Here is a 72089-nt window from a genome sequence, read left to right on the forward strand (position 1 = left end):
TCAAGCAGGAGCCTGGCAGGACTGCTGCTGACCACTTCCTGTCTGCTCACTTTTACCTGCCTAAGGATGGTGCCGCCCACGGGAGGCTCACCTCTTCTGCCTAAATTAGCAATCAAGAAAATGCCACATTCCAATAGTGGCAGTACACCCCTTTAATTCTAGCCAAGGCAGGCTGATATCCCTGTGTTCAAGGCTAACCTGGTATACAGAGCAAGTTCCAGGATAGCCAGGGCTTCACAGAGAAATCCTATCTCGAAAAACCAAAAAATGAAAAAAGGACAGAAAATGCCACAGACATGCCTACAGTATAGAGATAGTTTCCCAGCTGAAGGTTCTCTTCCCAAACTAATCAAGTTGACAGTCAAGATTAGCCATCCTAGCCTGTGTGGATTCATCTTTGCTCCGTGCAGCATTCCTTAATGCGGGAATGGGACTTCCCTCAGAGAGAGGGGAGTATGTTTCATAGCTTGTTTGGGACGAGAGGTGTCTATTTTATATGACCCAACTTTGGGGAAGAAGAATCCTGTTTTCTGTGACTGGCTTAGGGTCAACAAAAATGCAGGAGAGAGTCAGGAAGGGGTCAGCGGGATTTGGCTTCAAGAATAGGGCAAGCTAAAGTGCGAATGTGGGGAACTGTGTTCTGAGTCCCTGAGAGATGTCCAAATCTTTAGAAATGTTTGCTGGTTTGTGGGATCTGCTAATTTGAGCACACCGGTTGAATATTGGTATCTCACAATTTCAGTTTCTATTTCTTTACAAGACGAGTTCGTACTCTGCGTTTGCCTTTATATTTCTTTGATTTTACTGGGCTAGATTTCTTGTGTCCCAGGCTCCAGCGCCATTTCGGCCAAGTGATTGAGTTTTGTGGGCAGGAGGGTACCTTCTTCCTGTGCTCTGCGTTCCACCGGTGATGAGCCTGGGCGGACCCTGCTGGCGGGAAGGAAGTGTCGGGGATCGGGCTTGAGAACGCGCTGGAGAGACGGGGCAAGGCCTAGGAATGAGTTTGGAGAGAAGCCCAGATGCCCGCGGGGCATCTTGCACAGGAGCCTCAAAGGAGCCAAGGGACCGACCCAGCCGGGCTCCGCCCTTCCAAACTGAGTCTCCAGGGAAACGGGAACCGGAAAGCGAAAGCGCGCGCCCGAAGTGGCCGTCACGGGCCCAGCAGGTCTGGCTCCCACTCGTGGGGACACGGGCTCTTTTCTCACCCGCCCCTGCTCAATAGGCAGGCACTCGCGGGTTTTGTCCGGAAGGTGGTTTGGGCGGGACTGCGGTTAGGAGTGGGGGCGAGGACAGTGACCCAGAAATGGAGGCTAACTACTGGAAGGAGCCAGTAAGAAGTGTCTGAGCTGAAGGCACTGGCTTGCTGTCCCTCTCTCCCCCAGAGCTAGGCCTTTGACCAGGGACCCGGGGTTTTGTCTAGATGACTGTGTTTTGGAGCTGTTACAGTGAGTGCGTGAGTTTCTATATATGTTTTACCTGATTGTGTGTGTGTGTGTGTGTTTTACTTGGTGAGAATCAAGGTATAGTGCATGAAAATAAACTATTGAGAAAACAAATAGAAACCAAAACAGCAAATGAAATATTTCTTCTTAGTGCTACACTTAAGAAGAAAGTGTTACTTTATACCACTGTCTGTCTGTCACTCTCTCCCTCCCTCTTTTTCTTCTTCCTTCCTTTCTTTCTGACATAAAGGCCCAGATCTTCTTAAAGCAGAGCATGGAAACTGTAAAATGGCACCACACCTCTGCTGAAATTCCCTTATTTCATAGTCTTTGAGTGGACTGTTTTTCTTCTTTACTGTGCACAGAGGAAGACAGGTCATTCTCTGCTCATAATGGGTCTCAGGAGAAGGCATGTAGCCACATGTCCTCAGACTTAAGTGAGTTAGTGAAGGAAGGATGTGCAGGACCTTGACGAGACCACGGAATGAAGTGAGGTTTTGCAGAACAAGGTGATTCTAAAGATGAAGTGTGCGAAGACACTTGAATTAAGGAATGCATTAGTGCTGATGAGGTGTGGAGCTCTCCTGAGCTTAAATGGATATTTGTCTTTGATATTGATGAACGGCTGGAAGGTCTGTAGTTCCTGAGCCACTTACCGAGGAGGCTGGTGTGGGCTGTCAGGCAGGGCACTGTGCCCAGAGATAAAAGTCAGGAAGTCACGAAGGCTGGAAGTCTGAAAAGTTCGTCTTGTAAGGGAAATTGCAATAAGTGTCTGAGGACTAGACTGAGGGACTGGTATATTTTCATCTTTTCACTATACCATCTAGAAGACAAATAGTATACTTCCATTAAAGTGTCTTCTTTGTCATATACCCAGTAAGTTTTAACTTGTTACAGTTTTGAGGATTTTTATCTTCAGGAGGTCTCCCTTTGTCTTGTATTTGACCAACATGAGCCATGCCCTGCTCCCCACATCCCTGCCCCAGCTTTGTGTGCTGAAAACAACTTCCCCCTGTTCCTCCCCTCCCCTCCCCTCCCCTCTCTTTGGTTTGGTTGTCCAAGACAGTGTTTCTCTATGTAGTCTTGGCTGTCCTGGAACTAGCTTTATAGAGCATCGTGACCTCACACTCATGGAGATCCACCTGCCTCTGCCTCCCAGTGCTGGGATCTAAGGTGTGCACTGCCACTGCTCAGCCTGAAAACTTCTTTTTTTTTTTTAAAAGATTTATTTATTATATGTAAGTACACTGTAGCTGTCTTCAGACACTCCAGAAGAGGGCGCCAGATCTCGTTGCGGATGGTTGTGAGCCACCATGTGGTTGCTGGGATTTGAACTCTGGACCTTCGGAAGAGCAGTCGGGTGCTCTTACCCACTGAGCTATCTCACCAGCCCCCTGAAAACTTCTTTTTCTTGATGTTTTGTTGTCTCCAGTTCTACCCCAGCCTTCAAGGCCTCTCATTCACGGAGCCTTTCGTGCTTTAGCCAGAATCAATCTTGCTTCTTAATCCTGGATGGCCTTTACTGTAGTCTTACAGGATTTTATTGTGGGTGGTATGTGTTCGAAATGAGATGTTCTGTTTCCTTCTGCAGAGCAATATGGTTTTTATGCAAACCAAGCTCCTCTGAAATGATGTAAGTGACCTTCTCATCCTTGAGCTAGGAGTCCCCACCGGATGAATTGTCAAGCCCCTTGAATGCTGCAGGGCAGAAAGACGACACCGCACATTTTTATTCATTAAAATAATTTTATCTTATTTTATGTGTGTGTTTTGCCTGCATGTATGTATGTACATCACATGCGTGCTTGGTGTTTTCAAAAGCCAGAAGAGGGCGTCAGACCCCCTTGAACTGGAGTTACAGGCTGTAGTGAACCACCAGGTTGTTGTTGGGAATGGAACCCAGGTTCTCTGTAGGAGTAGCAAGGCCTCTTAACCCCTGAGACATTTTCCCAGCCCTGTACAGAACATGTTTTGAAGAGGACAGAATTTCAGGGCAACAGTTTTCTTTCTGCTTGCCACTTGTGCCCAACGTGTTGTCGGATGTGGAATGTTTTGTTCAATGAATACAGTTTTTGTAATGTCTTAAGTGATAGGATGTATGTGTTGAGAATGTCATACATACATAAGTAAACTTAAAAATGACCTCATTAGATAGGATCTGTGTGCCGTCTCATCGTCTTGACTCAGCAACTGGGTGGAAGGCAGAGATTCTGAGACCGCGCATCTTCTGGACCCTCACCACCACTGGCTTAGCCATTTTCTGAATCCCGCTATGGTAAGTGAGGAGGAATGACTGCTTGCTTCCATTTTCAACTTTGGGAGCTGTGCTGTAATCTTGCTCAAGTTTTTCTTCAGGTTGTTTGGTACCTTCTATAACGTACTTAACCTGTGTATCAGGTTACATAATTGTCTGTAATGTAACTGTGTCATTTCCCCTTTAATTTCTATTAACACTGGCTTTAATCTTACGTTGATAGCATTGAGTAGTTTCATCTTCTTTTGTAGCCACTTTGAGTTTTTTGCGAAGACTTGGCACGTTTAGTCTAAAAGTTAAAATTCAACAGTGGTGCATCCTAAGGAGCATATAAGTTTCCAGCAGGGTCTAATTGCTAATTGCTGGCTAAAGGTGTTCCCCCCCTTTTGGACTTAAGTCATGTGTAATTTTTCTTCGTCACATAAAGGGAAATACTTCTAGTGATGCTTAAAGGTATCTTTTCTGTTTGTGCTTTCCTCCTTTACTTAAGATTTAGTTCACTCTAGCCGGGCATGGTGGCACACACCTTTAATCCCAGCACTCAGGAGGCAGAGGCAGGCGGATTTCTGAGTTCGAGGCCAGCCTGGTCTACAAAGTTAGTTCCAGGACAGCTAGGGCTACACAGAGAAACCCTGTCTCGAAAAAACAAAAGAAAAAAGAAAGAAAGAAAGAAAAGATTTAGTTCACTCATGATCTTTAGGCTGCGTTCCCTTCAAATGCCAGAAAAGAATCAGCAGTGCTCATGTGTGCCCAGGCTAACTAGAGTCTCCAGAGAGTTAATGTAGCTTGCTTGCTTGCTTTCTTTCTCTCTCTCTCTCTCTCTCTCTCTCTTTCTTTCTTTCTTTCTTTCTTTCTTTCTTTCTTTCTTTCTTTCTTTCTTTCTTTCTTTCTTAAGAAAAAAGATCCTTACTTTCCACTGAGGTCTGTACCAGCGTCTGCCACTATGGCCTTTGTGTGCTCAGGCCTGTGTGTGCATTTAAGTTGGGGCTAGACTGTGCTCAGAGCAAGCTGGAGAGATTATTTTATTGGTAGCCATCCATGACCTGTTGTGCGTGTTCCTCTTTTTCACACTCAAGGGTCTGCTGTTCAGACTGTGTCCTTTACCCCACAATTCCCCTTTCCTTATTCTACATTTGTTTCTTCTGTCTCATCCTTACATACACCTGTGTATATTTTTGTCTCCCTGAAAACGGTTGAAGTCTGTCCCAGTGAACTGATTTTAATCTTTTACTTTCATTTTTAAGGCTGTCAGGGTGAACGGAACACTGTGTGTGTACATAGACACACTTCATTTGCTGTCCTTCTGGGACGCTAGAAGTAGGCTTCTTCCTCAGACAGATCTTATTTGAAGTAGTCATTGCATTGAGAGCCCAAAGCTCCTTTGTGGTTTGTTAACCATCAGTCCAGCTAGGGACGTGCAGTCCTTCCTCAGCTAGTTAAGATGGATTATGTCTGAATTTCGCTGCAATTGGTCCTGACATCTTGGTGAGGCTGAGGCTGTGTGGATTCACATTCCTAACTTGAGGTGGGAGACAAATGAAGGTGTTAAGTAGAAGTGGATTTAACAGGTGGGTTTAAATGAAGGATGTTCACTGTGTACTCCACAGTGCGAGAGCCTGTCCCTCTGTGATTCACTGTTTCTTCAGATCCATGGTGGAAAGTGGGGGTTAGTTTATGCAGCCACCACATTATTGCAAGACTTCCCATTGATTCTGACCATAAGAGGAGCACCTTTCTCACTGGCTTATATACTTGGGTCTCCATAATTCAGGAAATATATAGCCTCTTTCAAACATGGCCGTTTTTGTAGTTATTTTAATTGCACATACGACTTAAGTACTCTATCACTGAGCTGTATCCAAAGCCACTTTTAAATGGTTAAAAAAAGAAAGGTACATCTCTCTGGCTGTGGTTGCACACACTGTTAATCCCAGCACTTGGGAGACAGAGGCAGGAGGATCTCTTGAGTTTGAAGTCATCCAGGTCTAAATAGCAAGCCCAAGACTAGCTTAGGCTACATGGAAAGACCCCATCTCAAAAAGCAAACAAAGTATTTCTTTCTTTCCTTTTCTTTTTTCCTTTCCTTTTCTTTTTTTGTGATACTATTATTTTGGGCCTTCCTATTGTCTACCTCTTAGAAAAACGAAGGGATCACTGTGCACAGAACTCTCAAATTTGACTAAGGTCTACGTTGGTCGATGGAATGAGGTGGACAAAGTCCCGCTGGACATCTTTGTGGAAGCTGTGAGGGTACCTTTCAGTAGATTCATTTCATAGACTCATATTTAAACTGTATCCACCTGTCTTCTGCAGGCATCAGTGTGGAAGGTGAAAGATCCCACAGTTTCTGAGAGAACAGTTGTAGTCTCTGGACTTCCAGTTGGCCTTTTAAAGGACCAGTTAGTGAAGTGCTACTTCCAAGACGAGGGTGGCCATGTGGAAGAGGTGATCTATCCATCAAAACCCAAAGGAGTTGCGTATATCATCTTCAAGGAAAAGAAAGGTAACCAAGATTTTATTATCTGAGAAGTGCTTTCTCGGTGACATTAAAATTTCATATTGTTAAAATGACTGATGGGATTGGCAGCGTTTGAAGTAGCATTAAAAATTACTCTGTTCTGAGACGTGGCCAGTCTTATGTTTGCAAAAAATATATGAAAATAGCTTATGAAAATGTGTCAGTGAGTGAAAAAAAATTGAAAACTTTAAAAAGTATTTTGCATATATATATATATATATACACACACACACATATATATATATACACACACACATATATACATACACACACACACCTTAGGAGGCAGATATAGAACATGTGTAAAATAAAGTTAAATTATATATAATCTCCTAGATAAGACAACTATTTAGGGAAGTCTCAGGTGGCAACAGCAATATAATCACACTCTCTGCTTCTAATCCCTCAAACTACCAAGTGAAAAGTCCTGGACACTCGCCAGCTACCCACAACACCCGCCACAGGATCTTAAGACTTCTGGTGAGTGGAACACAGCTTCTGCTCCAATCCAATTGCGCGCGGGACCTGAGACTGCATTAGTTAGGGAAGCAGAAACCGGCCTGAGTAGGGCCACAGGCCTCATCCGGCCGGATCAGCACCAGGGTAGCTAGAGCGCAGGGTCGGCTGACACCCGCCAGCTACCCACGACCCCCGCCACAGGATTTTGAGACTGCTGGTGAGTGGAACACAGCTTCTGCTCCAGTCCAATCACGCGGGACCTGAGACTGCTTTGGTTGGGGAGGGAGAAATCCGGCCTACATAGGGCCACAAGCCTCTTCCGGTCAGAAAAGCACCAGGGTAGCTAGGGCGCAGGGTCGGCTGACACTCGCCAGCTACCCACAACACCCGCCACAGGATCTTAAGACTTCTGGAGAGTGGAACACAGCTTCTGCTCCAATCCAATTGCGCGCGGGACCTGAGACTGCATTAGTTAGGGAAGCAGAAAACCTGCCTGAGTAGGACCACAGGCCTCTTCCGGCTGGACCAGCACCGGGGTACTGCCAGCTACCCACGACCCCCGCCACAGGATTTTGAGACTGCTGGTGAGTGGAACACAGCTTCTGATCCAATCTTTAAACAGTGACAACGACAACAACTAACCCCAGAGATTACCAGATGGCGAAAGGTAAACGTAATAATCTTACTAACAGAAACCAAGACCACTCACCATCATCAGAACCCAGCACTCCCACTTCGCCCAGTCCAGGGCACCCCAACACACCGGAAAAGCTAGACACGGATCTAAAAGCATATCTCCTGATGATGGTAGAGGACTTCAAGAAGGACTTTAATAACACACTTAAAGAAATACAAAGGAACACTGGTAAACAGGTAGAAGACAATAAAGAGGAAGCACAAAAATCCCTTAAAGAATTGCAGGAGAACACTGCTAAAGAGTTACAAATCCTTAAAGAAAAACAGGATAACCTAATCAAACAGGTAGAAGTCCTTAATGAAAAACAGGAAAACACATCCAAACAGATGATGGAAATGAACAAAACCATACTAGACCTAAAAAGGGAAGTAGACACAATAAAGAAAACCCCAAATGAGGCAACACTGGAGATAGAAACCCTAGGAAAGAAATCTGGAACCATAGATACCAGCATCAGCAACAGAATACAAGAGATGGAAGAGAGAATCTCAGGTGCAGAAGATTCCATAGAGAACATCGGTACAACAATCAAGGAAAATGTAAAATGCAAAAAGATCCTAACTCAAAACATCCAAGAAATACAGGACACAAGGAGAAGACCAAACCTACGGATAATAGGAGTGGATGAGAATGAAGATTTTCAACTCAAAGGACCAGCAAACATCTTCAACAAAATTATAGAAGAAAACTTCCCAAATCTAAAGAAAGAGATGCCCATGAACATACAAGAAGCCTACAGAACTCCAAATAGACTGGACCAGAAAAGAAATACCTCCCGACACATAATAATCAGAACAACAAATGCTCTAAATAAAGATAGAATACTAAAAGCAGTAAGAGAAAAAGGCCAAGTAACATATAAAGGCAAGCCTATCAGAATTACACCAGATTTTTCACCAGAGACTATGAAAGCCAGAAGATCCTGGACGGATGTTATACAGACACTAAAAAAACACAAATTCCAGCCCAGGCTACTATACCCAGCCAAACTCTCAATTAACATAGATGGAGAAACCAAAGTATTCCACGACAAAACCAAATTCACACATTATCTCTCCACGAATCCAGCCCTTCAAAGGATAATAACAGAAAAAAAACCAATACAAGGACAGGAACCACGCCCTAGAAACAACAAGAAGGTAATCCCTCAACAAACCTAAAAGAAGACAGCCACAAGAACAGAATGCCAACTTTAACAACAAAAATAACAGGAAACAACAATTACTTTTCCTTAATATCTCTTAATATCAATGGACTCAACTCCCCGATAAAAAGACATAGACTAACAAACTGGCTACACAAACAAGACCCAACATTTTGCTGCTTACAGGAAACTCATCTTAGAGAAAAAGATAGACACTACCTCAGAATGAAAGGCTGGAAAACAATTTTCCAAGCAAATGGTATGAAGAAACAAGCTGGAGTAGCCATTCTAATATCTGATAAGATTGACTTCCAATCCAAAGTCATTAAAAAAGACAGGGAGGGACACTTCATACTCATCAAAGGTAAAATCCTCCAAGAGGAACTATCAATCCTGAATATCTATGCTCCAAATACAAAGGCAGCCACATTCATTAAAGAAACTTTAGTAAATCTCAAAGCACACATTGCACCTCATACAATAATAGTGGGAGACTTCAACACACCACTTTCACCAATGGACAGATCATGGAAACAGAAACTAAACAGGGACACAGAGAAACTAAGAGAAATTATGAATCAAATGGATCTGGCAGATATCTACAGAACATTCTATCCTAAAACAAAAGGATATACCTTCTTCTCAGCACTTCATGGTACCTTCTCCAAAATTGACCACATAATTGGTCACAAAGCAGACCTCAACAGATACAAAAATATTGAAATTGTCCCATGCATCCTATCAGATCACCATGGACTAAGGCTGATCTTCAATAACAAAATAAATAATAGAAAGCCAACCTTCACGTGGAAACTGAACAACACTCTTCTCAATGATACCTTGGTCAAGGAAGGAATAAAGAAAGAAATTAAGGACTTTTTAGAGTTCAATGAAAATGAAGCCACAACATACCCAAACTTATGGGACGCAATGAAAGCATTTCTAAGAGGAAAACTCATAGCTCTGAGTGCCTCCAAAAGGAAACTAGAGAGAGCACACATTAGCAGCTTGACAACATACCTAAAAGCACTAGAACAAAAGGAAGCAAATTCACCCAAGAGGAGTAGACGGCAGGAAATAATCAAACTCAGGGGTAAAATCAACCAAGTGGAAACAAGAAAAACTATTCAAAGAATCAACCAATCAAGGAGCTGGTTCTTTGAGAAAATCAACAAGATAGATAAACCCTTAGCCAGACTCACTAGAGGGCACAGGGAAAGCATCCTAATTAACAAAATCAGAAATGAAAAAGGAGACATAACAACAGATCCTGAAGACATCCAAAACACCATCAGATCCTTCTACCAAAGGCTATACTCAACAAAACTGGAGAACCTGGATGAAATGGAGAAGTTCCTAGACAGATACCAGGTACCAAAGTTGAATCAAGATCAGGTTAATGATCTAAACAGCCCTATATCCCCCAAAGAAATAGAAGCAGTCATTAATAGTCTCCCAACTAAAAAAAGCCCAGGACCAGATGGGTTTAGTGCAGAGTTCTATCAGACCTTCAAAGAAGATCTAATCCCAGTTCTTCACAAACTATTCCACAAAATAGAAACAGAAGGTACTCTACCCAACTCATTCTATGAAGCCACAATTACTCTGATACCTAAACCACAAAAAGACCCAACAAAGATAGAAAACTTCAGACCAATATCCCTTATGAATATTGATGCAAAAATCCTCAATAAAGTTCTTGCTAACCGAATCCAAGAACACATCAAAACAATCATCCATCCTGACCAAGTAGGTTTCATCCCAGGGATGCAGGGATGGTTCAATATACGGAAATCCATCAACGTAATCCAGTATATAAACAAACTCAAAGACAAAAACCACATGGTCATCTCCTTAGATGCGGAAAAAGCATTTGACATGATCCAACACCCATTCATGATAAAAGTCTTGGAAAGATCAGGAATTCAAGGCCCATACCTAAACATGATAAAAGCAATCTACAGCAAACCAGTAGCCAACATCAAAGTAAATGGTGAGAAGCTTGAAGCAATCCCTCTAAAATCAGGGACTAGACAAGGCTGTCCACTTTCTCCATACCTATTCAACATTGTACTTGAAGTCCTAGCCAGAGCAATTCGACAACAAAAGGAGATCAAAGGGATACAAATTGGAAAAGATGAAGTCAAAATATCACTTTTTGCAGATGATATGATAGTATATATAAGTGACCCTAAAAATTCCACCAGAGAACTCCTAAGCCTGATAAACAGCTTCGGTGAAGTAGCTGGATATAAAATTAACTCAAACAAATCAATGGCCTTTCTCTACACAAAGAATAAACAGGCTGAGAAAGAAATTAGGGAAACAACACCCTTCTCAATAGTCACAAATAATATAAAATATCTTGGCGTGACTCTAACTAAGGAAGTGAAAGATCTGTATAATAAAAACTTCAAGTCTCTGAAGAAAGAAATTATAGAAGATCTCAGAAGATGGAAAGATCTCCCATGCTCATGGATTGGCAGGATCAACATTGTAAAAATGCCTATCTTGCCAAAAGCAATCTACAGATTCAATGCAATCCCCATCAAAATTCCAAATCAATTCTTCAACGAATTAGAAAGTGCAATCTGCAAATTCATCTGGAATAACAAAAAACCTAGGATAGCAAAAACTCTTCTCAAGGATAAAAGAACCTCTGGTGGAATCACCATGCCGGACCTAAAGCTCTACTACAGAGCAATTGTGATAAAAACTGCATGGTACTGGTATAGTGACAGACAAATAGACCAATGGAATAGAATTGAAGACCCAGAAATGAACCCACACACCTATGGTCACTTGATCCTCGACAAGGGAGCTAAAAACATCCAGTGGAAGAAAGACAGCATTTTCAACAAATGGTGCTGGCACAACTGGTTGTTAACATGTAGAAGAATGTGAATCGATCCATTCCTATCTCCTTGTACTAAGGTCAAGTCTAAGTGGATCAAGGAACTTCACATAAAACCAGAGACACTGAAACTTATAGAGGAGAAAGTGGGGAAAAGCCTTGAAGATATGGGCACAGGGGAAAAATTCCTGAATAGAACAGTAATGGCTTGTGCTGTAAGATCGAGAATTGACAAGTGGGACCTCATGAAACTACAAAGCTTCTGCAAGGCTAAAGACACCATCAATAAGACAAAAAAACCACCAACAGATTGGGAAAGGATCTTCACCTATCCTAAATCAGATAAGGGACTAATATCCAATATATATAAAGAACTCAAGAAGGTGGACTCCAGAAAGTCAAGTAACCCCATTAAAAAATGGGGCTCAGAACTGAACAAAGAATTCTCACCTGAGGAATACCGAATGGCAGAGAAACACCTGAAAAAATGTTCAACATCCTTAATCATCAGGGAAATGCAAATCAAAACAACCCTGAGATTCCACCTCACACCAGTCAGAATGGCTAAGATCAAAAATTCAGGTGACAGCAGATGCTGGCGAGGATGTGGAGAAAGAGGAACACTCCTCCATTGTTGGTGGGATTGCAAGCTTGTACAACCACTCTGGAAATCAGTCTGGCGGTTCCTCAGAAAATTGGACATAGTACTACCGGAGGATCCAGCAATACCTCTCCTGGGCATATATCCAGAAGATGTCCCAACCGGTAAAAAGGACACATGCTCCACTATGTTCATAGCAGCCCTATTTATAATAGCCAGAAGCTGGAAAGAACCCAGATGTCCCTCAACAGAGGAATGGATACAGAAATTATGGTACATTTACACAATGGAGTACTACTCAGCTATTAAAAAGAATGAATTTATGAAATTTTTAGCCAAATGGATGGACCTGGAGGGCATCATCTTGAGTGAAGTAACACAATCACAAAAGAACTGACACAATATGTATTCATTGATAAGTGGATATTAGCCCAAAACTTAGGATACCCAAGATATATGATACAATTTGCTAAACGCATGAAACTCAAGAAGAATGAAGACCAAAGTGTGGACACTGTGCACCTTCTTAGAATTGGGAACAAAACACCCAGGGAAGGAGTTACAGAGACAAAGTTCGTAGCTGTGATGAAAGGATGGACCATTTAGAGACTGCCGTATCCAGGGATCCGTCCCATAATCAGGTTCTAAACGCTGACACCATTGCATACACTAGCAAGATTTTGCTGAAAGGACCCAAATATAGCTGTCTCTTGTGAGACGATGCCGGGGCCTAGCAAACACAGGAGTGGATGTTCACAGTCAGCTATTGGATGTATCACAGGGCTCCCAATGGAGAAGCTAGAGAAAGTACCCAAGGAGCTAAAGGGATCTGCAACCCTATTGTTGGAACAACATGATGTACTAACCAGAACCCTGGAGCTCTTGTCTCTAGCTGCATATGTATCGAAAGATGACCTAGTCGGCCATCAATGGAAAGAGAGGCCCATTGGACTTGCAAACTTTATATGCCCCAATATAGGGGAATGCCAGGGCCAAAAGAATGGGAATGGGTGGGTAGGGAAGTGGGGGGCGCTATGGGGGACTTTTGGGATAGCATTGGAAATGTAATTGAGGAAAATATGTAATAAAAATATTAAAAATTAAAAAAAAAGAAAAGTCCTTTTTTTTTCTTTTTTCAAGATTTATTTATTTATTTTATTTATATGAGTATACTGCATCTGTGTTCAGACACACCAGAAGAGGGCATTGGATCACATTGCAGATGGTTGTGAGCTGCTAGGTGGTAGCTGGGACTTGAAACTTAGGACCTCTGGCAGAGCAGTCAGTGCTCTTAATCACTGTGCCATCTCTCCAGGCTCTCAGGTGGAAATTCTAATAAAGAGTCTGCTTTGTTACTGGTAACATTGAACTGAGAACCATGGCCTGCACCTGAACTAGGACTAGGTGTTCTGTCTCCCACTCCATCTTGAAACAGCCAGCTGCAGATTGGTGGCTGCAGATTGTCCTTGCTACTCCAGCCTGGAGGAGGGACAGTCTTTTTTAGGCTTAGATGCTAGAGGATAGATGCCAGAGAACATTCTCCGTGCTCTACCCCTTCAGGAGTGAAAGTCCCATGCAGGTGTGTTAGGAAAAAAAAAGGCTCATGTTCTGTTTGGGGGTGGGGGAAGAAAAGCCATGTTCAGGTATGAGATTGTGGGAAGGGCTTGCCATATCTTTAAAAATTCGGCAGTGGTGGTGTAAGGTGATATTTCATGTGCTGAATATTGCTAAATACTATTCTAGATGTAGAGAATACATCCATGAGTGGAGTAGGCAGTCGTTTTGGTTTTCATGTAGTGGTCATCAATGAGGTTGGGCATTTATTAGGGCAACAGATGTAGAATATGTTTGCCCCTTATTTATATCTATATATGTCTATTTACATTTGTTTATATGTTAACATATAAATGTTAAAATAAAAAGTATAGAGAATAATAAAGAGATAAAAGCAGTGGGTGGTACTGTTTTAGGTAGACTGGGTCAGGAAATTTTGCTCTTTTAACATTTTATTTGAAAAGAGTTATCTCTATTATTTTTATTTTATGGTGTGTGGATGTGTGCACGCGCTTGAGTGTCTGAATATCATGTGTATAGAGGTGCTTGAGAAGCGCAGAAGAGGGAATCGGATCCTTGGAGCTGGAGTTACATGTGGGAGATTGTGAATCACTGGATGTGGGTGCAGAGAATGAGATCCTCTGGAAGAGCAGCACGTGCTCTTTCCTGGTACATATCTCTCCAGCCCTCTTTCTTATTTGCTTTTTGAGATGGAATTTTATCATATTACCCAAGATTCCTAGACTGGTCTTGAACTGAGGGCCTCCAGCTTTTGTTCCGGTACAGTTGGGATTACAAACTTGCATTACCAGATCTGGGTTGGGAACTGTGTGTGTGTGCGTGTATGTGTGTTGGAGATTATATCCAAGGTTTCATGTGTAATAGGCATGTTGGGGGTAATATCCAAGGTTTCATCTATGCAGGACATGTGTTGTACCAACTAGGTGTGTTCCCAGATATGAAACACTCTGTTTACCTAACAGTTAAGTAGAGACCAGAATGAAGCAAAAGGAGCAGGGGTGGGTGGGTGTGGTGGCTAAGGGGATAAAGAGGGATTCATGAGGATAGAGGGGAGGGGCATTCTAGGATAAATGAAGGACTGGTAAAAATTGTTGGGGTGGGAGTGTGGTGAGGATGGAAGTGGAAGCACGGTGAGTGTTTGCAGAAAGAGGAAGGCAGGAATGGAATGAATGTGGGCAAAGTAATAAATAGGTGCGGATAGCTTGGAGCTAGGACCCAAGGGTGCTGAGCAGCCTGTGGTCCAGGAGAGGTTTCTGGGTTGCTTGTGGTGAAGTGGGAGCTGTTGGAGGTTCTAAGTAAGGGACGGAGGAATGGAGTTGCTCTTTTGAAACAATGTTACAGTGTGGCGATCTATCAGTGGGTTGCAGCTGTAGAGAGGCTACCACAGAGCCAGTGAATACCAAGGACACAGATTTGAGGATGTTTGGGGGAGCAGTGACCAAGAATCAAGCTATCCTTCATGTGACGGCTTTTAGGACAATGAAGCTGGAGCAGAAGTTTGGAAGTGATACATGTAGAGATGTCTAAAGCCATAGAGATTGAGATTAGCCATGGGTGGGTACAGTGAGGAAAGAAGCCCGAGGTCTGGATTTGTCAAGGTTGAGTGAAGAGCAGGAGATGAAGGATTAGCAGCGAGTTAGGAGAAAAACTTCAGCAGGGTGGAATTTCTCGAAGGCAGTATTCCTCTGATGGGTGGCATGGAGGATTGACGTTAGGCTATTGCTCTTTACTCATGTATGGATTTGTGTGTGTTTAAAAGTAGAATTAGTATCCTATTAACACATTTATGGTGAACTTTAGTGTGTTAAAGCACAAAGGAAATGTTATCTGAATGTCAGGTGAAGGAGATAGATGTTGCAAAAAAAAAAAAAACACACACACACACACACACACAAAAACCAAACAAAAAAACCAAACCAAAACTTACTTTGCAAACAATAGAATTGAACATCTCTATTTGTAAATTAAGGTACTTACTGGTGTGTCATGCCACAAACACTTTTGATGCTAATGTTTTCCTAGTTGCAAAAGACTTCATCAGACAAAAGAAACACTCTCCAGGCTCAGAGCCTCGGCTCACAGTCTCTCACTTCAGTGAAAAGGTGAGTGTGGGCCCTGGGGTGTGTTTGAGGCCTGGATCCCATTTCTCTTGGAAAGTCTTTCATACACAATGATATACAAAGTGCTCCCTTCCCATGGCTTCTTAGGAAAGAGAAGAGGCTTCTCAGGTCTCAAAGGCAAAAGCTGCTTCTAGAAATGTTGGTTTTATCTTTTAATATTATATGTGTCCCTTGATACTTTTAAAGTGACCATGAGCTTTTTTGTTGTCATGGATGATAGCAGGGCTGAAGGTTTTATACTAGAGAATAATTAAGATGAGCATTAAAAAGGAACTTTGAAGGAGCGAGAAAAGTGGGTATGAGAACAAAAGTTAAAATCTAACCCATTAGTTTCCATGCAGATTCTTTAGGGAATCCAGGCTTCTGGTGTAGCCAGCTATTGAAATTTAAGCTGGGAGAAGTAGGGCAGGCCCAACTGCAGGGGGATGTCTGTCTGTGGAGCTTACACCAACAGTTTTTATATCAATGGATTCTGAAAAGCACTTCGTTTCAAAACAGCATTTTGTCTCAAAATATTGTTTTACTTTTCATTTCTGGGGTGTGTGGTGGGGGCTGTTACTCCATGTGGAACAGCGTAGGCTCTCTGTAGGGGTGATCTAGATCGAGAAGCCAGAAGCCTGGACTTCACCTTAGAGCTGAGCCACTGGGAAGAGAGGCAGGAGACAATGTGTGCCGGGTTTTGCTCCGCTAGGCAGTGTTGTCTTGATTGTTTTCTCTTTTCTCGTTGTAGGTCTTCAACTATGTGATGGCCATTCTTGATCTGTCTGTTTTTCGCACTCAAATTGAGCTAGAAAGCCTAGTAGTGGACCTGAAAAAGAAAATCCCAACTTTAAACTTTAGCCCATTGGGACCCAGTGGGAAAATCTCTGTGCAAGGTTCATTTCTGGCCATCATGAAGCTCAAACAGGCTTTGATATCAAAAGCCATTTCCCCTTTAGAAAACAACAGGAAAGATCCTGGTGAAAGGAGAAACTGGAATGGAGAGAAGACTAGAAGGATCCTGCAGAAAAGCGAGAACTCTGCGTCGATACTCGGGACCCTTGTACCTGAGCCTGCTGGCAGCCCAGAAACACTTGTGCTCGACACAGATATTTTCCTTTATCTGAAACACAAGTGTGAGTTTTATCATCTAACACTGAGCAAATACCATGTCCTGTGTCAGGAGAGGGTGGATGGCGACGTCACTACCATTTGTCTACAAGACGCCCAGGATGGGTCTTGCTCTGGCAGCGTCAGACATGTGAAAGAATTCATTGAAGAGTGTGTCCAGGAGTTCTACCTTGAGCTCAGAAAAGAGCTACTGGTTTTGGAAGGAATGGGAGATATAGAGAAAAGAAACATTAGGCAGGCTTTAGAAGAACTGGGTGGCAGATATCCTAGAGTTTCGATCAACGTTCACAGCACACATATTGATCTTATAGGACCTCCTTCGGACACATACCTATTTAAGACACAGCTCATGAAATCTGCAGGGCAAAAGGTCACTTGAAGTCTCAGCCACACTTATCATGGTCACTTCCCCTGCCCCTTCCCCATCTGAGGTATAGGAGAAGATAAGATTTAGAGATATGAAACTACTTATTCAAAGTTACGCAGCAGACAACAACTGGGACTAGCATGGAATAAAAAGTAATATCTAAATCAAACCTGGAAAAGAGAACTCACTAAATGTTGAAGAAATCTCACTTTCCCTCCAAATCTAAAATTATTAGGAAAAGAAGTCTTCCCATGCATAGGTTTGCATGACTTTTATGCTGTTGCGAGCTTCTCAGGTTTTACATTCACCCAACCCCACATAGCATTAGAATGTTGGTCAAGCTCACTTGGGACATTGTGGTTCTGTTAGAATTGTTGGGGAATCTTGGGAGAAGTCTGTGCGGTGGCTTTTGTGGGTGGTTCTTGCTTTACGATAGTGTGGCGTGCAGATGAGCATTGTAAGTTGAAAACATTGTGAATCAGCAATGCCGTTAATCCAAGTAATTTGCAGAACACCCTCGACTTGCCAAACTGCCCACAGTGAAGAAAGGACTGCTTACCCTGGTTGCTGCGTTGACTGACAGCTCAGGCTCGCTGCTGTTGCTGCTGCTCCGCACTGCTAGAGAGCATCGTACTGTGGATCAGCACTTGCCTGGAAAAGATTCAATGTCTCAAGTATGATTTCTACTGACTCTTTATTCCTCTTTGCACCATAATAAAGTAAAACTTACAGAAAATTAAACTGTGAGCTGCGTCATTATTGAGCTAAGCAGCATCTGCATTCTGAGCATCCAGGATCTTCTTCCTCTAATGCTATTACCTTAGCAGTACAATAATAAAGACAAAGGAAAGCCATAGCGATTTGTTTCCAGGTCTGCGACTTCCTTGACTTTAGCCATAGAGTAAGTCAGTTTTACATAACGGAGTTCTGTAGAGCTCCTCTTGGTTAATAAATAATGGAACTCTATCAGTCCCTCTTAAAGTGAACAAACATGCCCATGATTCTTGTAACTGTATCGTTAGAGAAGCATAAGAAAAAAATCTGATGGGTCTTTATTTTTCTTTGCCATATAAATCCCAAATGTATAAATGCTTTTGTTTCCTTAGTATATTTCTGACACCAAAAACACAGGCAACAAATCCAAAACTTGACAAATGGGACTACATGAGTCTGAACAACATTTGTGCCCTGGAGGACGTGATCAACCTGGTGAAGAGAATGTTTCCACTTGTTTGGGCCGCTGTGACAGGTTTTGAGAGGTGACTTCAACAATAGACATCTCTCACAGTTTAAAGGCTGGAATCAGGGTGCAGCCACAGCTAGGCTGTGATAAGGGCCCCATTCCTTCGAGAAAGCAAGATCGTCAATCCCCCGCCTCTTAGAACACTAATTCCATCATGAGGGCCTTCCTTCATGACTCAGTCACCCCCTTTCAAGGGCCCACCTCCAAGTACAGTCTGTGTTAGCTTCCTCTTGCTGTGGTGAAATACCAGAGCAAACTCAAAAGAATGAAAGAACCATATAGTGTGAGAGCGTCCCACAGTTAGCACATTTCCAGCCATTCTGGCAAAGGGGAAGGGCAGGGCGTGCCTCCCTTAGTGTTTTAGGATATAGCTAGTGTTGCACAGATTCAGTTAGTACCGAGACGCTAACTTAAAGCATAGCTGTCTGGGGTGGGTATGAAGTCACATGATTTATTACAAGCATTTCCCAAAGAGTTCTTACACACCTGTCTCAAACCATAAGCATTTTCAGGGCTGTGTATGAGAGTGGGGAGGAGCAGCTTGCTTCTGATGGGTAATTATAAGAAATACCCACCTTTCTGCCTTTCCCCTGAGAACTGGGGTTTAAACTGAAAGCCCCACATATTCCTTCCTGTGTTCTGGAGGTTGCCAAGCATTTGGATTTCGTCCCTGTATCATCCCCTTTCCCTGGCCTCTACGTATTACCCGTCCCCTTTGAATAAAGCTGCCAGGCCACTTTGAGGTCTGCATGCATCTTTACCCATCATCTCCTTGCTTAAGACGTGGTGATGCTTTTACTGGGATTTGCCCCAAATTAAAAATCGCCTGAGTAGGGAGGGAGGCTCCCCTGAAAGATCGCCCAGACTGCCTTACCTGATGTGGGAGCATCTTCTGCTCTCGGCCAAGATTTTAAAAAGGAAAGCACAGGAGGAGGAGGATTTGTCATCTTTTGCTCACCAGGCCTTCTCTCTTGTTGCCAGGGCTCAGGGAACACCGTTGGGAGAGGCAGTGGGTGGGAAGACAGTAAGGTCCAGAGGTGGACAAGACCAGTGTGTTCCAGACCTGACAGCAGGACTGGTACAGTTGTGCACTCAGGGCAGCCGTGTTTGCCTGCACAAACTCAAGCCAGTTTGCATTCCAGGCCTGATGGGCAGGGCACACATGAGCTCCCATTCCTGATGGGGGTGGTCAGTAGTCGATGGCTGCTGGAGGAGGGAGAATCAGTTTCTTTCAGGGTGTGGTCCCTGGGAGCTTGGCCATGCTTCAGTGTCTGGCTGCACACCTGTGCGTAGCCCTGATTGTGTTCAGTGTGCTAGTTGAAGAACATCCATGAAGAACATGAAGTTGGGGGGGGGGCGTGTCACACATGAGACCTAGGAGGAACTGGAGGGGGAAGACAGGGAAGTTGAATATGGTTGAAATACATTGTATGAAATCTTTAAAGAATAAATTTAAAATGTCTGTCTTTCTGTCTGTCTCCCTGCCTATCTATCACCTATTGACTTAGGGTTTTATTGCTGCGAAGAGACACCATGACCAAGGCAACTCTTATAAAGGACACCATTTAATTGGGACTGGCTTACTGTTTTAGAGGTTTAGTCTATTATTGTCATGGCAAGAGATATGGCAGCGTGTAGACAGACATGGTGTTGGAGGAGCCAAGAGTTTTACATCTTGTTGCAAAGGCAGCCAGGAGGAAACTGTCTCCCAAAAGCTGCCAGGACACTCTGATTCCACCTTGGGTGGAGCTTGAACACTAGGAGACCTCAAAGTCCACTCCACAGTGACACATTTCCTCCAACAAGACTCCTCCTCCTAATAGTGCCACTCCCTGTGGGCCAAGTGTTCAAATACATGAGTCTAAGGGGCCAGACCTATTCAACCCCCACACCTACCTAATACATCTATCTGAGGGCATGTAGGGTGGGTTATTATTTGGGTCTTCCTTTTCTAGTGTTCAATTGGAGGAGGCGTTTGGTTACCAATGAGCAGAGTATGGGTAGCTCTGTTTTCTGTATTAGTTAATTTTCTGTTGCTGTGATAAGATATCGCTACCAAAAGTGACTTTAAGGAGGAAAGAGTTGATCTGGGCATATGGTTCCAGAGGAAGAGTCTATAATGACCAGGGCCTGGCAACAGGGAGCTGGAGCAGGAAGCTGAGGCATAATATCTTTAACAGTAAACATGAAGCAGAGAGTCAACTGGAAGTGGGACAGGGCTTTGAACTCTCAGCAGTCCTCCCCCAGGGGTGAACTCCCTACAGCAAGGCTCCACCTCATAAAGGTCCCAAAGAACATCTCGCCAGTTCTGAGCAAATGGACTGCTGTGCTGTACTTTACCTGACCAAGAGCCAAATCAGGGATCGTTGTTTTACAATATAATTTTGATGATGGGTATGAGAATTCTGTCTTGAAGTTCTCCACGTCGAGAGGAGGAGGGCGGGTCTTCCCTCCAGTGTGAAGATAATAGAAGAAGATAAGTCTACTTCTTAATTCCTGGAAGGAGCTGAGCTCTGGCTTTATCCTGAAAACTGCTGGTTACCTTAAAGGAGCTGCTGCTGGGGATGTACATGCTGTTCTTCCCTGAGCATGCTTTGCATCAGCAGAAACAGATCCTTAGCTTTCATCAATGCCTTGTTCTCCTCATGTTTTTAGTAGGCACAGTGGGGCATTCAACTGAATCTGGTCAACCAGAGGAAGTTGCTCTAAACCCTCTCATGCTCTTAACTCATCTATCCTGTTTCGGCACACCAAAGCAAAGGTAAGCTCACATCTTTTCAATTATTTAAACGACAGAGCCCAATCTTGATTAACCTTACTGTGTTGGTGTCTTAGTCAGGGTTTCTATTCCTGCAAAAAACATCATGACCAAGAAGCAAGTTGGGGAGGGAAGGGTTTATTCAGCTTACACTTCCAGGAACCTGGCAGCAGGAGCTGATGCAGAGGCTATGGAGGGATGTTACTTACTGGCTTGCTTCCCCTGACTTGCTCAGCTTGCTTTCTTATAGAACCCAAGACTACCAGCCCAGGGAAGGTACCACGCACAATGGGTCCTACCCCTTAATCACTAATTGAGAAAATGCCCCACAGCCGATTTCATGGAGGCATTTCTTCAACTGAAGTTCCTTTCTCTGTGACAACTTCAGTCTGTGTCAAATTGACACACAAAACCAGCCAGTACAGGAGGTTTGAGTAAGACTGGTCCCCATAGGTTCATATAGTTGTGGCTTTGTTGGAGTAGGTGTGGCCTTGTTAGAGGAAGTGTGTCACTGGGGTTGGGCTTTGAGGTTTCAAAAGCCCATGCCAAGCCCAGTCTTACTTTTACTTGGCCCGTGGATCAAGATGTAGCTACTCTCAGCCACTGCTTCAGGGCCATGGTGATAACAGACTCAACCTCTGAAGACCTGTAAGCAAGCTCCTAATTTAATGCTTCTTTTTATAAGAGCTGCCTTGCCGGGCGTGGTGGCGCACGCCTTTAATCCCAGCACTCGGGAGGCAGAGGCAGGCGGATTTCTGAGTTCGAGACCAGCCTGGTCTACAAAGTGAGCTCCAGGACAGCCAGAGCTATAAAGAGAAACCCTGTCTCGACAAACCAAAAAAAAAAAAAAAAAAAAAAAAAAAAAAAAAAAAAAAAAGAGCTGCCTTAGTCGTGGTGTCTCTTCACCACATCAGAGCAGTAACTAAGACATTTACCATTATAAGAAAGCCTTTCCTACTGAGCATGGTGATATATCACTTTAATCTCTGTACTTGGGAGGGAGAGACAGGCAGATATCTGTTAGTTTGATGCCAGCCTGGTCTACATGGTTAGTTCTAGGGCATCCAGGGATACATAGTGAGATGCCTGTGTGGTGATTTGAATATGCTTGGCCCAGGGAGTGGCACTATTAGGAGGTGTGACCTCGGAGTAAGTGGCCTTGATGGAGGAAGTGTGTCACTGTGGAGGGGCCAATGAGATCCTCCTCCTAGCTGCCTGGTAGAGTCTACCATATCAGTAATGGCCATCAGACATAGTTAGTGAGAATGACAGGCCACTGGAGACACACAGAAGAATAATGTGAACAAACCCAGTGTCTTAGTTAGGGTTTTACCTCTGTGAATAAACACCATGATTTGGGTAACTCTTACAACAGCAACATTTAATTGGGCTGCCTTACAGGTTCAGAGGTTCAGTCCACTATCATCAAGGTGGGAACATGGGAGTGTCCAGGCAGGCATGATGCAAGAGGAGCTGAGAGTTCTACATCTTCATCTGAAGGCCACCAGATGACTGGCTTCCAGGGAGCTAAGATGAAGGTCTTAAAGCTCATGTCCACAGTGACACATTTCTTCCAACAAGGCTACATTTACTCCAACAAGGCCACACCTCCAAGTAGTTTGACTCCCTGAGCCAAGCCTATTTAAACTACTACATCCAGGGTGATAAAGTTATTTCCCAGCCTTCACCTCTTCCACTCAGCAAACTTTAACTTTTAGAATCAGATAACTTTGTTCTACAAAGCCATCTCATGATAACTGGCTTTGCTGTGAGCTGAAGGTGCTGGGAACGGAAGAACTGTGTATGGAAGCATTTATAACCATGAACCAAAACAAACATTTCTCCCTCTTACTTGGTTTTGCTGGGTATTTTGTTATAGGCATGAAAGTTGGCTAATACAAGAAGCTGTGAGAGACTGTCTCCACTACTCTCTCTGCCAAGAGAGTTGCAGAGTAAAACTCAAACACCAGAGAGGTCAGGTAGTAGAGAGAGCTAGCGCTTGACCCTGAAGGATGAGGAGGGGGTCAAAGGTCAAGCCTTAACTTTCTTGTAGACGAACAGCCATCCCTAGGACAGGTACTGTACATGCTTTCATTGCTGTAGGCAAGGTATGGAAAGAAATCTCTTCTACTTTTTATTTATTATTCTCTCATCTGGTTTCTCTGTCTTTCTCCTTTACCTTCAGCACTCTCTCTTTCCCCCTTTCTCTGTCTCTCTGTTTCCTCTCTCTCTTTCACACACACACACACACACACACACACACACACACACACACACACACACACACACACAAGTTCCAGGAGTCAGTTCTCTTTTTACTGCTGGATGCTGGGGAAGCTAACTCTGCTCCTCAGGTTTGTGCAGCAAGCACTTTTGCTACTGCCTCATCTTGCTGCTCCAGAAGTGTTTTTTTTTCTTTTTTCTTTTTCTTTTCTTTTCTTTTCTTTTTTTTTTTTTTTTTTTTTTTTGAGACAGGGTTTCTCTGTGTAGCTCTGGCTGTCCTGGAACTTACTCTTTAGATGAGGCTGGCCTCGAACTCAGAAATCTGCCTGCCTCTGCCTCCCAAGTGCTGGGATTAAAGGCGTGCACCACCACAGCCCGGCTTAAAGGGACCTCACAGAGACTCTTGCTATTCTTCTCTAGTGGGCTCTGCACTCTCTTGGCAAGGGAGCCTTGTGTCCCGTGTCCACTGTTATCGGAGTAGGGGGTGACAAAAGACAATAAGGTAATCTGCAGCTCAACAGCAGAACTCACTCTCACTCACTTCAGCAGACTTCTACCAGCCTGCAGCCTCTGGTGTTTTTTTTGGGTCAGATACAAAGGACATTTCTCATTCTGGCCTTGGGATGATCTGTAGCAAGAATGTCCCCCACCCCGTTTTTTTTTTTTTAGTTCTCAACACATGATTGAAAAAAAAATAAAGCAATCACACACTAGACCATTTCTGAAGATCTGAGGGGAAGGAGAGTAACGTGAAGACTGAACCAGTTACCTGTGCCGATGGAAGCTTTGAGTGACTTAGCCTGTTAGCAGTCAAGGCAGGCTTGCTCTGGGCTGGGGATTGAAGTCACATTAAACTGAAACTGTAGTGGATGTGCTGAATTGTAACTTTTTTTTTTTTTAAAGATTATTTATTATATACATAGTGGTTTCTGCCTGCATAGATGCCTGCAGTCCAGAAGAGGGCACCACATCTCATTACAGATGGTTGTGAGCTGCCATGTGGTTGTTGAGAATTGAACTCAGGACCTCTGGACGAGCAGCCAATGCTCCTAACCTCTGAACCGTCCCTTCAGCCCTGAAACTTTTAACCTTTGATGATGAATGTAAAGGTGGCAATGTAAACCTGAAGTTCTCTTCTATATTCTTTAAGTCTTGAAAAGTTGTTACCCCTGGGCTCCTGTGTGCGCATCTGGAGTCCAGGATGGAGCTGTGTTTATTCTTAGCTGCTCTTCTTACTACATTGTCCCCTTCTCCTCTTCCTCATACTCCTTCCTCTTCCTTTTCCTCCTCCTCTTCTTCCTCCCCCTCTTCTTCTTCTTAGTCCTCTTCCTTATACACCTCTTCCCCTTCCTCCTCCTCTCTCCTCCTCTTCTCCTCTTCCTCTTGTTCCTCACACTCCTCTTCCTCCTTCTCTTCTCTCCCCTCCTTTTCCTCTTCCTCCTTGTACTGGCTAGTTTTGTGTCAACTTGACACAGGCTGGAGTTATCACAGAGAAAGGAGCTTCAGTTGGGGAAATGCCTCCATGAGATCAATCCAGCTGTAAGGCATTTTCTCAATTAGTGATCAAGGGGGGAGGTCCCCTTGTGGGTGGTGCCATCTCTGGGCTGGTAGTCTTGGTTCTATAAGAGAGCAGGTTGAGCAAGCCAGGGGAAGCAAGCCAGTAAGGAACATCCCTCCATGGCCTCTGCATCAGCTCCTGCTCCCTGACCTGTTTGAGTTCCAGTCCTGACTTCCTTGGTGATGAACAGCAGTATGGAAGTGTAAGCCGAATAAACCCTCCCCTCCCCAACTTGTTTCTTGGTCATGATGTTTGTGCAGCAATAGAAACCCTGACTAAGACACTCCTCTTCTTCCTCCTCTTCTTCCTTCACTTCCATCTCCTCCTCCATTTTCCCTTCTCCTTTTCCATCCTTCTGTTTCCTCTTCTCCTCTTCTTACAGGGTTTTTCTATGTAGCTCAAGCTGGCATGAAACTCAGGGTTTTCTTGCCTTAGCCTTTCAAGTGTTGGGACTATAGGTGTTTAACACAAGCCTTCTCAATTTTATCTAACCCCCTCAGAATGTGTATTTTAAAGTAACTCATGGCATTGTGCTGGTTGGTAAGTGTTAACATGATACAAACAGGGACTGCCTACATCAGATTGTTTCATGGCCATGTTAGTAGGGCATTTTCTAGATTAATAATTGATGTGGGAGGGCCCAGCCCACTGTGGGTGCTGTCATCTCTGGGCAGGTGGTCCCAGGATGTATAAAAACTCAGGTTGAGCAAGCCAAAGGCAATGTGCCTGTAAGCAGTATTTCTTCTTGACCTCTGCTTCAGTTCCTGCCTTCCCAGTCCTGCTTAAGTTCCTGCCCTGATTTCCTTCAATGATGGACAGTGGAAGTACAAGCCAAATAAACCCTTTCCTCTCTGAATTGATTTTGGTCAACGTTTATTGCAGCCATAAGATGCGAACGAAAACAGTAATGATTATTTTTAAATGCACAGATAGAAAAGTATGCTTTAATGTAGTTGTAGGGGAAAACACAAACTTTCCATATAATGGAGAATTGGAATTATCCAAGGTACACCAATGTTTCTAAGTCTGATGTTTCTTTTATTTTCATATTAGTTTGACATTCTATATAATCAACTATTACTCTAAAATATGTTAATCTCAACATCTCATTTAAAATACATCATTTCCAGGACAGTTTATACTTCTTTTGTCCTGGCTTCTGGTCAGGAGGCCTGGCCTGGAGAATTTTTAAAATGCATTTATATGATTTTCTTTTATAGCACCTCTCCTCTGTTCTTTTGGTGTGCCATGACAAAAGCCAGGAACTGTTCATTTCCTTAGATAGGCCTTTTTTTACCTTCCCAGGCCGACCTGGATGTGGTCATGAATGTCACCAAGGAGCAGCAGTGTGAAGCATGAGATGTTGGCACAATGGAAGTGCTAGGGACCAGTGGCCAGACATGCCAGCACAAACCATGGTGATGTCACTGTGAGTGATGGACTGTGACATCCTCATTAGTGATCTGAGGACTCAAATGAATGGGTAAACTGTTAGCTTCTGACTCTTCATTTGGATTTCAGTGTAATCGCTCAATATTAAAGAGACTCGCTGCTCAGGAGTGTGTTGTAGGTAACTTAGCTGGGCCGTCCTTGAGTGGGAACTAGTTTCACCAGGATTGGCTTTTTTGTTTCAAAATTGGGTTGAGACTCAGAAGCAGTTACAATCTGAAAAAGCACTAGAGGGCGCCAGACCCCTTTGTGAGGAATTCTTTGTCCTGCAGAACCTGTCAACCTGTGACTTCAGGGATCAGCCTGAGTCCACTGGCAAGATTACACATGCATTAGAAATGCAACAGTCACAGACTTTAGAGAGTGAAGTTACGATTGCACATTAAAATGGACTTGAGAGACCTATTACCTAAGACAATCTATGGCCCTTACTTGAGTCATAGAGCAAACACCATTCTTAAAGTGACCTTTGTGAGACAACCAGGGAAATTCGATCAGGAATAAAAGTTATATTATGGAATTATTATTTGTTTTATTAGGTGTGGTAATGGTATCTTGGCAATGCTAAAAATTCCTTAACTATTAATGTTTGCATGCAATCACTTGATGCCAAAACTCATTATAAAATATTCTACAAAGGGGTTGGAGAGATGGCTCAGCAGTTAGAGCACTGACTGCTCTTCCGAAGGTTCTGAGCAATCCCAGCAACCACATGGTGGCTCACGACCATCTGTAATGAGATCTGACGCCCTCTTCTGGAGTGTCTGAAGACAGCTACAGTGTACTTACATATAATAAATAAATAAATCTTTAAACAAATTTTACAAAGGTGGGATGCTGCTTAGTTGTAGATAGTTGTCTAGTGTCTACGATGAAGTGATAAAGTGTGTGCATATCCCTGACTCTCTCTTTCTCTCTCTCTGTCTCTCTCTGAGTAGTGGATAATAGAAGACATTAGACGGATATTAGCTTGATAGTTGTTGGAACAGGCATTCATTGAAGCATTTGTTGTACTTTTGGGAGTTTCTGAAAAATTCTATGAGAAGTAAAGATGAGGTCTGGAGAAGTGTTTCAGCTGACGGGGTGAGTTTGACAATCTGAGGTTGCTTCCTGGAACCCACAGGGCAGAAGGAAGAACTCTCTCTTCAGGCTGTCCTCTGATCACCACACATGCAGTGTGTGGTACACACACACACACACACACACACACACACGAGAGATAAGATGAAAATGTACTATATATATTTCAAAATGTATTTATACTTTAATTTTTTGTTATAATATATATATATATGTATATATATATTGCCTTTCTTAGCTTACAAAGTCAGATGTACAAGAAAATAGTACTTTTCCCCCTCCATACTCCAGTACTTTCAATTTCTAGTTTGAGCCTCTTTTCTAGATGTCAGAAACGAACATCATTTATGCCAGACTTGCCTGGTATTTCACTATCAGAAACATAACCCAAGAGAGTCTGGGATATCTCCTTTTTTCACAGCAGAATTGCAGAGTGGGAGTCAGGACATGCAAGGGGTGGTGGGAATTTGCTGATGAATCTAGTATGTCATCTTGGGTCAAAAATCTCTTAAGTCCATATTGCTCTTCTCTTGTATCCTTGTAAACAACAGCCACATTGTCTGATGAAAGTCTGCAGGGGCTCCCGGGTCTGCCTCTCAAATGGACCCCCAAGCCTCTCTTGAAACAGAAGTCATACCTGGAGGTTTCCCTTCTGGCCTTCTTAGCTCCATGGCTCGGTCATTTCTGACCGGTCATACCTATGGCAGGTGTGGTATGGTGGCCTTGAGAATGCTAGGATACTTGCAGCTTCCACAGGTCCAATAGGAGAATAATTACTCTGGCTTTTAAATCTTGTGACACATCTAGGCTTTTAAAGGGTCCCAACAGGGTGAAAGGCTAGGGTGTGGGTCAATGGTATAATGCATGGCTAGTATGCTCACAGTTCCACCCCCAACATCATACACACAAAAGGTAGTTAGGAATGTGGAATCGGGACTTGAATAGACCTGTGTTCTGACCCAGAACCTATGCCTTAAGTGGGTATCAGGTATATACTTAAGTTGGTTTTTTATTTTTATACAACATGTCAGTATTTATAAAGGAGAGTCAGTGAAATTTTGCTTAAACAAGACTAAGTACAACAAACAGAATTTGGACCTTCGTATAAAACTCGTACATGACAGGCATTTAAAAAAACATTATTAACAAAAAGACAACAAGCAGGAAAAGCCTCTTATCTAATTTTTCCACCTGGTTACTGGATCTTTCTCCTAAGACTTAGTAAGCTATTAGCTCGGGCCTTAAAGGGCCATGTGGGAATCCAGGTGGAGCCCCAGGCACCAAAGCTGCCATGACTTAGGAAAAATGTTCTCTCTGGCATCCAGTCCGAGGTCTGTGCTGAAACTCCCCTGGTATTTTAAGAAATAACTGGGAAGCTTTCGTTCCCAGTGCGGCCCATCCTTTACGAGCTGTCAGTGGAAAGGAAGCAGATGAAAGGGGGGTGGATTCTTACAGTATCATGTCACTGTGGCCTCAGGGAAACAGAGTAGAAGAAACCTAAGCAATTCATAGTGGACAAGCTTCCAGATGTTTATTGTCAAGACTTCTGCTCAGGATAGAAAGAAAACCTTAACTGTGCTATATCCTTCTCCTGCACTGTAAGAAAAAGCCACACTTTGTTCCTTGGGTCTTCCTGCCTTGATGGCCTCTGCGGTCTGGTCCAGAGAAGGAAAATGGCGGGTTGGCTGTTCTGTTTCTCTGGGATACCTGGACTGAAACTCCAGGCTAAACTGCTGCCGACGCCTTTCTGATCCTGGACGTTAGGTTCCAGTCCCTCTGCTTGGGATTAGTTTTCTTCTACACTCAGGATGGATGGCGTTGAGAAGGTACCAGGAACAGGCTCTGCGTGAGAAATCCCGTTCTCACACACACATGCTCTATATCCAGATGCAATCTTTTAATTAATCATAGGAGCTCAGAGCGCTCAGCTGCATTTTAATGCTTTTAAAGTACGTTCAGTGGGGGAAAAAAAGCTTCGTTTTTTGAAATCAATGGTTATTATACTGTTTCTTAACAGAAACCTTTCAAGTCAGGATGTCTTAAAGAGTGCATTTGGGGGGGGGTGTGCTGTGAAAGTTTCCTTTTAATGCTATAAATCTTGTGATTACATTGGGTGCCCTCAGATAATCCAGATAAGTCCTCTATCACAGAGTTCACAGCATGTTCACATCTGCAAAGTCATTTTGCCTTATAAGGTAGCATATTTACAGCCTTTGAAGACTAGCGCTGGATTCTTTCTGAACCATTATTCAACCTACCACAGTGTACTTCTGACCACCAAAGATTTATTTCCCTTTCTCACGCAGGATATATTCATCCCCTCCTACTTGCCTCTGAAAGGCTCAACCCAAAATATAAAATGTCATCAATTCAAAGTCCCAGATCTCAACAGGGATGGGTGAGGCCAACACAGGCCATTCTGAGGCAAGAGTCATTGCAGTCAGTGAACATATGTATCTCAAGAAGTGCTTTGTCTGCTACTCCTCTGCAGTGGTGGGGCTGGCGGTAGGATTGGGTAAGATGCATTCCAGGGAATCCTGGAAGGGGTAAAGATAGCGTCTTGTACTAAGCAAGGTCAAAACCAGGCTCGGATGACAGCATCCAGTTTCACAGCCTGGGAAAAGTCCTCCTCATATTGTAGCTCCATGCTCTGCGCGTGAGTCGTTCTCTACAGAATATTCTTCATGAAGAAAAGCCCGTGTTTGCAGATGACCACTTCTGTAAGTCTGCTTCCTGCCTGGAGAACTTTTGAAGTCTTAACTCCTCGCGCCCTCCACTTCTTCCATTTGGTCCCCGCGTTGGTTGTCTGTAACAAGTGCCCGGGATGAAGGCCTGCAGTGTTGACACTTCGGACTTAACTTTGGGGTTGGTTCCGTGGTTCCGATGCTTTTGGGTCTGTGGTACAGCCGCAATTGTGGCGGAGAGTCCGTGAGGGAACAAGCTGCTCAGCTGGCAGTGGCCAGGAAGAAAAAGAGAGGAGACCAATGCCTCATAGTCCTCTTCAAGGGAAAGGTGACTTCCCACCAGTTCCGGTCTCCATTTCGTGAAATCTCCCCCACCTTCTAATAGCGCCACAAGATATCAGTCTATAATAGATATACCCTGGCACCATTTTAGATTCGCTGTCCCCTGATTCCAAGCTGGCTGTTTCTGCAGCTTCACGTGAACCCTCTGAGCCTCCTATGTTTGTCATGAAGATTTACTCTATTAGACCAAAAGGCTTCTCTGTAGTAATTTCTAACTTCCACTGAGATGTTGAGGAAACAATCTCTTCCTAGAATCCTCCTGTAATGGAGCATTCCTGCTGTCTCATTGATCTTTCTGAAGCATTAGTGAAAGATATTTATGCGCGTTCTTAGTCTCTCTCTCTCTCTCTCTCTCTCTCTCTCTCTCTCTCTCTCTCTCTCTCTCTCTCTCTCTCTCTCTCCCTCTTTTCGAAACAGGGTTTCTCTGTATAGCTCTGGCTGTCCTGGAACCCACTTTGTAGACCAGGCTGGCCTCGAACTCAGAAATCCGCCTGCCTCTGCCTCCCGAGTGCTGGGATTAAAGGAGAGCGCCACCACGCCCGGCTGCCTCCTCCTCATTAGACATGAGTCGCCTCATTTGTGTGTGTGTTTTAAGATTTATTTATTTATTTATTTATTTATTTATTTATTTATTTATTCTATGTATATGAGTACTCTATAGCTGTACAGATGGTTGTGAGTCTTCATGTGGTTGTTGGTTGTTGGGAATTGAATTTTAGGACCTCTGCTCACTCAGGCTCTAAGATTTATTATTATACATAAAAACACTGTAGTTGTCTTCAGACGCTCCAGAAGAGGGTGTCAGATCTCATTATGGGTAGTTATGAGCCCCCAAGTAGTTGCTGGGAATTGAACTCAGGACCTTCGGAAGAGCAGTCAGTGCTCTCACCTGTTGAGCCATCTCGCCAGGTTGAAGCCCCCAAGTCATCAGTGGCTGGCTTCTTTTTCATTCAATTATTCTGGTCATCCACCTTTTTCTCTTGCATTTTCCTATGAGGAGTAAGACATAGGTTCTACCTGCAACACTTGGGAATCTCAATTTCATATCCAAACTTATTGCTTAAGTTTTTCCTCCATATGGCTATAGGACATGGGCCACCGAGGCTTTCTGAGACTATAGAAAAGAATCTTTTCACCTATAATTCTCAAGAACACATATCCACCTTTTGTGTGAGCCCAAAGGGCACTGCCTTTAACTTCTGTCTTTTCACTGATGTTTTTTTGGTGATAATTTAGGTATTACTTGAGAATATATTTTTTCTTCTGCCTTATTTCCCACTTCCTTCTGAATCTTCATTAGCAGAATAAATTTAAAAATTCAGTTAAAAAATATACCACAGTAATAGAAGATTTTATTAATAGAGGAAGCTTGAGGATAGAAGAATATATGAGTTCTTGGTTTTCCCGAAGCCTTAAATCACTTTACAAAACTTAGTATATGAGGCTTAGTATATGGAGACATGGCCCAGCAAAGAAGCACACTTGATGCTCTTGCAGGGGACTAAGATTTCATGTCCAGCACCCATTCAGTAGCCTACAACTATCTGCAATTATATTCAATACCCTCCTTTGGACTTCTCTGGCACTGCACACACACGGTGTGCATATATACATGCAGATGAGTATTCATACACCTTCAATAGAAATAAACTTTAAATGGACTACTGAACTAATAAATTATTAAAAATTAGCAAGTCATCTAAACAGTAAGTTCAACTTGAGACATCAGAAAATGCTGCAGATAGTTGGGACACATGACTGTGACAATCAGGAAGCAAGTTGATCTAGTTGTGGGCTCTCCAGTGCTTTTGCTGGCAGAGCTGACAGGAGAGACCTCCCTAAATGTATGGCCTATTGTTTTTACAACTAGAGGAAAGACAGGTAGTTTTTATTTTGCCTTTATCTCAGTCCTATTGGCTCAAAATAATACTCAGATATAATTTAAATTAGCATATTTTGGAACATATTTGAGTGTCATAAAAATGTGTGCTTTTAAAATCTTTTATATTATAGTTAATCTTTAATTATCTTTTATTCCATCTAACACATTCTGGACATAGTATATCATCTTCTGGTGTGGGCTGGGAAAGAGTAGGCTGGTACCAGAACAGAGAACAATTCTCTAGGGAATGCAGGCAAAGCCTGTCATTGTGCAAGAGGTGGTCTGACATGGTCACCTGGCACCAGGAGTTACAGCAGAATTCTTCACAGAAGTGTGTGTGTGTGTGTGTGCGTGTGTGTGTATACGCATGCACACAGACATTGGAACAAAACCACACAGCATTGGGTTGGGAGGCTCTTATAGTTGTTCTTGCCCAAGACACCAACATAGATTATTGAGCTGAACTTGTAAGTTCAACTATTTTATTCTCCTTTTTGTACCAATATTCCCTTACATTCCCTGGGATATGGCTACAACAATATGGCATGTTAGGGATATTGTAATTTCCTGTGGGACAAGGCATGTTCTTAGAGGCTCAGCACATCTCTGTCTTCTTCTCAGAGATACTGTGGCAGGAGTCTGACATTTTCAGAGCCGACAACGCCAGCAGCATTGAAGACAGCTATGGCTCACTGCCAGCAGCAGAGTGATGAACAGCCTATGCCTAGTGATCGTCTGTAAGCATGCTAGGCATTTCTTACAATGTCCTCCGCCTTTTCTAGCCTCTACCTGTTGCTCAGTTCCAAAGCTAGCTTTTCAGGTGTGCTTTACAGCGGCACCTCCCTCAGGTTCCTAAATCCAGATGCATTTTCTATTAGACCAGGTTTCTAAAAACTGAGAGACTTAAAACGATACACATTCCTTGTCTGGTGAGCAGAAGCTTGAAGAGTGTGTCACCAGGCTGCAGGCCATGTGCTTCTCAGGGCTGTGATTTCTCGAGTCTCCAGGGGAAGGGCCTTTCCAGCTTCAGGAGCTGCTGGCGTTCAATGATTTATATCCTCCTTTCAAGAGTCACATTGTTCCAACCTCTGCCCTCTTCGTGACAGCCCCATTTCTGAGTCGACTTTCCTATTTCTCTATTTATTTTGTAAGATCTTTATAGGCTTTGGGTGGAGCTAGTAGAAGAGCAAGGGCATACATAGCCTAGCATGTCTGAGAACTGATCTTAGTCACCCCAATAAAGGACAAATTATCCTTATGATTACATTGTTCCCACCTGTGTAATAGAACTCAGTTTCTTTATTTAAAATCCCTTTGTTAATTACACCTGAAAAGTTTGTTTTTCAAGTAAGGCTACATAGCTATAGGTGCTAGGGCTGAGGACACTGTAGTCTCCCTCCCTCCCTTTTTTCCTATCGCCACATCTCAGCAGTCTTGAGTTTCCTGGAGTCAGACAGTGTTAGAGAGTCTGTCTGGGTTGTAAAAATACATCAGGACTTAGGTAGTGAGGAAGGAAGCAAAGATGAACAGTGAGACATGGGAAGTGTGATGCAGGCCTGATTAAACTCTGACTCCCCAAGGCCAGCTGTGGTCAGGATTGTTCTGTGTTGAACCAAATGTTCAGGCTTCTGCTCCCATGCTGTGCTCAGTCATCACTGCAGAGGGGCTGTGTGCAGCCAGGCAGCTCTCTGCAGCCCCCACAGACACCGAAAGAGTCTGTGGCTGGCAGTGGGCTGCTGGCTGAAGTTGGGAGCAAGCTCTTTCCAGGATGATCTGCTCTGTGCATCTTTGTGTTCAGGGCTCATGCTGGGTCATGCAAACGTCCAGGGGTTGGCAGGTGTGTACGTGTGCTTCTGTGACCTTTGAGTGTTAGGTTGGAAGTTCTGGGCCAGCCCAAATCTTGCAAATAGCACAGTAGAATTTCATAGATTTTACCAGCTTTCTATTAGCTCAGAAAAGAGCATGGTCAGATTCTGGGTAGCTGCAGCTATCTCTGAAGATTCCTTATGAGATTTAGATTGTTAGAAAGAGTCAGATTCAAGGCCTCGCCATGACCCACCTCTCTCACAAGTACTCACTCAGGGATAGAGAACTTACCTGGCATTTATACATAAAGCCCGGGGCGGGGGATTCCCAACTTTTAGGCCAACATTCATTATTACAGTCATCATCATCAAATTAAATATTGATATTATGTGTCAAATATTAAATATTTGCAAATATGCAAGTATATGCAAAATACCAAATATTTTTTTTCATGTGTGTCTCATGTGATCATTTCAATATATTGAAGCAGTTCAGAAAGTTAGTGTGGGGTTGGCGAGAGGAGGTATCTGTGTTCTGCTATGTATTCAGTGCTGCTTCGTGCGATGCGACATCATAGCATGGTAGTAACATAGTGAGTAGCACTCATATTGGCCAAAAGCCTGACATGTATCCCATGACGTGACATTACCTTACAGCATGGCGCTAAATGGATTGAGTTCTAGAACATAATTTGAACAACCAACTCCAACACCAGTCTTCTTTTGAGGCTGTATACATTCTCACCTTTGAAAAAAAAGTAGACGTGGAAGGCAGGAGTTGGCACAGTGGGTAATGTGCTTGCCATATATGCTCAAAGACCTGATTTCCATGTGCAGAATCAGTGTAAAAAAATCCAGGTGTGGTGATGTGCACTTCTAATCCCAGCACGGTGGGATTTGGTTGGATCTGTGGGGTTCTGACTAACCTCTGGGTCTGCAGGCCTAGCCACCAAGTGGTGAGCTCACTCTGTCTCAGCAAAGCAAGGTGGACAGAATGTGAGAAATGAATGACACCCGAGGCTCTCTGACTTCCACATGTGTGTATATACTCATGTGTACACACATACACATACACATACACACATACACGCAGCATAATTGGAAGCTATGCCTATAATTTCAGCATTTAAGAAGCTGAGGCAGACCTATGAGACCTGTTACACACACACACGAACACACACACACACACACAGTGGATTGTCATTTGTGCCTTTTTCTTGGAAGGGCTAAGGCAGAATAAAAGGACAGATCTGGCATGCTGCCTATATCATTAAGGTCTAATTGCAAGTTAACAGTGCTAAATGAGACTATCAGTCTGGAAGCTGTAAGAAAATATGACCCTCCAGGTTTCTCTGTTGGTGTGAACTTGTATGTGTGAGTGTATTTTTGCCTCTGCTCAGTATTTGTAGTGATCACAAAACAATCCACCCTATCTGACAGGGAAATGAAAAGCTATTTGCAGACCTGCTTGAGCTTTATGTATGATGAGGTGTCTTTTTGAAGTTTTGGGCTTAGCTATGAAAATCTGTTCCACTTTTGTGAAACTAAACATTTTGCCTCCTTGTAAACGATGGTGGCATATCTGTGGGAGAGAAATCAAACCCTCTCATTTTGCAATTTTGGACTCAAGTTTTTAGGCCACGTGTTTGATGTCTCTTGTGTGATTACAGACTGCGTGCATAATTTCTCCACAGCACTGCTCTCTCCCGAATTCTGTAAAGTAATCAGATATGTGTCTGAAGCTTTCAGACTCGAGAGTGTGTAGACGGCCCACTGCTTCGAATCAGGATTTTGAATTTTCTCTTAGCAAGGAAACTTGAGAGGGCAACTTTCTTATAGAAATCAGATTATTTAGTTCAGCCATTAGTGTTATCCTCAAGAGAGAAAAGAGCACAAATAACCGCTGATCTATGCTACGAGGTAAATCTATAACAGTGGTGGGTACCTGATAAAACCCCTTGCCCGTAGCCTTTCTGAGTTTAGGCTGTTGCCACATGTGTCCTGTGCTGTAACAAATTTCTGCCAATTGGTGGTTTCTAAATGACACAGAAGTCCAAATGTACCTTGTGGAAAAAAATCAAGATTTCCTGCAGTGTTTGTTCCTTACCGATGCTCCAGGGCACCCTTGTCTTGCTCAGTATCCTAGGCCACTTATATCCGTTGGTGTACGGCTGCTAATCACTCTGACCTCAGCTCCTTTTGTCTTGTTTCTGTCTTTTGTCTCATTCTGATTCTGGCCTTCTTTGCTTTGTTTCTACAAGGAAGTCATTGGTTATATTGGCTAAGCCAAAAGACTCCTCCTGGTTCGAGAGCCTTAATAGAATCCCAAATGCAAAGTCTTTTTTTCCCACGCATGGCAGCATACTTACAGATTCCAGACACCGGAATAAAGTTTTAACACTTGCTGTGTGCTTGTTTAATATGAACCTCATAGGCTACATAACTATATATAAAAAAGCATTTATTTCTCAGTGTTCTGGAATTTAGGAAGACCAAGGTCAGGGCATCAGTCTTTCTGCTTGCACGGTGGTACTTTGAGTCTTGCATCCTCTGATAGGGTGAATACTAGGTAGGCCCTTGTGCAGCAGGGCAACAGAAGGGAAGCACCCACCCACCTACCTTTTATGGTGGCATTGCTCCACTGACCTAGATGCCTTCAATAGGCCCCTAGCTCCCAAGTCGTTGCAGTTGTGCTAGGTGATAAAAGCTTCTACTGCATGAATTTTGGAGGGACTAAAATATACAGCATAGCAGATGCAGACATTTTTGGTGGACTGCTGACTTACCCAACACATCCTCGTTCATATCATACCTCCCAACTAAACAGGCTTCTCCAGATGATTTTCTTTCCTTTTTCTTTTTCTTTTTTTATTGGATATTTTCTTTATTTACATTTCAAATGCTATCCCGAAAGTTCTCTATACCCTCCCCCGACCCTGCTCCCCTACCCACCCACTCCTGCTTCTTGGCCTTAGAATTCCCCTGTACTGGGGCATATAAAGTTTGCAAGACCAAGGGGCCTCTCTTCCCAGTGATGGCTGACTAGGCCATCTTCTGATACATATGCATCTAGAGACACAAGCTCCAGGGGTACTGGTTAGTTCATATTGTCGTTCCACCTATAGGGTTGCAGACCCCTTCAGCTCCTTGGGTGCTTTCTCTAGCTTCTCCATTGGGGGCCCTGTGTTTCACCCTATAGATAACTGTGAGCATCTACTTCTGTATTTGTTAGGCACTGCCATGGCCTCATATGAGACAGCTATATCAGGGTCCCTTCAGCAAAATCTTGCTGGCATATGCAATAGTGTCTGGGTTTGGTGGCTGAATATGGGATGGATCCCTGGGTGGGGTAGCCTCTGGATGGTCCATCCTTTTGTTTTAGCTCCAAACTTTGTCTCTATAACTCCTTTCATGGGTATTTTGTTCCCTATTCTAAGGAAGAATGAAGTATCCACACGTTGGTCTTCCCTCTTCTTGATTTTCTTGTGTTTTGCAAATTGTATCTTGGGTATTCTAAGTTTCTGGGCTAATATCCACTTATCAGTGAGTGCATATCTAATGACTTCTTTTATGATTGGGTTACCTCCCTAAGGATGATATCCTCCAGATACATCCATTTGCCCAAGAATTTCATAAATTAGTTGTTTTTAATAACTGAGTAGTACTCCATTGTGTAAATGTACCACATTTTCTGTATCCATTCCTCTGTTGAGGGACATCTGGGTTCTTTCCAGCTTCTGACTGTTATAAATAAAGCTGCTATGAACATAGTGGAGCATGTGTTCTTATTACCAGTTGGAATATCTTCTGGGTATATGCCCAGGAGAGGTATTGCTGGATCTTTCGGTAGTACTATGTCCAATTTTCTGAGGAACTGCCAAACTGACTTCCAGAGTGGTTTGTACAAGCTTGCAATCCCACCAGCAATGGAGGAGTGTTCCTCTTCCTCCACATCTGCAGTCACCTGAATTTTTGATCTTAGCCATTCTGACTGGTGTGAGGTGGAATCTCAGGGTTGTTTTGGTTTGCATTTCCCTGATGATTAAAGTTGTTGAACATTTTTTTCAGGTGCTTCTCAGCCATTCAGTATTCCTCAGTTGAGAATTCTTTGTTTAGCTCTGTACCCCATTTTTAATGGGGTTATTTGAATTTCTGGAGTTCGGCTTCTTGAGCTCTTTGTATATACTGGATATTAGTCCCCTATCAGATTTAGGATTGGTAAAAATTCTTTCCCAATCTGTTGGTGGCATTTTTTTGTTTTATTGACAGTGTCTTTTGCCTTACAGAAGCTTTGCAATTTTATGAGGTCCCATTTGTTAATTCTTGATCTTACAGCACAAGCCATTGCTGTTCTGATTAGGGATTTTCCCCCTGTGCCCATATCTTCAAGGCTTTTCCCCACTTTTTCCTCTATTAATTTCAGTGTCTCTGGTTTTATATGGAGGTCTTTGATCCACTTAGACTTGAGCTTTGTACAAGGAGATAAGAATGGATCAATTCGCTTTCTTCTACATGATAATCGCCAGTTGTGCCAACACCATTTGTTGAAAATGCTGTCCTTTTTCACTGGATGGTTTTAGCTCCCTTGTCAAAGATCAAGTGACTATAGGTGTGTGGATTCATTTCTGGGTCTTCAATTCTGTTCCATTGATCTACCTGTCCAGATGACTTTCTAGTTCCCACTTTTTTTTCCGGCACCAGGGTCATATGCTTTTAGAAACCCCTCTCCTTTACAACAGTAGCTCTTACTTCTTCCTTGCATTTACTCTCTGCTTTGCTGTATCTGCTTAACCACAGCCTCATGTCCCTTCTTTCATGAGGATGTCTGCTCTTCACCTACTCCTGAATCCTGTTCATTTTGCAAAGTTTATGATCAAGCCATGTCTCTAGACTGACACTCCCCTGATAACTCTTCCCATTTTGTTTTCTTCTTCATGGGTGTCCAAAGAAGTGGTTCTTAGCCTGTGGGTCATGACCCATTTGGGAGTCAAATGACCTTTACACAGGTGTTGCTTAAGACCATAAAAAAATCCACGACATTTATATTATGATTCATAACAGTAGCAAAATTGCACTTATGAAGTACCAACAAAAATAATTTTATGGTTGGTATCACCACAATGTGAGAAACTGTATTAAAGGGTCAAAATACTAGAAAGGCTGAGAACCACTGATCTAAAGCCTTCATTATTTGTAGATACAATTTATGTTCATGTTTATATAGAATATGTCTTTTTGATACTTGCTTATTTTGATTGTAACTCTTTGAAAGCACTGGGCTTGTCCTGAATATTGAGTCCCCCTTGACCTGGTGCAATTGGTAATAGCAAGGAAACTATTTGTTCACTGTCTTGTTTAGAGCTGACTTTTGTTAAATCTGTGTTTTCAGAGATGTTCATTTTGAATACAACAAATAGAGTCTAGTCTATCATCCACAGAAAAGATGACAGGAGACTCACTTTTCCATTTTGTAGTCTAATATCTCCATGTTGTGAGACTTTTCCTGGAGAGATATGTAGACAGTCTATTTACCTTAGATAAGAAACTGATGGCAGGCTAAAGAAGTTATTCCCTCTTGCATCTTGCTTGGCAAAGCAATGAACTTATTGGGGTTATTTATAGGAACATAGGGGAGGAATTGCTTACAGGAGCAAGAATGTTTCAAAGGCAACAGCCTCATGGGAAAATCCACTCCAGAGAGGTGATTCCTGTATGCTCTATCCCTGTAGCCCCTTGAACAACTTGTAGGTACCTCTCAGGGACTTTCTTCTCCTTGAAATTACCTGTTGCTTATATAACCTTGAAGGGACCCTTGTGAATTCTCTACTTTTTTGAGTTTCCAGAGCCTGGAAAGTTCCATGAGCTTCCTGAGTGTTTTACATTTTGTCAACTTCCCAAGCCCCATGAGCCTGCCTCTGCACTCCAGGAGGGAACGTTTCAATTTGGAGGCAATGGCTATATAATCCCTCATTTGCATCTTGATTTCTGTGATGCTTTGTGATTCTCTCCAAACTTTTTCAGCCCTGGGCTAAGAGTTTCACCCCATTCAGTCCTTGTTCTTTAAAAAATGCTTCCTCTTTATATTGTCCAGCCTAAAGAAGGTTCTTTCACTTTTCTTGAACAAGTTGTTTGGTGCCTGGCCCTCAGACACTGCTGTGCTGCCCTCAGAGTGAGCTGTTTGTGTTAGTCAATTGTAATGACTTAGAAGAATGGGCCACGTGGCTTTTGTGTTTGCTTGCTCTAATTTATCTATCTATCTATCTATCTATCTATCTATCTATCTATCTATCTATCTATTTATTTTTGCCTGTGGCTTGTAGTAGTTTATCATCATGGATGGAGCTGCAGAGAGCCTCCCACTCACTTTTAATTCTGAATCTATCAAGGAGGTTTTCAATATTTACCCAAAGAATATAACAGCTGCTGAATGGCCATTTTGGCTTAAGTTAGTCTCCAATCACGAACCTAGAAGAAAGTTATTAACACATTACCCTCATTGTATATGTAAATTAACAGAAGACTACAGTAAGGCATATAGCATTGAGTAATATAGCTCAGTAAGAATATAAAGGTTGGGATCCAGGCAATGAACATGTAATTGTCTTTTTATCTTTTATACTAAACAGTTGAGCTAGGAGTGGTCCACATGCCTGTAATCCCAGCACCCAGGATACTGCAGAGACTCTGAGTCCAACAACAACAGCAAAGAAATGGAGGCATTTTTTCACTCATTGTAGATAACTGGTGACATCTCATGTGAATAATAGACCCATCCATATAGAATAGGTCAAGAAAATGCTAAAGGATTGAAAATGGCTGGCATAAGTGGCTGCTCTTTGGCATGAGCAGCATTGGAAAATAAGGCATGTCTTTTGACATTCAATAAGTGGACTTTGTTTCCTTCTCTTTGCTCTGGAAGAGAAGATAAGTAGAAAGGAAGCTATTGATTTCCTCCCAGGCGACGTTACCAGAGGAATTTTTCCTGAAAGGGAGTTCTATTGTTCCCGTATACCAGGGTGAGAGCCCATTATTGACAGCAAAATCACAGTTATGTGAAAGCTAGTGGTCCATAGAAATTGATTCCTGAATGCACACACACGCGTATTGTGAATATGCCCACGTACATGATACATAAAGCTATTTAGACTTATGTCAATCAATTCAATATGTATATATAATTTTTACTCTGAATTCTCAAATCCTAAAGCTATCTCATATTTTCCTTTGGTCAAGAAATATCTGTGCTTTTACAGAATTAATCATTGACTACATGAGAATGCTTGTGTCATTTTTGCTTTTGTGTAGTTTAGGGTAGATATTAAATGATAACTAATTTTAACCAGAGCCATTTACATTAGAATATCATTTTCCATAAGATGTATGAAACACTTAACAGAGCACCAATAAAGAATTTGGCTCTTCCAGGTGACAACTGATGTCTGATTTATGCTCTGTTCATGAATTATGATACAGCCATCTGCATCACTATAGATTCGGGAAGACTAGAGTAATAGCCACTCTTCATAAAAAATGGAGAAGCATAAAATGTTAGTTTTCAAAGTTTCCGTGTTGGCTGGTAAACTCATCTAAGCTAAAGAGCATCCTTAATCATCATCACCAAATTCCTGCTGTTGCCTCAAAACCCAGGAGGTGGAGTTGCCCACCTGATTTGCCGCCCACCGCAAACCAATGCCTGCCCTGCTTATACCATGTAGCTAGGACTTTTTAAATTTGAAACTATGATTTACGTTTTATGTTGAAAGAATCCTAATGGACAAGGTGTTTGTTTTCAGACTGTTAACCAGCAGTATTTTACACTTCAGTTTTAGCCATTCTGGGATGCTCACCTGCCCATGCCATAGCTTTGATGTGTTATTTATGTTTGAGAACAGTGTCATGGAGCTGATGGTTTCCTGTCTAGGTGATTACACATGTAAATCCACATTTGATAAGAGTCTGACCAGTCACCCATGCCTGACATAGAAATAGAAAATGGATGAAAATTTATTATTTTTTGTATATAAAGTAGAACATGAGCAATGGAGACTGACCCATAAAGACAAAGCAATAATGTTAATTAACCCTTGAGACTGCTGAAGGGTTGGACAAAGGCAACCTGATAAACTTGAGCAGAAATTAACACAGAGTCTCATTCTGGGCACTCAGGAAAAAAGAAAAAAGAATTGGTTCTGAAGCGGTCCAAGCATTAAGAGGCCCAGTGCTCTCAGTCAGGATTATGGGCATACTCTAGCCAGGAACTAGCATGCACAGAACATTTGGCACTAGGAGAACAGTTAATTAGAGAAAAAAAATCCAGCATGCACTCTGAAAACCGTAGAGGGATAGGGTAAGTAAACTGGATGTTAAATCCACGCAACAGGGAGACTTTACAGTCACCGCAAGAAGTGCACTTCACTGGTAGATTTAGTTAGCTTGACATGGATAATCCTTTTATTTTTAAAGCCTTTATTTAAAATAATACTTTTTGTTTAAAAAAACCTTTTAAAATAATATAAGCACCATTTTGAGGAAAAAACAAGATTTCTGAGCTTAGAAAATAGATGACAGAGTTAGGGTGATCAGTTACCCACCTGTTGTGAAAACTTTAATAGAGACATAACATTCATAAATGGAGTCTACAGATTTATCTCACCTTATTAATTCAAAAATTGAAGTATAACATACCAATTCACAAATCTTAACTGTGGTCATTAAAAGAGAACACTTTCTTAATCCAGTTGCTAACAATGTAAGACGTTGCTATGACACCAGCATCCTTGTGGCTCCTGTATCTCTGTGACCATTTGGTCATTGTCCTGAAGCTGATTAGCAGGTTTCAGTTTCCATAGCTCCGGTTTACATGTTCTCTTGTGTCAGTTTTCAGGGAGTTTCCATGAGATGCTGAGAAGAATATATACTCTCTTGTGTTTGGGTGAAATATTCTGTAGATATCTATCGGTAAGGCCCATTTGCATCATAACATCTCTCAGCTCTGATATTTCTGTTTGCTTTTTGTCTGAATGACCTGTTCATTGGTGAGAGTAGAGTGTTGAACTTGTCTCACTATTAATGCATGAAGGTCTATGTGTGATTTAAGCTTTAGTAGTTTTTATTTTGAAAATGTGAGTACCATTGCACTTGGGGCACAGAAGTTAAGAGCTGAGATGTCATCTGAGTGGATTTTTCCTTTGATGAGTATAAAGTATCTGTCCCATCTCTTTTGATTGATTTTGGTTGGCAATCTATTTTATTAGATATTAGAATAGCTATATCAGCTTGCTTTTTGGGTCCATTTGCTTGCAAATTCTTTTTCTAAGCCTTTACTCTGAGGTATTTTCTATCTTTGATGTTGGGGCGTATTTTTTTTTTTTTTTTTTGTATGCAGAAGAAGGAGTGATCCTGTATTTATATCCATTTTGTTAGCCTGTTTTTTTTTTTAATTGGGTCTTGAATCCTTTGATATTGAGACATATTAAGGACCAGTGATTGTTAATTCCTGTTACTCTGTTGTTGGTGGTTGTGGTAGAGAGTGTGTGTGTTTCTCTTCTTTTGGTGTTGTTGATGTGTGGTCATTTATTTTCTGTGTTCTCATGGTGTAGTTAACCTTGTTGGGTTGGAGTTTGTCTTCTAGTTCCTTCTGTAGGGCTGGATTTGTGGATATTGCTTAAATTGTCTTTGTCTTCTCCATCTATAGTGAGTGAATATTTTGCTAGGTATAATAGTGTGCTGTCATCTGTGGTCTCTCAGAGTTTTCAAGATATCTATCCAGGCCCTTTCTGGCTTTTAGAGTCTCCAGTGAGAAGTCAGGTGTAAATATAGTAGGTCTGCCTTTATATGTTACTTGGTCTTTTTTCTTTGCAGGTTGTCCTATTCTTCTTTATTCTGTGTGTTTAGTGTCCAGTGTTTTGATTATTATATGGCCAGGGGACTTTCTTTTCTGGTCCATTTCTTTGGTGTTTTATAAGTTTCTTGTACTTTTATCGGTAGGCATGTCTTTCTTTAGGTTAGTTAAATTTTCTTTCATGATTTTGTTAAAATATTCTTTTGGCCTTTGTGGGATTCTTCTTCTATTCCTATTATTCTTAGCTTTGGTCTTTTATACTGTCCCGGATTTCCAGAATGTTCTGTGTCAGGAATTTTTAGTTTTAACATTTTCTTTGACTGATCTCTCTCTTCTATCCTATAGTCAATGCCTGAGATTCCCTCTTCCATCTCTTGTATTCTGTTGGTGATGCTTGGGGCTGTAGTTCCTGTTTGTTTAGATTTTTCCATTTTCAGAATTCCCTCAGTTTGTTTTCTTTATTTCCATTTTCAGGTTTTGAATAGTTTTGTTTCCTCCAACTGTTTGTTTTTCTTGCCTTTTGTTAAGGGATTCATGGCCATTTCCTGAAATTGTTTGTGTTTTCCTGGATTTCTATAAGGGATTTATTAATTTCCTCTTTAAGACCTCTATCCTCTTCACAAAGTTGGTTTTACCTTTTTTTCTTGTGCTTCAGCGGTGTTGGAATATTCAGGGGTTGCTGTAGTAGGCTAGGTAGGCTCTGGTGGTGACATTGTCCTGACTGTTACAGATTATGTTCTTACGCTGGCATCTAGACATCTGGGTTTGGGATTGATTAGGGGTCTAGGAACCGATTTCTGAGTTTGTCTTTGTTGGATGATGTTTTTCCCCTTTGTTTCTGATTCCTCTTTGGTCTTCTGGTCTTTGTGGCCTGGATTCCTGGCAGCCAGTCCAACCCCTGCTCCACAGCAGGAAGTCCCCATTTGAGTTGGGGGCTGGACGTCTGGTGCTAGCCCGTCTTTGGCCTAGCAGGGAGTCTTTTCCCTCATGGGAAGGAGGTGAGATATGGTGGTGAGGAAGGAATAGTGGGGGCTAGGCATAGTGGGGGCACTAAGGAAGGAACTCTGAAAGTGGGTTACCTATCTGTGTTTCTGGCAGCTGGTGTAGTCTTTGGTTCAGCAGGGAGTCTCTGCCTGAGTCCTCCTAGCTGTTTCTCTGTCTGAGACGCCTGCTTCTGAGTAGAAAGTAGCTAACTATGTCCAGGGGTGGGGGTGGGGCTTGTCATCAGGGGCACTTGGGCAAGAGGGGATGTCAGTAGGATGGGTGTTTGAGATCAGAGTCTAATCCACTTTTCAACACAGTATTTTTTTCTTTTTGCTTTTCTACTCTGTCTATGAGACATTTGTACATTACAGATATTGTGAGTTCTGTCTTTTACATTGTAGCTGGACTTTTCAACCCTCTCTCTTTTTGACATTTTAAAATTTAAGACTTTATTTTAGAAAGAGGTGCCAAACCCCAAAACATCACACATAAAAATTAACCAGACCAAAATCAACAAAGACTATACAACTCAACAAGTTTCCTTACAGAAGAGCCATTCAGAGCAGAAGCTGTGGAGCCCCACACTGGATTTCATCCTTTCACCATGGAATACATTTTTATGCATTTATACGAATTTATACATTAATAAATATGAGAAACGGTGACAGACTGAGAACTAGAGAAACACTAGCTTCATCTCCTCTTTCATAACTCATGTTTATTGCCTGCACTCAGACCTTGCTTATAGTCTAATATTTAGCTTTTCTTGTTCTATTTTCATAGAACATTGAACACATTAAAATCTATTAAGAACAATAAATAAATACACTCCACCCCCACGCACATTTGTTCACTCTCCTAATGGTGCCTTTAATGAAGAGAGTTGTAAAACTAAATGTAATCTAGTTATCGATCTGTTCTTTTGCTTAGTGCTTTGAATCTCATTTGAATTTGTTTACCTGGCTTATTGCCAGGAACACATTTTCCTATATAAGTTTCTAGGGGGAACTTGTGCTTCTGTGCTTCACATAGAGCTTCGTAATTAACATGAATGTTTATATTTGGTACGCTCTAGAAATGCACACTTCCCCCCTCCCAGCTGAGCTGAACTACTCATCACAACGCCTTGGGTATCACCAGCAGGCAACTATGTGTGTTTCCAGACTCAACATATTCTGCTGGTCTGCTGTCTAGGCTTGTGACAGTCACACACTTCTTATGTGCTGTTAGGGTCCAAGAATCACTGAACGAGGACCCCAGACTCCAATAGTATGCAAAGGCAAAGAGCAGGGGTCAAGCATTCATCAAAATGGCCACAACCTGAGGGGCGGGGCCTGAAGGCTCCATTTTATACAGGGCTAGGGAACTTTTCCAGAAGGATTAGGTAACCTCTAATATGATTGGTTAGGGGGCAAAGCTGTACAAGTATGATTGGTTGGTATGCTAGTTCCATTATATTTGGTGAGACCTTGAAGAGTTTCTGTACCAGCTTTGTTCTGGCCTTGCTATCTCCTCCAGCTAAGGTGTCCCAGGAGTCTGTCTCCCTAGTTCAGGGTCGTCATTGACTAAAGACCCATCGTCAGTGGCTCCTTCTGAGGAGTCCAGTCTACTTCTTGGGGAACTGAAAAAATATTTAATTTTTTATTAGATATTTTCTTTATTTACATTTCAAATGTTATCCCTTTCTTGTTTTCCCCTCCAAAAACCCCCTATCCCATCCTCTGTCACCTCTGCTTCTGTGAGGGTGTTCCCCCACCCACCAATGCATTCCCACTTCCCTGGCTTGGCATTCCCCTGCACTGGTGCATCAAGTCTTCACAGGACCAAGGGCCTCTCCTCCCACTGATGTCCAACAAGGCTATCCTCTGCTACATATGCAGCTGGAGCCCTGGGTCCCTCCATGTGTACTCTTTGGTCAGTGGTTTATTCCCAATGTTTTTTGACCTCTCTGTGCAAAGGGCTTCAACCTCTGAGGTCTTCCCCCTCATTGTCTGTGTGTTAATTTAATTTCTGTAGTTTTGAAATACAACTTGACATTTTTCATCCCTTCAACATTGTTCCGTTTCTCAAAGATCACCCTGACTCTTTTTGTGATTCATTTGTGGTTGGTCTCAATCTTCATCAGAGTTACCTTGAATCTACATGGTTTTTTTTTTCCTTTTCTTTTCTGGGACAGGGTTTCTCTATGCAGGCCTAGATCTCCTAGAAATCACTCTGTATAGTCAGGCAGGAATTGAACTCACTGAGGTCTGCCTGCCTCTGCCTCCTGAGTGCTGGGATTAAAGGCGTGCATAACCGCAGCCCAGAAGAATTCATTTTTTAAAAATAATTTCAAACTGCACACATGGTACTGTTTCTTCTGTCAAGGTCTTGTACAATATTGTACAAATGTAATACTTTTGTCAGATTTATTTTTCTGCATTTAATGTATTTTTTTCTTTGTGGTCTTAGAAAGAATATTTATAAAAAGTTTAACATTCATTGAGAAATTAAGCTTATGCCTTTTGACCCTACTGAATTGCTTTATTTCTGCTTAGCTTTGTATGTATTCTGTGTATGTAATTATTTAAATTACTGCATTTGGGGGCATTGTTTTCAGTCTAGGTGATTTCTGCTGTGGAAATTTTTCTGCTAGTCTCTTAGTTCAATGTCATTTCAACAGGTTCCAGGAAAAATAGAAGCAACAGGAAGCAAAAATATCAACTCAGAGACACCAAAGCCAAACATTTGACTGTAAAGCTCTGTATCAACAGAGAGAGCGAAATAAAGACATTGTCAGAAGATGACTCAGGGGGGCTGGTGAGATGGCTCAGTGGGTAAGAGCACCCGACTGCTCTTCCAAAGGTCCAGAGTTCAAATCCCAGCAACCACATGGTGGCTCACAACCATCCGCAACGAGATCTGGCGCCCTCTTCTGGAGTGTCTGAAGACAGCTACAGTGTACTTACATATAATTAATAAAATCTTTAAATAAAAAAAAAAAAAGAAGATGACTCAGATAGTTAACTTCTCCTGTTACTTTACTATGAATAACTATGTGATATATGCTACTAACAGGGAATGAAGAATATACAATATTAGGGAGAAATGGAGAGTGGTGGGGATTGATGCTGGAGTGTTTTAACAAGTATCCTAGAATATTGTGAAACATAGTACTTGGTAGGCAGAGGCAGATGAATATGGATTAGGCTGGTCTACAAATAGAGTCCCAGGCTAGGCAGTTTCTTTCTTTTTCTTTCTTTCTCTGTTCCTCCCTCCTTCCCTCCCTCCCTCCCTCCCTTCTCTCTCTCTCTCTCTCTTTCTTCCTTTCTTTCTTTCTTTCTTTCTTTCTTTCTTTCTTTCTTTCTTTCTTTCTTTCTTTCTTTCTTTCTTTCATGTATCCATATATGTGTCCATTCTATGTATCTATATATCTATGTGTCTATGTATCTATCATCTATCAACAGAGTGGAGAATATTGTGAAAAATTCTTTGGCAAGGCTTTTGAAACTTTATATTAAAAGAACACTTTCCTGAATAAAATTTTCAAATTGGATTCAACAATTCACAGAACATCAAACACACCAAGATCTGTTAACAGCAAAAACCTCACATCAAAAAGTACAAAATCCAGGCCAAGACGGTTCACCGGTAAATTCCAACAGTACTCCCAAGACAGGTTGCCTGTGGTCTTGTGATGAGCAGAAAAGACGTTTCTACTCCCAAACTCATTTCACAGCAATTGTATAATTTTGATATTAGACAAAGTGTACAAGGATAATACAAGAAAAAGATGAACAGAAACATCAAATAAAATATTGATATTGGTAACTGTTTGTCATGACCCAGACATGACCCAAACTTGTCTAAGTTGATTTTACTTCAGAAATAACGGATGTTAGTGAGAGACAACATGTAAATGTAGTTTGCAAACCAGGAACTCTTCCCACAGCTGAAAAGTCTCCTGTGGAACCCACGGGTAGGCGCCATCCTTAGCGGTGCTGGGTGTGAAAGGCAAGCGCATGCGCTCTGCTCAGCCGACACAGTTTATATTTGGGGCTTATTTAGGAAGATTAAGACTGTTCTCTTTCGAATCCCAGAGAACTCTGTATTTGAAAACTTTCATAGTGAGTGAAAAAGTGCAGTTCATGTCTGAGAATCTGTGTTCTATAAATAGTTTATTCCTGGGTGTCAAGTTCCTTCATTCAACCACTTCCAGATACCGAAGCGTCATGGTTAGTTTTGACGTTTAGACAAAGACTGCTTATGTTTTAGAGCATTCCAACTTAAACTCCTGCTAAATCTGGCTGTATATACATTTCATAAAAGAGCTTATCCATACATAAATAAGCCACGAGTCATTGGAAAGCCCATGACTGAGACACTGCCGTTAAATTATGTAATAAGGTAGAAATGACTGCTATATAAACATTAGGCTGAAAATCTGCTGTCTTATTGCGTCAAGGAAGAAATATAACAGGTATGGAAATCTGAAAATCTGAAACAAAAGGGTTGATATTTGCAACGATGTGGTTGTTTGTGTGGGGAATACAAAAGAATTAGAGCAACTAGGAAATACAGCGGGTTGCTACATTGCAATGCTTGTGTAGGTAACACAGAAGAACTTGAACAAACAGGAAATGCAGTGTTTGCTACATGTAGCATAGTTATAACAGAACGAATGACATTTTATAGAGAGACAAAAAATAGAAAATATAACTAGAACCGAGCTCCATATTCAGTGGCAACACAAGCAAACAATGTGTATAAAGGGATTGCTTTCTTTAAAATATATGAATCCTTATTTCTAAAATTATACAAATTAAGCCAGATGTGGTAGGCAGGCTGCGGTAAGAGGACCACAGCACGTCTGAGACTGGTCTGGGCTACAGAATGACTTCTGGGCCAGCCTGAGCTACAGAATAACTTCTAGGTCAGCCTGGGCTACATAGTGAGGCCCTATCTCAAGCAAGCAAGCAAGCAAGCAAGCAAGCAAGCAAGCAAGCAAGCAAGCAAGCAAGCAAGCAAACAAGCAAACAAATGAACGAACGAATGAACAAATAAATGAACAAACAGAATTTGATACAGACTCATTGAAAAGCATGAGAGAACATGTAGATAAAGGAACATGTCCATAGGTGGCTCACTGTTCACAGGTTGCTCCATGTGGTAACTATTGGTTTTTCTATGAAAGAGCAGGAGGTTTTTCTTTTTCCATGAAATTTATGATACTGAGAAAAATATCTGTTCAAGATCAAGCCCAGCAGATTTTCTCAAAGTGTCAATACTTATTTCAACTTTTCTATTAGGCGTAGAAAAGGCTTAAAGTAAAGAAAATTTCAAGTCTCCTGTTACTATTAAGAATCATCTGAGAAGATTAATACAGCCTGCATGACCACAGAAAAGCTGATCAGGTTATAAATATTGTCCATGATTTTGGTTTTACTGTGTAATTGTTTTAACTGCCTTCCTGGGAACTGGGGACCATTCATAAATCTGCTGCTGTTCTAGTAGAGGCATGGTGCTGGCTTGGGATCCTCCTTAAAAAGTCTCTGAGATTGTCCCCAGGCAAAGGGAAACACTAAAGGGCTGGTGCAGCTGGCTGACGATTGTTGAGTCTAGCAGAGGACTGGCCTGTGGCTTACTTCTAAAGGCCACTGCAGTGCAATGGGTCACACTGTCATCTTTCCAGCCTAGCGCTACTCAAGATTCTAGAACCAGGCTGCCAATGTGAAAGCAAACAAAGCTGTCTTTGGATTGTAGTCAGGAGAGTCAAAGCATGACTTGGAGTGGTTTAACTGGCTGATAATTTTCAGCAAACCGATAGACAACAAATGAATATATAATTTAAATAAAAAGTATGATTATTGAAATAAAACATTAATAAAAAACCCCCACAATTGTTCTCTTCAGCCATGTGGCTGCTTAGCCTAGCCTGGGCCAACACGGAGCCAGCTTTTCTGCTGGAGGAATATATCATGTTTGGTTAGCCACTACCCATTTCCTGCACTTATGCACAAAGTCATAAAGAATTATCTTTTTTCTTTTAAAGAATTATCTTTCCTTAGAAATGCCCAGTTTTGGGGAATTGTCTACACCATAAGTCAGACCCTAACTTGCTGGACCCTCTCGGAACTTGCTGCCTTGGCTGGAGTCATTTGAAGAGGGTACAAGGCAGGTGCCACTCATTGCAATGGTGCCAGAAAGAATGATTGGGCGCTGTCTGATCCTTAGCCTTCTCTTGCTTGTCTCTTTACCATGCTTCTCTGTCAATTCTACATGTTTTCTTTCTTTCTTTTTTATTAATTAGTTTATTTATTTACATTTTAAATGTTGTCCCCCTTCCTGGTCTCCCCTACACAAACCCCCTACCCCATCCCCCATTCCCTTTGCCTCTAAGAGGATGCTCCCCCTCCACCCACCCACTCCCACCTGATCCCTCTAGCATTCCCCTTCTCTGGGGCATCAGGCCTCCATAGGATCAAGCAAATCCCCTCCCATTGATGTCAGATAAGTCAGTACTCTGCTACATATGTAGTGGGAGCCATAGACTGGCCCATGTGTGCTCTTTGGTTGGTGGCTTAGTTCCTGGGAGCTCTGAGGGGTCTGGTTAGTTGATACTGTTGTTCTTCCTATGGAGTTGCAATCCCCTTCAGCACCTTCAATCCTTTCCCTAACTCTTCCATTGGGGTTCCTGGTCTCAGCCCAATGGTTGGCTGTATCTGCATATGTCTTAAGTCAGGTGCTGTCAGAGCCTCTCAGGTTCAGCCATGCCAGGTTCTTGTCTACAAGCACATCTTGGCTTCTGCAATAGTGTCAGGGTTTGGTGTCTGTGGATGAAATGGATCCCAAGGTGGGGTGGTCTTTGGATGGCCTTTCCTTCAGTCTCTGTTCCTTTTTTTTTTGTCTTTGCATTTCCTTTTTGACAGTGACAATTAATTCTGGGTTAAAATTTTTGAGGTGGGTGGGTGGCCCCATCCCTTAACTGGGGGCCATGTCTACCTACTGGAGATGGTCTCTACAGGTTCTATCTCCCTGCTGTTGGGAATTTTGGCTAATGCCATCCCCATTGAATCCTGGGATTCTCTTGAATTCCTGGTATCTGGGACTTTCTAGTGGTTCCCCAAGTTCTCCACTCTTAACTGCTGCATATTTCTTTCTACCCATTCTCCTAGCCCTCTAGGCTTCTCTTCTGTCTCCCCCAGCCCAATACCTTTTTTCCTGCCCCATTCCCCCCCCCCCATCCTCTCCCACCTAGATCCCTCCCTCCCTCCTCCCATTAATTATTTTGTTTGCCCTTCCAAGTGGGATTGAAGCATCCACACTTTGGCCTTCCTTCTTGTTAAGCTTCATATGGTCTGTGAGTTTCATGAGTATTCTGAGCCTTTTGGCTAATATCCACTTATCAGTGAGTGCATATCATAATGTCCTTTTGGGTCTGGGTTACCTCACTCAGGATGATATTTTCTAGTTCCATCCATTTGCCTGCAAAATTTGTGAAGTCCTTGTTTTTAATAGCTGGGTAGTATTTCATTGTGTAAATGTACTACATTTTCTATGTCCATTCTTCTTGTTGAGGGACATCTGGTCATTTCCAGCTTTCTGGCTACTATAAATAAGGCTGCTATGAACATAGTAGAGCATGTGTCCTTGTGATATAGTGGAACACCTTTTGGGTATATGCCCAGGAGTGGTTTGTTGTAAAATCTCCAATCCAAGTAAGCCTGTGCAAAGAAAACAACTCAATATGAATACAAGCTGCACACCTAGATTGGGAAGATCTACCGCCACACTACTCTATTCCCCAGCTACGAGATCCCTTATAACTTGCACTTTCTCCTGGCCACGTGCTCTGCTCCATTTTTCTTCCACCTCTTTTCTCCTCCATCGTCCTCTCTTCTCTCTTCTCTCTTCTCTCTTCTCTCTTCTCCCTTCTCCCTTCTCCCTTCTCCCTTCTCCCTTCTCCCTTCTCCCTTCTCCCTTCTCCCTTCTCCCTTCTCCCTTCTCCCTTCTCCCTTCTCCCTTCTCCCTTCTCCCTTCTCCCTCTTTCTCACTCCAAACTTTTCAGCCCCACCTTCCTTTCCACTGTCCAATCTCCAGCTCTAGCCTTCATTTTACAAGTCAAAATGGGGAGGAGGTTCACGTGAAGTCACCTGAGTACATGATTCACTTCTAATTCTCAGCCCTTCTTGGGGAAGCAGAATTAGCCCCCCAAAAAAAACAAACAGCACCAGGGCAATCCACAACAGTGGTATAGCTGGGTCTTCAGGTAGAACTATTTCCAATTTTCCTAGGAACCGCCAGATTGATTCCCAAAATGATTTTACCAGCTTGCAATCCCACGAGCAATGGAGGAGTGTTCCTCTTTCTCCATATCCTCGCCAGCATCTTCTGTCACCTGAAATTTTGATCTTAGCCATTTTGATTGGTGTAAGGTGGAATCTTAGGATCGTTTTGATTTGCATTTCCCTGATGACCAGTGATGTTGAACATTTCGTTAGGTGCTTCTCGGCCATTTGAGATTACTCAGTTGAGGATTCTCTGTTTAACTCTGTACCCCATTTATTAATTGGGTTATTTGGTTTTCTAGAGCCTAACTTCTTGAATTCTTTGTATATTTAGGATATCAGCCCTCTATCAGATGTAGTATTAGAAAAGCTCTTTTCCCAATCTGTAGGTTGCCATTTTGTCCTGTTGACAGTGTCCTTTGCCTTACAGAAGCTTTTCAGTTTCATAAGGTCCCATTTGTCAATTCTTGATCTTAGAGTATAAGCCACTGATGTTCTGTTCAGGAAAATTTCCCCTGGGCTAATGTGTTTGAGGCGCTTTCCCATTTTCTCTTCTACTAGATTCATCATATCTGGTTTTATGTGGAGGTCCTTGATCCATTTGGACTTCAGCTTTGTACAAGGAGATAAAAATGGATCAATTTTCATTCTTCTAAATGCAAACCTCCAGTTAGACCAAGACCATTTGTTGAAGATGTTTTCTTTTTTCCACTGTATGGTTTGGCTTCTTTATCAAAGATCGAGTGACCATAGGTGTGTGGGTTTTTTCTGGGTCTTCAGTTCTGTTCCGTTGATATACTTGTCTGTCTCTGTTCCAATACCAAGCGGTTTTTATCACTATTGCTTGGTAGTTCAGCTTGAGGTCAGGCATGGTGATAAACCACCAGTTATCCACCATGGTGGATAAACTTCCACCAGAAGTTCTTTTATTGTTGAGGATTGCTATCCTGAGTTTTTTGTTATTCTGGATGAATTTGAGAATTGCTCTTTCTATCTCCGTGAAGAGTTGAGTTGGAATTTTGATAGAGATTGCATTGGATATGTAGATTGCTTTTGGTAAGATGTCCTTTTTTTTTTTTTTTTTACTGTTAATCCTACCAGTCCATGAGCATGGGAGATCTTTCCATCTTCTGAGGTCTTCTTTGATTTCTTCCTTCGGGAACTTGAAGTTCTTGTCATATAGATCTTTCACTTGCTTGGTCAGAGTTACACCAAGATATGTATATTATTTGTGACTATTGTGAAGTGTGTAGTTTTTCTAATTTCTTTCTCAGCCTGTTTATCCTTTGTGTAGAGGAAGGCTACTGATTTATTTGAGTCAATTTTATATCCAGCTACTTTGCTGAGGTTGTTTGTCAGCTGTAGGAGTTCTCTGGTAGAATTTTTGGGGTTGCTTATGTATACTATCACATCATCTGCAAAGAGCGTTATTTAAGTTTTTCTTTCCTATTTATATCCCCTTGACTTCCTTTTGTTGTCTAATTGTTCTGGCTAAAACTTTGAGTACTATATTGAATAGATAGAGAGAGAGTGGGCAGCCTCATATTGTCCCTGATTTTAGTGGGATTGATTGCTTCAAATTTCTCTCTATTTAACTTGATGTTGCTATTTGTTTATTGTATATTGCTTTTATTATGTTTATGTATGTGCCTTGAATTCGTGATCTCTTCAAGACCTTTAACATGATACCTGTAGATCAGAAACATTCATCTTCTATGTAAAGATGGTTTCTGTTCAAACAACTATCAGGAATCAGGGGAAGTCTCTAGGACATATTAACATTTGCAACCTGTGAGAATGAGGTTACTTTTCTTACAGATCCTATCTTCCTTTCTACGTTAAAGTGCTTTATAATTTACTGAAGTTCATTCTCATTGTTTATCTCTCTCCACTCTGATATGAGCTGTGTGAAGGCAGGCATTCTCTATTTAAACTCATTTCCTTGAGGCATGTTTACCAAGCACATAGGGCTACCCCTGGAACAAAGTAAGCACTTCAGAAGAATTTGTGTTTTAATTAATAAAGAGAATGTATGTGCATGCATGCATGTGCATGTGTGTGTGTTTGTGTGTGTGTGTGTGCATGTGCCAGTGCAAGTGTGTATTATGCTTGTGTATGTGTGGGTGCATGTGCACATGCTAGTGCTGCAAGCATGCCTCTGTATGTGTGTGTGTGTGTGTGTGTGTGTGTGTGTGTGTATGTGAGTGTACACTCCTCCTTCCACCTTGTTTGCAGCAGGCACTTTGTTTTCTTACTCATGATTGTCAGACTAGCTGACCCATAAGCTTCTGGGGGTTCTCCTGTCTCTGTTTCCCATCTTGCTGTAGCAGCCCTGGGATTATAGATACACCTGAGCATGCTTGGCTTTATATGCTTTGCGCTCAGGTGTTCATGTTTGTGTAGCAAGTACTTTTCCCATTGAGATGTCTCCCTCACCCTTAATAAAGATGTCTGAGATGCCGTCTTTCAAATCCCTTGATTGTACTCACGGTGCTTTGTACTTGGTTCACTGTGAAACCTTGGCATGTTCCTGCTGAAGTTGGCTTTGGTGTGCAATCACATTATGGGTTTGCCAAAACTATGATTCAGCAGAGGATGGTAATCAGTAACTCTCTGCTTCCAAGAAAATGAGAAAAAAAAACTAACTGATTCTCATGGAGAGTTTACGTGGAGGTCCAGCTCTTGACACCTAGCTGAACCCCCTTTTATGTCGCAAGAGAAAGTTTGAAATTAGCAATACTGTTGATAAGGTAAAAGAATATTTGACTACAGGGCTAGAAATCATTGTATTCATTTTAATTAAAAACTTAAAGTTTTCATTGATTCCAAATGAATGACACTGAGTCCAGCTGATGTAATGCCATGGTGAGGAGTGGAATCTCAGTGGGCAAGGGCGTCCAGGTGAGGGTAGCTGAGAAGTGCTTGGTGCATCACCACAGAGACGAAGTTCAGAATGAGGTTAGTATCTGAAGGTAACAGTTGCCAGCAGAAGAGAGTTTGAACACTTGATCCCACACTGAGGCAAAGTATTAACATTTATTAAGAAAATACTATGTTTGTGATGAGTTTTAGATATACTTTTTATATTATGACTTTCATATGTATTTTCACATTATGGTCAAAATAAGCTCATGGTAACAGTTTAATTTTATGGATAAAGGGATGGAAATAGCGAGGGTTGTTGATTTACAGCTACACAACAAGAGAGGGGCTTACCCAGACCCTGGTTTAGGCCAGTTGGTTCTCGGTCTCTCATGCTTTCTCGGAATCACCTCCAGCACAGGAGACATGTTAGGTGTGAAGGCACAGAAAACAAGTGTGTTCTCTGGGTAAAGATGGGAGAGGACATATTCAGGCCCCTTGTCAAGTTCTAAACCCTTTTAATATCTACTACAGCAATATTGTTTTTTAAAAAGGCAAAACTGCTTGGGAGACAAGAAAATGGGAGAGAAATCGATTGATAAATCGATGGAAACCTGGTGATTGCTGAGCAGTCTCAGACATCCGGGAGCAGGAAGCTGCGGTTGCTTGTCTTTGCACATACTGATCAATCACTCATAAACGTGTATACTGGGACTCCTGAGGACAGCTTTGCCATCCTTCTTGAGCCTGACTCATATGGGTAATGGCTTGTGAGGTTACCATGGGCACACTGGTCTCCCAGTCCCTGACACACTGTGCCTTTGTTAAAACACATCCACGCAAGTCTTCAGAAAGACCTAGTGATATTAATATCCTGACAATCCATTTCTGTTTTTGCTCTCGGAGATTCTAATTCTAATAACTTAAAACAACCCTGTGGCATAAAATTACAAAATAAAATTCCCATTTTTTATGGATATAGCATCTCTTTAAATAATCCTGGTTGTCCTAGAACTCACTGTGTAGACCAGGCTGGCCTTGATCTCACAGAAACCCCCACCTGGCTCTGCCTCCAGAGTGCTGGAATTAAATGTTCTATCATAAGTGTTGAGTTCAGAGAATTTCCATGACTGTATAGCACAGAGCCCCAGAATTCTCACCTTATAAAACTAAAATTTTCTATCCATCCCACAACTCCTATCACTGCCCCCTACTATTTTCTATTTTTCTATTTCTGGAATTAATAACTTCAAAAAGCTCTTAATTGGAGTTGTACAGGATTTCTGATGCTGTGATGGGCTTATTTCACTTAGTGCAATGTCTTTGAGATTCATCTGTCTAGTAGAAGATGACATAATTGCTTTATTTTCAAGGACCAAATAACCTTCCCACTTTTAACCAACTTTGAACTCTTAAACATGCGTGGACACTTTACAGTGAGTAGGAATCAGAAGGAAGCCTACTGCATGAAAGATAAGACGCACAAACACATGCTAGGTGACCCAAAGGTAAGACAACGCTACAGAGACTACCGACCAAAGTGTCAGGGAATAGATGTTCCACCAGAGCGCAAGACTAGGTCAATTATAACAAAGAGAAATAAAGAAAACAACAACAAAAACCAACAGCAGCAATGAAGAGTTCTCAGGAAAACTCAAAAGAATGAATCACAGAGCCAAGGAAAGTAGAGGAAAAAGAAATATAGAAAATCAGAGAAAAGAAAATTTAGACTGATAGGTTAGGAAATCAAAACAAACACACAAACAAAACAAAACAAAACAAAACAAAAACACAAGACCAGAGTTCTTCAGGAAGAAGATAGAAAACAAAACAAAACTAAACAAAACAACCCAGAGGGGATGAAGTTTAACACAAACAGATGCAGACCTGGACAAAGTTCTCTACTCCTATAAGCCTAGCATGCAGTAGGCTGAGGCAGGAGGATAGCAAGTTGAGATCAACCTTACAAAGTAAGATTCTGCCTCAAATAAACAACAAATAAATCCCCTCAATTATGCAGACAACAAGCACATGGATTTCATAGTTGAAGGGCCCCATTGCTTTAGGTTCCCTCCATGAAACATCAGGACACAAGGGCAAATGGATGCTTGGGTTTAGGGTACAGCTCAGTGGCAAGGCACCCAGGGAGCATGCATAAGGCCTCTTGGCTCTATCCCTCATATGGGAGACAGCAAAAAAGCAGGTTCTATGCCTTAGACAGAAGAACTGAACACAGAAACAGTGAGTAAAATTCTATCAACAGGACGACAGCAATGCTAGAAACATCAAGATAACATAGGCAACTACAAACGAAATGAGTTCCTTGGGATTCCCTTGGCCCGTTAGTTTATTAAGCTGTATTTTATCATCCAAATTCCTGAATTCTATTAAAGAAGAGAGAGAGAGAGAGAGAGAGAGAGAGAGAGAGAGAGAGAGAGAGAGAGAGAGAGAGAGAGAGAGAGAGAGAGAGAGGAGGGAAGGGAAGAAGAGAGGGAGAGTGAGAATTGGAGATTCTTAAGACCCTTTAAAAGTTAGCGTCTTGCTTTGCTACTCAGTCTGGTCTCAAATCCACGGACTCCAGTGAATCCCCAGTCTCCTGCCTCAGCCTTCTGAGTTACTGGGATTGCAGGCACACACTTCCATTCTGCTTGCTGTGTTTAAATGGTTTAAACTTCAGCGGTTGGAGTTTCAGATATATAAGCAACATGACATCAGTCGATGCTCTTACCAACACATGCAACACAGTTGACCACACTGCACTTCACCATTGATGAACCAGTGATTATACATTGCCATGAACTCAAGTCTATACTTAATCACAAGTTTTTTTTTCTTTCACCTTTACTTAATGCTGTTTTCTGGCCCAGCATCCCTTTGGATGAGGATATGATATTTACTTTGTTGCTCTGGGTTACAACAGAGTTGTGACAAAAAAGCTTGCCTTGTTATTATGATGGCTCTGAGAAGGAACGACCAGACATTTGCAAGAGGGACTTGTTTGCTGTGTTTTCCTGGTTAGACTGGGGTTCTGGGTGTTGGGACCCACAGGACAGTGCCCTCCTCATTACGGCAGCTGCTGTTTGCCTGACTACCAGAATGAGGTTGCTAGCAGGGTCTCACTGTGAACTTTGTCAGCTCTGCTTCCTCTTACTACAGCCTTTGAAAGGCATCACGGTGTCCAGTCTGCACTTTAGCGTGAATGCTGTGTCTCACTTCTGTAGCATGGAATAGCTACATGCAAAGATTTTTTTCTGCACAGTAGGCAAGTCCTTTTCCCACTATTTATCCAAAACATATTTAAATGAGTGAGTATTGTCTCAGGGGTAGTTATTTTATGATTTGGGTTATAATTTGATGTAATTGTATTTGGTTATATTTTTTTACTTTTTTTTTTGCTATGCCCTCCTTTCACTGGGGGCATATTCATTGTACACTGTGCTAAGTTCATATAGACAATTATTTCAAGCGTGTCATATACTTTGTTCATATTCACCTTGTTATGCTTTTTTTCTGAAACATTTATCTCAGAGATGTTGTGTCAGAAACCCGTAATATTCTTTTGTTGTTGTTTAATTTTTTATTGATTTTGCACCCTTATCCCACTTATCTCCTTGTCTCTTTGTATTCACCCTTGCAACCTCCACCCCCCCAAAAAATAAAATAAAATAAAATAAAATAAAATAAGACCCACATCTAGTCCTGGAAGGTGTAGTGTGTCCCATAGTATACCCTTTTGTTCCCACTTTACTTGCAAATGTTCTTTGCAGTGAGTCATTGGTCTGGTTGAGGCCTCTGGCTTCTGTTAAACCATCTATACTGGATCCTCACAGGGGCTCCTCCTGTTGTTGTTTTGGGTCTTGGAGATCCTGAAGCTTTGGATCTGCAGGACTGGCCCTTTCATAGGCTTCAGCAGATCATTTATGGCATAGATATTGGGGTGGACCAACTCAAAGCCCTGGATCTGGGCCTGGGAGGTAGGTGAGTTAGTCAGCCTGCCAGCTCTTCTGCTCCTGCAGCACCAACATAAGCTCTCCAGCACTGCCCGGCTTAATGCTGCAGCTGGCAAGGGTCAGTGCCAAATCTCCCATGCTCAAACTCTCAGGGCTGACTGCCCTGCTCCCCCAGCAATAGGGTCAGCTCCACTGTTCTGCCTAGGTGAAGTTCAGGGTCACTCTCCTGAGTGCTGCAGCCAGGAAGGGACAGGGACAGTTTGCCAGCTCAATTGACCTCAGCGACAGACAGACATCGTATGTGCTGCAAAGTGGGAGGGAATCTCTTCCTTGCCCACCCCACCCCACTGCAGACAAGGGGCAGGACCAAGCTCATGTTTTCAGGCAAGTTCACCCACTCTGCTGCCATCAAGGTCAGCTCTACTGTGCTGCCCAGGCAAAGGCTGGGCCCGGCTCGGCACAGTGCCTTAGGAGGCAGTCCAGACCAGGGACACGTGAATGGACTTTGGTGCTAACATGGGCCTAGAACATCAACACAGACCCAAGTGCCATAGGACCACGACATGGACATGACTCAGCAGCAGCAGCAGCAGCAGCAGCAGCAGCAGCAGCAGCAGCAGCAGCAGCAGCAGCAGTCTGGATGTCTCCATGGCCTCAGGTGGCAGCACAGGTAGTACGACCCTCAGTCATCCACACGATCTCTGGTGACAGCCTAGACCACGGACATCTGCTTGGTCTTCATGGCAACTCAGGCTACAGACATTGACAAAGACCCCAGATGCAACAGGACTGTGGACTCAGACATGGCCTTTGGCAGGACCTGGCCAGGACCTCTTCATATCCGCTGGTTCCTCTCCACAGTTCCACCTTTCTTCACAGTGCACGGACCCTCTGGCTTAGCTTTCCTCCCATCTCTTCACTGCATACTTTATCTTTCCCATCTCCCCATCACACATTCCATCCCACATTCGTTCATCTTAGTGGTGGTCTTGGGCATTGCTTGGGTGTTTTCAACCTTTTCTTCTGGCCTCCCTGGGTCAATGTGGCTGGGGCAGATGCTTCAGTATCTTTCTTCTGGCTGCTGTTAATTTCTTGTTAGTTTTTTTTCTTCTTAATCCCTCATACCCTCTCATCCTCCCTCCCTCTCTCCCTCCTTTTCCCTCCCTCCCTCCCTCCTTCCCTCCCTCCCTCCTTCCCTTCCTCTCCCTCTCCCTCCCTTCCTTCATTCCTGTTTTACAGGACTTGCTATATAACTCAAGGTGGCCTGGAACTCATTATGTGTCTTAGGCTGACCTGTAGATCTCAGTATCTCAATGTTCTTGCTTTAGCCTCCCCAGTGTTGGGATTATCAACCCTTGAGACCCAGAATAGACTTGTTGCTTTCTTCTCATCTATAGCCTCCGGTCTAGATTCCATAACACTTAAAATTGGTGTAGTGACAAAATTATTCTCCAACTTGTCCACAAGCCATAGACTTTTATTAGAATAAATGCAGCCATTGTTTTGTGTAGAGCAATGGAAGCTATTCCACAGAGGGCATGGTACCCATAAAGATCTTGGGCTGCTCACACGCTGTGATGCCATTTCCCCAGTCTGTTCAGTGGAGGTGAATTTATGCTGTGTATTTAACTGAGATGCTGTGGAACCCGAGGCATTAGGATGCTTAGATGTTCTGACTGGCAGGAGAGTCACCTGCCTGGCAAGCAATGTCTATACAAAAGCATCACTAACTTTCAAACGATGTTTCAGCAGAGTACACAGAGCTTCATAAAAAGCGTTAGAGAAAAACAAACAAACAAACAAAACCCCAAACAACCCTTAGACGACTTAGATCAGAAATGATAGCTATTTCTTTAAAAATATTTGTGCTTTACATTTCTTTTTTTAAAAAAAGATTTTATTTATTATTATAAATAAATATACTGTAGCTGTCTTCAGACACACCAGAAGAGGGCGTCAGGTCTTACTACGGGTGGTTGTGAGCCACCATGTGGTTGCTGGGATTTGAACTCAGGATCTTCAGAAGAGCAGTCAGTGCTCTTACCCTGCTGAGCCATCTCACCAGCCCCGTGCTTTACATTTCTCACTAGTTTTTTCCATATGAGATCCTCATGATATAGACTGTGTCTTCACTTGTGCTAACTGCAAAGTGCTCATGACAATGACTTACAATTTGCCCTTAACCTGGGCAAGGCCGAGACTAGGCAATCACCCTAGACTTTAAAATTTAATAATATAAAGATTCACATGCTGTCTTTAAATTAAAAATAATATTATTTACCTGTCACATAATGTACACTTTATCTTATTCTAATATTATTTGCATTTACTTCTTTCATCAGACTTAGCAACATTTTCTACTGGTCAGTTTAAAAATTTATTTTGTTGTCTTCTTGATTTATACTATTCTAGTATTATTATTAATATTGCTGTATACTACAAACATAACCTAAAGCAATCATATCACAAACAATTTGTAGAAAAAAATTGGCTTGAAACATTTGTGACTGTGAGGAAAGATCAAGGCTGTCAGTCTCTGGTCCTTCCTCTTCCACCCTAGCAGGGACAGTGGACCTTTTCTCCATGAGTGTTCATAGATCTCACTTGTGTCACATGGAGCCTTTGGGATATCGGCTAGTGGTGTTCTTTTTTTGCCTTTACCAAATTGGTGAGGCTACAGCAGCTTTGATTCCATTATGGGGAGGCGTGGAGCAGTGAAAGGCAGCCTGTTTTGATTGAATGAGGCTTGCACCAGTGACCTATTAGAAAACTCTACAAGGGAGAAGAACAATGAGCCACATTCCCAGAGACGGGTGCCTGACACCACAGAGACCCCCAACTCCATAATTCTGTGACTATAAGTCACACAGACAATGTCCCAAGCTTCTGGCACTCTGGCTAGACTCCACCCCCACAGTTACCTGACTATAGCCAGGTGTGCTCCTCCCCACAGTTACCTGATAGCCCAGCCCACTATAAAAGGAGCCCTTGGCCCCTCCTTGCTCTCTCTAAGCTCTCACTTTTCTCACTATCATCTCTAGCCCTCCTTCTCTCTCTCTCCCTTCCCTCCTCTCTCCACGTGGCCATGCGCCCCCCCCCCTTCTCTCTTTCTCTCTGCCTTTCTACAATAAAGCTCTAAAACCATAGACTGACTCTGCTCATCTAGGCCCGCTGTGCTTGAACGATGGGATAGGCTTTCCCTTAAAGAGCTGCATCTAACCTCCCACTGGAAGGCCTTCCTGCTCTCCAGCCATGGACTGGACCAAGGACTCTCACCGTATGGAAACCACTCAATGCCACCTTTCTCCCTGCCCTCTCCTCCTTTCTGCCTCAGTGTTGACTGAGCCACCCCCAGGGGCCCCCATTTTGTTCTCAGCTCTTCCGCGGTGTCCAGCGGTGTCTGGGATGTCCGAGACTGAGAACCTGTTATCTCTGGCCTCCGTGAGGCCCAGAGACCTCAGACTGCCCCTTGTCCACCTCCCAGCGAGCTGGGATTTCCTGGCTTCATACAGCCAGACAACCCACCGGGTCCTTCTGCCCAGAGCACCAGAACTCTGGCAGGATGCGGGTTTTCTTCCACTCCCTTTATTCCCCTACACCTGGCACCCAACAGGGAGGTCTCCAATTTCTTCTGCTGTCAACTCTGGCCACAGTGACAGTTCCTGTGTTCTCAGGAGAGAAGTGTTAATTGGTAAGCGATAATGCACTCTTTAGAAGAAGAAGAGCTGGGCTAAGTGGAGCTGAGATGTTACTCTTCACAGATGGAGGTCTTCTATTTTTCCTCCCTGCAACTATCCCTCCTCTGTGTACATCCTGATGGAAGGGCACTTTTTTTTACTTCTTCTTCTTCTTCTTCTTCTTCTTCTTCTTCTTCTTCTTCTTCTTCTTCTTCTTCTTCTTCTTCTTCTTCTTCTTCTTCTTCTTCTTCTCCTTCTCCTCCTCCTTCTTCTCCTCCTTCTCCTTCTCCTTCTCCTTCTCCTTCTCCTCCTCCTCCTCCTTCTCCTCCTCCTCCTTTTTCTCTCTCTCCCCATTCCTCCTCCTCTTCTTCATCCCTCCATCCTCCTCTTTTTCCTCCTCCTCCTTCTCCCCTTCCCTCCCTCTTCCTCCTCCTCTACTTCCCCATTCTCTCCTCTCCCCCTCTTCCTCCTCCTCTTTTTCCTCCTCCTGCTCTTCCCCCTCCTCTTCCCTCCTCTTCCCTCTCTTTCTCTTCTTCTTCCTCCTCCTTCTCCTCCCCCTTCCCCCTCCATCACCTACTCCTATTCTCCCTCCCCTCTTCCTCTTCCCCCTCCCTTTCCCCCTCCTCCTCTTCTTTTCTTACCTAGAATTCACTTGACATGGGTGCTGGGAACATGGGGCCTCTGCAGGAGAGATAGATGCTTTTAACCACTGAGCCATCTCTCCAGCCTCTCTACCACTGAAGTTGAAAAACTTGTTAAGGGAGGCCCAGCTGCATTGTGCATATGGTCTTGAGTGAAAATCCCTAAAGCTGGATCCAGGTAGAGTAGACCACTACATACTGTTGTTCTTTGCCTCCTTTGTGGGGCCTGAACTAGTTCCTGTTAGAGAAAAGACTACTACCTGTTATTTATTCTTTATGTCCTATTTGGGGTGGGGGAAGACTGTGAGTCCCTCCTAGAGCTAACATCCTGCCCAACAATATCATGCATGGACCCTGTTGCTCTTTTTGGTGTTCTTGTAGCTCTCTCCTCAGTACATGATGTTTCAAAGTTTGTGATAAAGGAGACCATATGGCAGACAGCATGGAAGCCCCTCAGCAGATTGACTTACATAACAAAACAGACAGACATGCTTGCTCTAAGGTCGTGTGTCCATTTTGAGCCTGTACTTAAAATGCCATGAGAGATTGTCTTCTCAGTAATATTTGAAAATTGTTAAGTTGGAGATGTGGCTAAGTGGTTAAGAGCATTTGTTCTTTCAGAAGACTAGAGTTCCACTCGCAGCCCTTACATGATGGCTCACAACATTCCTTAGTCTCCTATCCAGGAATCCAAAGCTCTCTTCTGACCTTGGCAAGCACTGGCATACAACAGGCACATAGGCATACATGTAGGGAAAAGACCCAAGCACATAAAATATGTAAATAAATCTAAACAACACAGCAAGCATACATGCCTGTTCTTTTTTGCCTCTGGATCTGTTTATGACCACCCTTGTGGGGAAATTTTGGTAATGGAGAAAAATGAAAAAAACAATCTGCATTTTAAATATAGCTTGCCATCTCTGATTTACTTTTTAATTCTTTTTCATACATACTTCTGTAAATGTTAAAACCACTACTGATTAGAGCAAGAGCTCTGTGGCCACACAATCCATCCCAAGTCAATGTGCCTGTTTGGAAGTTGGAAATTTATTGTTCGGAGTCAGGCTAACACCTAATTGTGTCCACTTTGTGAGCAGTGTAAAGACCATCATGACAGTGGGGCTGAGAGTTTAGTCGATTCAATTTATTTAACACCTCATAACATCCTGAAGTTTTTCCCCCACTGCCCAGGCTTGTAAGTTATTATGAACCTTTAATCCTTCCTTCTGCTTTCCTTAGATTTTAAAAGCTGATGTAAAACAAAGCAAACAGCCTATAAAAACATGTCGTCTGTAGCTACACTCCTGATGTCTGATGCATGCTATGCAGGCTGGCTGGCCAGCCCCAGTAAACACCTGCTCCAGACACCCTCCAACCCTGGCCTTTTTCTGTAAAAGAGATTCCATCAAAAAGTCAACATTTGAAGAAATTGCTATTTAAGTATTATGATTTGAAATATTAGGTTCACATATGCCTACAAATAAAAGTCAATCACTATTAGTTTTACAAAGGAGACAGTATATTTAAATGGAAACAAAATAAAACAGGACAAAAATAATAAGATTGTCCTACTTTTGTTTGATTATATAATATAATTATATGTTAATATAAACACATTAAAATAGAAATATAAATTATAAATCTATGTTATACATAATTTATGTATAAATATATAACATATATTTATTATATATAAAATATATTATATAACACATATTTGCAATATATAAAATATATTATACATATATAATATAAATAATATATATTTAACTATGAAAAAAATGTAAACATTGTATAAAGTGCTGTTTACTTCAGAATTTAAAACTTTACAAAACCAAAGGAAGATTCCTAGAATGGCCAATTACTACGTGTCATTTCCAAGGGCAGAAGATGACAGCTTCTGCTTTTGTTGTAGCCAAAAAATTGATGATAACAACACACCGGCAAGCAAACGAAGCCCTGGGCCATCACCCATACAAGCAGGATTCTTACCCTTGAAAAAAAGACACTGTATCCTATCAAGTATCATCCAAATGATGTGCGTTTTGTGAATTGATGGAGACTTTCCTTGCTCCTGATGGATTTAACTCAGGAAGCTATGGGGTGTTGGGCAGTCATCAAAGTTAGCAAATATAATGCAATAAAACATATAGATTCCACTTAATATATATAATTCATATGAAACATTCAGGGGAATGCTGCCTTTTTCTTCTACTGAAACTATTAATTGAATGGGGCCAAGACATACTGTAGAGAACAATCTGCTGTACTCAAATCTAGTGACTTCAATGCCAATCTTGATTCCTGAGCATTCTCACAGAAATACACAGGGTAAGATTGGCCAAATTATCTGGGCAACCTATAGTCTAGTCAAGTCGACACGAAATTAACCGTTGCACATTGCATCGCCTGCATTTTTGTCCTCTTCAGATTTGCCTTCCACAGCTTTCTATCTCAAAGACAACCCAGGCCGTGGGGATCTCCTACTTGAGGCCTTTGATGATTATAAGGTTGATTATGATGGTGGTGGTGGTAGTGGTGGTGGTGAAGGTGATGATGTGTGCCAACTGTCATGGTGGACTTCCAGAGTGAAGTCTACATTCTTGAACATGGCTGGTTCTCTAGTGACATAGAATCAGTATTATCTATATGTATATACACTAGTAATATGTACTAGCATGCTACAGTGATCTAGGGTAGGGATGGCATGAAGACACAGATCTCACCTTTTCCTTCTCCAGGTTTCTTTTCTGACCCCCCTGTGACACAGGTGTTAAACACTGTGGACATGCTAAGTTGAGACCTCTCTGTCCCTGTATTAGTCAGGGTTCTCTAGAGTCACAAAACTTATGGATAGATAGTTCTTATATAGTAAGGGAATTTATTATGATGATGTAGAGTCTGCAGTCCAACTAACCCAACAATGGGCATCTCTGGATGGGAAGTCCTGGAATCTAGTAGTTGCTCAGTCCCACGAGGCTAGTTGTTTCAGCTGGTCGTCTGCAGAAGTAGATTCCAACAGATGTGCTGGCAAGTAAATGTATGCAGGCGAAAAACAGTGAATCTTCCTTCTTCCAGTGTCCTTATGTAGGCCTCCAGCAGAAGGTGTGGCCCAGATTAAAGGTGTGTACCACCATGCCCGGATCTAAAACTTGCTTTGTCCTAGGCTGACCTTGCTCTCAGAGATCTCCTTGCCTTAGTCTCCTGGGATTAAAGGTGTGTACTCCCTTGCCTGGGCCGAAGCTTTTCATAGCCACTATGCTTATGTGTGGAGGGCAAAAACCCAGTATGAATTTCTTCCTCATGTGTTAAGAAATATCTGGTGGGGGGGGGAGGGGCTCCATTTTACTGCCAGGATAGACCTGAAGATTCAGAGCAGAAACAAGTCAGTGATTTCTGTTATCCAACAGATACAATCAGCTGATTCTTACAAAAGTAAGATTATTATTATTGTTCTTTTTTTGAAGGTTTTAAAATGATAACATGACTATCATCAGTTTTATTTTTATACTTAATACACAGTCATTTTCCCTGCAAGGCAGTCCATCCATACCTCACACTATCCGGAACCATGGAAACCACGATTTTTGGAAGAAATTTAATTTGGCTTAAACATCTAGAGGCACTACTCTGCCAATTATTTCTGGAAATGGTTTCAAAACGTTTTGATGGCTGCTCTGCCCTCCTCCGATTCTTGTGTTTTTCTTCTGATCCAGCAGCCTTCCCCCTTTCAGACTTGAGGGATGAAAAATAATGTTCAACAACAAGGCTATCCCTGGGCCGTTTACTTTGAAGCCAGCCTCACAGAACTTACTGGATATAAATTGGTACTTCTCAAGCTAATCAGAATGCCCCCTCCCCCTTTACCTATGAGTTAATACCATGGAGAGTTTGAAGTAACTTTAAATCCTAAAAGGCAAACACAGATAGGAAAATCTCTACCACACTTTTACACATGTGTCAGAGCAAGGAGTAAGACAATGTCACCTCATTAGAAAGTGATTAACCATGGGAGAAGGCACATGCAACTCCAATGGCATCTTTCTTGTTAAAGCTTCCTGCATTTTCCCAAACACATGAGCTGAATCATCATCTATAGATTACTAAGACTAGTGTCACAAAACAACAGGCTGGGTTTCAATTCTTAATGTTTCTCACAGTTCGAATTTAGAGGCTCCCGTGAAGAATGAGTCAAGATGAATCCTCACATTTGTCAAAACGTGTGGGCATACGTGGAAATTTTCCTTCCACTCAACCGGAGGAAGACACTTTTGTCTTCCCTCAGTCAGCTCAAGCTTCTTGTTGATACAATATTTACGGAGCTGTACTTTCAAAGCTCCAATCATGATGGCAAACACGTCTACAAAGAGTTGCATGCGGCCAAGTGGGAGTTCACTTAAATGCATCTCTAGCAATTTTGACAAGTTAAATAGGAACGGGGCATGGTTCTAGGTCATTGTGAATCACCACTCACCGACTTCTCTCTTAACCCTTGTGTAGTTGCAACTGGGGAATTATGTAAATAATATACATATTAAGATAGCTTTTGCAAATACTCGTTTTATTTGCAAGTATCCATATGGCCTAGTTTTCTTTGCTTGGATCCTATACTTGGCACAGTATATACTGAGTCCACTAGTAGCCGAAATACTTCTATAATAAGTAAGAAATTAAAAATTCTTCGTTTCTGTATGTAAACGTTTCTTCCTCAGGGGAGATTCCCCCAGTTTTTGCATCAGTCCTTTGGTCTTGTGATAGTTTTATAGTGTAGCCAGGAACATTAAGAAATTATGCAGACGAGAGTGTGAGACTCTAATAAAGGATCTCTGCCACTATCCTCCCTGGGCTCAGGTTCTCCAAAGTAAATTCTACTTAGAATTGAGACCCACCCCCTCTCGACTGTTGGTATTAGGATCACATCCCAGCACTGTCGTGGAAACCTTACACACGCTTTAGATGTTAAGCTGGCTGATGCAAGTTGCCTAGCAAATTCACTTTGGCTTTTGAAGTAATGTAGTTTGATGGCTTTTTAATGGTGTACTTTAAAAGGCATGCCTGCTTCTTTTCCCCCCTACTCCTCCTTCTGAGGCAACTTCTGTTCCAGTCTCCTTGTTTACTTAGTGGAGGGGCCTGGATTCCCTCAGGTGTCCGGACACTTCCTGCTGCCTGGACCCTCTTGGTTAAGTCACACTGCCACAGCTGCCTCACACAGGGGTGGCTGATCTTCTTACAGTATCAGACAGATGGACTCCTGGAGGCCAGAGCTGCTGTATTGGTGGTCTCTGATGTTGGACACACTTCTCTTGAGCTTGACTGATAGGAAGAACTTAGCTACTTGAGGCCGTGTAGCCACCGAACTGGTGCCACAAGCATAGCAAGATCCCTCTACCAGTACTAGAGTCCATGTCCTGTAGGGAAGTCTGGGAGCCATTTATGCCCACTCTGACTGGGTGAATTGCCTTTTTATTCATTGGGTTGAAGAATTGCAAGGAAGCATGAAGACTTGCTTGTGCTTTTTATCATGTTTTGTAAGGCTGTGGTCCTGAGCGAATGCCCACTTTCTCAAGTAGAAAAGCACCTGTTCTTGGCTTTGCTTTCAGTCTTAAAGTATTTGTCACAAATCAGGCTGGTTCCCTGCTGATCTCATCCCTGTGATCTCATCCTGATCATTATTTAACTCCTCAGTCCTCTTTGTAATGGCTCATCTCTCCATCTCCTGACTACTATGTATGCATGACATCAGAAATAGGCTCGGTGTTTACAAATCAGAGAGGAAACATAGCTCTCTTCTGGATAGGACTAAACTTTGTTAGCTTTCACTGACAGTGGAATACAATCATGCCATGTGCTGGTCTATAGCTTACTATGCTCTAAACATTTCTGTAAATATACTGTCAGATTCTCACACACTATTCTTTGCCACATCATTGTTCCCAACTCCTCCGAGTCCTCTCATTCCCCTCACACAGTCCCCCCTTCTATTTCATTGTGTTTCATATTATACCATTGGGCATAGAGGACAGCTGGGAGTTTATTTATGTGGCTGAGTGTGAAGTGGGTCACCTCCCCTAACCCCAAGGCTGACATACTCCACTATTGACATCTATGGTTGGATTTCTATGCATGGGTAGCATCCAGGGTCATAAGATGCTAGGATGGTCTTCTGTGTTTCAGCTAGAGCCCTAGGATATGACTAGGGAGTTTGTTGGGAACACTAGTGTTAGCATTTTGTCTAGACTCCACCCCACAGTTACCTGGCAGCAGCCAGGTGTGCCTGACTCACTATAAAAGATACTGCTTGCCCCCTCCTCTCTCTCTTGCCTTCTTGCTCTTGCTCTGTCCTCTCCCCTCCTGTTCCCCCCTCCCCATTCCTCTTCCCCCTCTCTCTCCATGTGCTCATGGCCAGCCTCTACTCCTCTACTCTCAATCTCTCTCTCTCTCTCTCTCTCTCTCTCTCTCTCTCTGCTACCCTCTCAACTTCCTTCCCCATGCCCTGAATAAACTCTGTTCTATACTGTACTGTCCTGTGGCTAGTCTATCAGGGGGAAGGGATGCCTCATCATGGACCTGCTAAACATATCCCTTCTCCCTATCTTTTTTTATAAAACACAAGTACTGCTTCCCTTTCCTTCTTTTCCAGATTTTGGGAGTATACACTCTACCATACTCATTTGTTTAAAAACCAGAGCTGATGCTTGTCTAGCCCTCCTAAGCCAGAAAACTGTTTTTCATGCCCCACCAGCATCACCCTGGGTCCCTGATCACCATAAGAGTGGTCAGCAACCTCTTTCATTCAAACCCACACTCACAGCTCTGCAGAATGTCTCAGGTATCAAGTCCCTTCTTAGGATGGAGATAGGATGTGCTGTGGTTAGTGTCTTAAATGTGACTTTCACTCTTTTCCAATGAGGTTCCTCAACTTGTGGTAAGTTGCTGTATATTTTGTTATTTGGAAGGGGAAGAAGGGAGGAAAGAACAAATCCTTACATATTCTTTCTAGTTAGATGTTCATGGAACAGACTGTAGTTTTGAGGTGTGTGTGTGTGTGTTTTGTTTTCAAGAATAGGAATCATGCCGGGTGTGGTGGCCCACGCCTTTGATCCCAGCACTCGGGAGGCAGAGGCAGGCGGATTTTTGAGTTCGAGGCCAGCGTGGTCTACAAAGTGAGTTCCAGGATAGCCAGGGCCACACAGAGAAACCCTGTCTCGAAAAACCACACACACACAAAAGAATAGGAATCATATTTTACATCTTCATAAAGTTATGTATCCATGTTAGAGTAGCAATAAAGGCCCACTATTGTCAAGACAATAACATCTTCGACCTAGGTGGAGATCTAACATTTTCTTTGGGCCAGGTTGGTCAGTTGGTAAGGAACCAACCCTAAAAAGGTGAGCTCAACATGCTAAAGAGATAGGAGAAATCATTAATCCTTTAATGAGATGCTGGATTTTTCTGACTCAGAATCTGAACCTCTAGTGCAGTAGCTTGCTGGGCTGTGGCCATGTTGCTTCCTAAGTCTGAACACTGTTTTGAAGTTCTCTGAAAAGTAAAACTCATCTTTTATTTGTATTTATTTTCTAACTATGCTTTGTTTGTTTACTGCTTTTTTTTTTTTTTTTTTCCAAGACAAGGTCTCACTATGTGACCCTGGCTGTCTTGGGACTCACTATGTAGATCAGGCTGACCTTGAACTCTT

The 72089-nt window shown here is 42.5% G+C and overlaps 1 protein-coding gene across 3 annotated transcripts; it reads left to right on the forward strand.

Annotated features, from left to right (window-relative positions):
* The first annotated feature begins 824 nt into the window (after positions 1-824).
* On the forward strand, positions 825-17870 carry Rbm43 (RNA binding motif protein 43). 3 transcript variants are annotated; one of them, XM_029469783.2, is made up of 5 exons: positions 1060-1165; positions 3594-3717; positions 6010-6199; positions 15567-15646; positions 16395-17870. In XM_029469783.2, exons 2-5 carry the CDS (start codon positions 3715-3717, stop codon positions 17151-17153), a joined length of 1032 nt encoding a protein of 343 aa, XP_029325643.1. In that variant the 5' UTR covers positions 1060-1165; positions 3594-3714; the 3' UTR covers positions 17154-17870. The 3 variants fall into 3 exon arrangements, with proteins under 3 accessions (XP_029325637.1, XP_029325643.1, XP_021011770.1); XM_021156111.3 differs by lacking the exon at positions 1060-1165 and adding an exon at positions 1774-1951; XM_029469777.2 differs by lacking the exon at positions 3594-3717 and having other exon boundaries at positions 825-1165.
* Positions 17871-72089: the final 54219 nt, after the last annotated feature.

This window comes from Mus caroli, unplaced genomic scaffold (genome assembly GCF_978045245.1).
Source record: "Mus caroli unplaced genomic scaffold, Mus_caroli_1 scaffold_2, whole genome shotgun sequence".
NCBI lineage: Eukaryota > Metazoa > Chordata > Mammalia > Rodentia > Muridae > Mus > Mus caroli.

Excerpts from the sequence above, each read along its gene's own strand:
- Rbm43 (XM_029469777.2), top strand. The coding sequence starts at position 998 with ATGAGTTTGGAGAGAAGCCCAGATGCCCGCGGGGCATCTTGCACAGGA. Across the intron at positions 1,166-6,009 it reads GGCCGTCACGGGCCCAGCAG|GCATCAGTGTGGAAGGTGAA; the intron begins GTCTGGCTCCCA and ends TGTCTTCTGCAG. Across the intron at positions 15,647-16,394 it reads TCTCTCACTTCAGTGAAAAG|GTCTTCAACTATGTGATGGC; the intron begins GTGAGTGTGGGC and ends TTCTCGTTGTAG.